This window comes from Martes martes (assembly GCF_963455335.1).
Source record: "Martes martes genome assembly, chromosome: 4".
NCBI lineage: Eukaryota > Metazoa > Chordata > Mammalia > Carnivora > Mustelidae > Martes > Martes martes.
The window spans coordinates 171,477,898-171,547,821 of NC_137891.1; the positions used below are offsets into that span (position 1 = coordinate 171,477,898).

The following is a 69,924-nucleotide window of genomic DNA, read 5'->3' on the forward strand; positions in this document are numbered from 1 at the left end:
CCCTTAGTTGAGTCCTGGCTCGTCAGTCACTTTCCTCAGCCAAGGGTCCCAGCCTTCCCCTTCCCTTTTCTTTGCCTGGGGTCCAACCTCTCCTGTCCCTTCCTCTGTCCCTAGGGTGCAGTCCCTCTCTCCCCCCCCCGCCTCACCCCTCACTCACCCCCCAGGACTGGAGTTCCAGACCTTTTGGACTCCTCTGGTCCTTTCTGGGTTCTTGGCTCCTTTCCCCAGTTTGGAGTTCTCCATTGCAAACCCAGCCTCCTTCTATCCCCCAGAGATCTGCTTCCACACAAATACCTCTCTAAAACATGAACTTTTCCTAGGGACAGCCCCAGTCTGTCTTCCACCTGCTGACCCCTTGCTACCTATGTCCCAGGTCTTACTCTCACTTTGCTAAGGGTCAAGGCCTGCTGAACCAAGGGATCAGCATGATGCTTCTGTGGTCTGGCATCTGCGGCCGCGCTCCCCCGCGAATCTTCCCTTCGTTGCTGGTTGTGGTAGCCTTGGTGGGGCTGCTGCCTGTTCTCAGGAGCCATGGCCTCCAGCCCAGCCCTACGGCCAGCACCATCCGAGGCTCAGAGCCCCCACGGGAACGCTCGATTGGGGATGTCACCACCGCCCCACCGGAGCTCGCCCCCGAGAGCCGTCCTGTTAACCATTCCGTCACTGAACACGGCATGAAGACTCGAAAGGCCTTTCCGGTCCTGGGCATCGACTACACACATGTGCGCACACCCTTTGAGATCTCGCTCTGGATCCTGCTGGCCTGCCTCATGAAGATAGGTAAGTCCAGTTACTTGGACACTTCTGCGGCCCAAACTGGTGAGCTTCTCGCCCCATCCTTACCACTTGAGACTACCCAGGAATAAAGGGCTGGACCACTCCAGTGAAGTAGGCAGCCTCTGTCCTGGCATCTTGGTCTTTCTCAAACTTGGGCTCTGTGGTCTGAGGGCTCCCAAGATTGGAGCCAGCTTATGTGCAAGGGGGAAAGCAGGATTAGAGCATGGATGCTTCTTATACAAGGTACGTCAGGCAAGGGTTCCAGGCCTGCAGGTCTCCTCTGGCTGGGCCAGACCCCAAGGGGAGCCAGGCACCCAGCTGTGTACGAGACAGACGAGTGTCTTCCAGCTCTGTCAACAGCAGCCAGGGCAATTACATGCTTCATGGGAGGGCATTCCAGAATGGAGTGTTTATCTACTTGGCCTGTCTGAGGAGTTTAAGTATAGTAGGGGACCTGTGTGCTGGAACCTGCGGGATCCCCACAGTATCACCTTCCTTTATTCCCAGAATGTTATCTGTCAGCTTTGCCTGCCCAGGCTGGCCGGGAGCCCCTGAGTCAGTTTCCGGCCCAGGAATACCATCCTTTACACAGTGTATGGGACTGGGGCCCTGGAAGTTTCTGAAGTCTGTTTTGGAGGTGGGGGGGGGGGAATGGAGGAGGTTGAAGCTTGGTCTGCCTCCCCATTCACCTGCACATTGGCACCTCACTGTGTCTCAAGGTGCTGCATGGGCTGGCCAGTCACGTTGGCTGGCCACTCAACCAAGTGGGAGAGGGACAGGTGGATGGGCTCAGGATATTCTGGTCCAAAGAGACTTTGAAATGTTCTTTTGGGGAGAAGGAACCAGAAAAGTTGTTCCCTCTCCTCTCTGGTCTCCCTCCCTGCTAGGCATGGACACTCTGTTCTGCTGGGTGATTGATGGAGTTCCCTGGAGTCTGCATAGCCCAGAAGTCCCTGGAAGTGTGTCCAGGGGGGGGCTTTGAAAGCTGCCTTTGCTTTGTTAGCCTCACCTATCTGTGGAAGGCATGAGGATCTGGGATTCTGCTGGTTTGGGTTTGGGGAGTTTGTGACTCTTGGTAGGAAGCCTTGCAGCTCTCCCAAGGACATGCAGGAGCTGAGTGGTGATGCTAGGCTGGTGTGAGGCAGGCTCTGGGACATGCCGCAGCAGGACATTCTGTTTTGACAGATCCAGTTGCTGGCATGGAGCTTTGGTGCTGTGACAGTAGGAGGGCCTGTGCATGGAGCTGGACCACCAGCTCCACGTACCTGTACCCTGATGGCAGCCAGCTTCCTGGTAAAAATCAAGGACTGGGCAAGGGGAGCTATGTGTACTGATTCGGACAGCAACGTGACCTTGAACAAGCTGGGGCCTTTTTCTGCAGGTCTTGCCCAGCTGTGAGACTGGCAAGAATCTCTAAATTTGACCATTATCAATTGAATCATGAAAACTGTGTCTTGTTTTTGGGTTTTTTTTTTGGTAAGAAACTAGTGACCGTGATGTGTCATTTGCCTGTATGAGACCCGGAAGAGACCTCACAGTCACTGTCTAGAAATTGTCCTTCTCTCTGCAACTCCCTCACCTTCCAGCAACACCTGGCATTGTGTTAGGGCACTGGGGGCTGGTACACACACAACAAGTTTCAGTGTCTTCTCTTGGCATGACCACAGAGATCCTACTCCAGGGAGGAAGGAGTTTGTCCCTGAAGGCCTGATATCTGTGTCTAATGGGGTGAGGCTTGGCCTGCTTTGTCCCCATCAGAACCCGTGCCAGGGACCCTGAGCAGCTGGAGAAGAGAGAGGGTGGCATGGCCAGGCCATCAGTCTAGAAGTTAGGAAACTTGGCTTCTCATCCCACCTCCATCTGTGACCTTGGCCCAGTCACGCCTCCCCACCTGTCAGCTGATCTTTGGCCCCTTCCAGGTCTGACATTTCTGCCATTCATTCCACTGACTCGGGTAACCCTGGCAAGTCACTCAACCTTGGGCCTCAGTTTTCCCATTGTAAAATGAGGAGACTGGATATGATGTCTGAGAACGTTTGCAGTTCCAAAAGCTGGTGTCTCTGGCTTGGAAGGGCATTTGGAAAACAGGAGCCCTAGCATCTGGCTCTTCTGGGGAAGAGAATTATGACCAAAAGATCCCAAGGTCCCTGTTCAGGTGGCAAAAGTGAATGACCATTTCTTCCTTTCCCTTTTCAGTGGAGAACTGAGGTTAGATACAGGCACCTCTGCTCTGCCACTGAGCCTTTCTGAGCCTCTGCTTCCTCAGGTATAAAATGGGGGGAATAATAGTACTTAGAGTGCTGCCAATGTGACAGTGACCCCAGTTAACACATGAAGCTGCCTTTATACCTACAGGAAGTACTCAGTGAGTGACAGCTGCCCCTGTTGGGACTTATTTTATTTTATTTATTAGAGAGCCTGTGGACGCGTGCAGGCTCCCCACTGAGCAGGGAGCCTGATGCGGGGCTCATCCCAGCACCCTGCGATAAGGACCTGAGCCGAAGGCTGAAGCTTAACCGACTGAGCCACCCCAGCATCCGCACCTGTTGGGATTTGAAGCACCAAAGTCAAATGCATCTCTATCTCAGCCTCCCACATACAGTCTTCCTCTGAACCTGGAAGATTACAAATCTCTCAACCCTAGGCTGCCACAGGGTGTCCTTTCTTAAGGTTTCGGTGTGTTGGGTGTGTCCTACCGATTTTGTTCTTTCACTTTAGCTGCCTCCAGGGCAGGTTCTGGGGGGGGGAGGGGAGACAGCACCAGCTGACTTCGGGGACAGGTCTTGGGGCTGAGGCCATGCTCCCTGTGCATGCTCAGATATCCAGGAATCTAGGAGTTCATTCTGGGGTCTTGCCTACTCTCTCAGCGCCTCAGTGTGGGTAGGAACCGAGTCGGAGCCCTCATTCTGTCACGTCTGGCAGCTGCTTCCCTTGCAAGGTGCCCCTCCTTTAAGAATAGAAAGTGCTCTGTGCAGTTCGCCTTCCTGTCCTCATCAGTGAGCGGAGCCTTAGGTTGGCCCCGTCAGAGATGGCTGTGGGAGGGTGGGGTTGGTTAGAGCTGAAGTTCTAGAGTAATGCTTCTGGGTTCTCTCCTGACTGGCTCCATGGGTGACATGAGGCCCTGCTCTGGGCCTTTTTGCTTGCTCTGATGGTCAGGGATTCTTGCCTTGTCTTTGACGGGGAGGGGCTGGTGGGAGGAGGGGGGTTTAGATTGTTGGGAGACCTGTGAGCGTGACCCCAAGCCTTAGGTTAGGTTCGCTCCCCTCCCCGCCCCAGCCTTGTGATTTGGGCCCTGCATGAATTCCGCTTTGTCCCCAGTTCACCCGACTCCCAGTCTAGTGCTTGTTCCAAGGGAGAGCCCAGCTGTAACCTGGCTTGCCACTGGCACCCCCTGTGTTTGTTTGCCCATATCCCTGATCTGGAACTCCTGGCAGAGGCCCGAGAGCCCATAAAGCAGGTATTCTTCTTGTCTCCTGACCAGAGACAAAAAAGCCTTCCTTTGTCTCTTCACATCTTATAGCTTTTGTTTTGTTTTGGTCTTTGCAAGGCATATCCTGTCATTTCCTCCTTAAACAGGTCTGTGAGTAGGGGAGGTGGGGGTGGGGGTCACTGCTGCCCACTTCACATGCATGGCTATCAGCCCCAGCAACTGGCTTCCTGTAAAATAAGACAAAAACTCACCTCTCCCACTTCTGAGAAAGAGAGAGGAACAACTTCAAAGGTCATGTTGAAATTGTCTCAAGAAGCCCAGACGTCCTTCTCTAAAAAGAAAGGGGTGACCTTTTCCTCTTTGGGAAGATGGCTGACCGACTGCAGGACAGTAGGAGGAGAGGGTCAGCCAGGGGCTGGGAGGAGGCCTTCAGGTAGGACACGTGTCTCCAGAAGCATCCGGGCACTTGGAGGGCTTCTGACTGGTCACGTTGCTGGACTTCATTCTGAGGAGCTCCCACGAGGCATGCCTCTCTTCTCATTCCTACCCCGCTCCTCCAGCTCTGGGAAAGCAAAGACATGGTCAGAACTCCTGGGCTTCTGTCCTTGCCCCGAAGTACCAGCGTCCATGCCAGGTGCCTTGTTTCTCTGGACCCGACTTGCCTCATTGGTAAGGTGATGATGCCGTCTCTACCTTCTTTCTAGTCTCTACCTTCTTTCTAAGACGGGTGTAGAGAACACACTTGGGAGTGCCCAGCACTGTGCCCCGCTGTTCAGGCTGCTTCTAGGGCCTGTTCAGACTCCACCCCTCTGGGCGGTCTTCCCAGCCCACTCCAGCCCACAGCAGTTGCTCTGGCTTCTCCCCCTGAACCCGTTTCCCTTATTGTTTATCCACGACTTTGGCACGAGGCCTAGCCTGCCCTGTGACATCTCTTCTGTTGGGTGTGTTTGTGTTTTAATCAGAATTACCATTTATTGAGTATCTACAGAGTAGTGTCAGGCACTTTATAAAAGTGATCTCATTTAATTCCTACTAAAATCATATGAAATAAAGGCTATCTCTGTTTTACAGATGAGGAAACAGCTCATAGAGGTTATCCTCCGTGATGTTGAATTGCTGTTTCTTTTCTGTTTGAGTCTTGGCATAACCTCTTAGAGGAGTGCGCCTGTCTCTCCTGCCCCTCGAAGACCCAGGGGCAGAGGCAAACACGGCTTTCCGCGGAGTCGGAGCCCAGCCTCCTGCGCTTGAACTCCCTCTTGGGCTGCAGTGGATGTCAATGGTGGGAGCCCTCTCTCTGTCCTGAAAAAGGGGTTCAGTGCCTGGCTTTGGGCCTATCCCCTGTCTCCATGAGTTGCATAGATACAGGCTGGGCCTGTGCCTGGTCCTCTGGTAGTGACCTCCCTGTCCTCTCTTTGGAGGTGCCCTCTCTGTGGTCTGACTAGAGCTCATTTCCTCCCTCCTTGGGCAGGGGAGTGCCAGTGAAAGGGAGGTTAGCCAGCAGGGGCTCTTCTGCCTCTTGGCAGAGAGGGTGCTCAGGGCTCAGCAGGATCCCCTGAGAGGCAACCTCTGTGTTGGGAGCAGGTGGCACAAATTTCTTTAGCTCTAGAAGGCAGGCAGAATCTAGTATTAACTATCATTACTACTGTAACTTGTTTCCAAAGCACTTACATATGTAGTAGTTATTCTGATCGTCTCAGTGGGTTAGCAGGTGGTTGATGTGCCCATTGTACATCTAAGGAACCCAAGGTCACATAGCAAGTAAGTGCCAAAGGACGCATCTCTGAACTTCTAACCCAGGACCCCATCCTCTTTCCTTCCTGGCTGACATGCTATGTCCTTATAAAGATCAAGGGAGACCAGAGATCCAAAGGGGTTTTGATGAGAGAGTAAGTGATTAGGCACATCCACATTGGTAACTTGAGTGGTTTTCAGAAGGGATACCAGCTCGCCCAGTAGGAAGGGAGAGCTGAAGGAGCAGGGCAGTCTGGGGTGGTCTGGAGCCCAGGTCAGATCAGCTCCTAGAGCTAATGAAGAGTGTGAGGGCTGAATTCAGCTCTGGGGCTTGTCATTCTCAGGGCCTGTCATTCACTCAATGGAACAGCAAACCTTTGCAATAGAGGGCTTTTCCTTTTCCTTAAAGTGTTGTAGGCCCTCCCGGAGGAGAAAGGAGAGGCAGAGAAGTGAATTACAACCAAAAACTTGCTAATGGGCAGGAACGAGGAAGTCAAGAAACTTGAGATCTGGTCTTAGTTCTTTGCTGAGCTGTGTGCCCTTAGGAAAGGCACAACCTCTCTGAGCTCCTGTTAGGAATTATCTGTAGTAGTTTTGTCCAATTTTGCGAATTACCTTAGCTGCTACTTACTAAGCTCCTATTTCAGAAGCTTTGTCGGGTACTTGCACAGATTGGGATTTAAGCCCAGATCTTTCTGACTCCAGAGACTATGTTCCTCTATGCCCCAGCTCCCTTTCAATTCAGAAGTTTTATTTTTCCCATAATCATTTTGAACAAGAAAGTTTTACGGTTTTAGTATTTCAAGTCTTAACGGCTCTGTGTGGATCATTTCTTGGGTTTAGGAAAAAACTGTGACCTCCCCTCCCCCCAAGTCCCTTAGTGAATTAAATCGTCCTTCTCTGAGTTGTTGGCATTGAGAAACACAGGAGAGGCCGGGAACTGGAGTGGAGGGGCCCCGGACTCCCTTTGGGAATGCCAGCCTGGACTGAGCTGGCAGGCCTGCCTCCTTCCGTCCTCTCCTCCCCTGCCCCCTTTCTTTCTTTCCATGGTGGGGAGAGAAGGCTCACTCAGCAAACCCAGGACCTGGATTATTCCTGAGTCATCCATTGCCTGTGTGGGCCTCATTTTGCAGCATTCACACCCCCTGCAAACATCTGAGTCAGACATGTCTCCCCAAGGTTGTCTGCACACACCGCCCTGGGCCAGACCATGTCTTTAGATGCCGATAAACATCAACTCATACTTTTAGGCAGCCCGTGATTATGTGTGGGTATTTTTAATCTTATAGGCTAATCTAATTTTAACTGAACTAAGTTTTGAGTCGGGCCTGGAGCAGTGGGCTCTCTCCCTTCTTTGGGATCCTGCTGACTTCATTTTCTTCCCCTAAAGCTCGTCTAACTTATGGGGCCAGTTTTGGGGTCTTTTAGGGCAGACCTGACCCCTGACTTCTAATACTGACTTGCTGAGAATTTGGAGTTCCCCACATCACCCCCAGCAAGTTCTTTTCTGAAAAGATATGTCCTTAAGCAGCTTGGAGTGAGGTTCAGGATGAGAAATCCTGTTCCTCCCCAGGCCCCCTTTCCAGTCCCTTGGGGGGGCACTTAACTCAGTCTGGCCCTTCCCCAGTACTCAGACTGTTGGTGACCAGGCCACCGCAGGCAGAGAGGTGACATCACAGCTGTGTGTCCACAAGCTCACCAAAATAAATAGCTAACAACACTTAACACACTCGCCGTGTGGCAGGCAAAGCTTACAAGCGCTGTCTTTGTACTGGTCAGCCAGGACTGAGAGCAGCTAATTAATTTGTCTCATCAAGCTGGGATCCAAGAGGCAGGTCAGTTGAAATCAGCCACCAGGCATTTAGCTTGTGGCCCATCAGGGAACCAAGAAGAGTGAAACCCCCAGCCCTGCTGGTTAGGAGCTTCGAGTGTGCTTAGGAGAAAATGGTGTGTTCGCACAGAGGGGATGGGGGCAGACTCCTGGCAGGCAGAGTTCAGGGAACGGCAGTCCCTGAGGGCAGGGGTGAGTAGGGGAGGCTTCTCAGGGGAAGTGGAACTTGAGCCAGTCTTGAAGGATGGAGAGGAATGAGATAACCATGTAGGACTGAGAGAGTTATTCTTAGCACACAATTCCCACAAGCATGTCAGCCCTCGAGGACAGGGCCTTTGTTTGCTTCCTTCTGTGTGCCTGGCGCAGAGTAAGGTCGCCTGTGTATCCGGGGATTGAAGGAGTGGGGGACTGCCTTCTATGTGGAGATGGGGTCCATGTGAAGCATGGGGCAGACAGGAAACCAGTTTGACGGCTCCGAAAGGAAGGAGAGCAAGGGCTGGAGAGGCTAGTCACCAGACCAAATGCCAGGCCAGGAGTTTAGCTGAGCTCCGAAAGTCACACTCAGAGTGCTTGGATGAGCCCGTGTGTGAGCCGTGCTGCCAAGGCCACCTCCCTCTCTGGCCACCTCCCTCTCTGGCCACCTCCCTGGGCTTGGCTCTAATGGAGGGTCTCTAAGGGCATCCTTTCTGGGCTGGGTGGGGTCTCCCTGGGAAAGTCTGGGTCTGTTTGGTCTGCCCTCAATTTGTGTAAGTAAAAGCAAGATACCAGAGCTTCCTCTGGGAGCTGCCAAGAGCCCTAATTGAATTAAACTTTCCCCGGGAAGATTCTTCAAGCCATCACTGCACCGTGACTGTGAATGAATGAGACCAGTGGCCATAAACCACACGAGAAGGCAATCTCACTAATTTATGGTTGTGCCCGGACAGGTTGACGTGTGGCTTCTCTTTGTTTTTATGTGTGTTGGGAGTGGGCCGGGGCCAGAATCTCCTTTCTGTGGTAGATTTATCTTGAAAATATGAATAAATAAAACATGTTTCTGGTCCAAACAAAACAAAAAGAAATAAAACAGTATGGAAGGGTATTAAGGTAAAAAGTAAAAGTTCCCCTCCTCACTTCTCTGATAACCCAATTGGTCATCCTCCCCAGAGTTAATGCTCTCAGTGCTGCTTTTCATAAATTCTCTCTGTGTATATGAGTGTGGGAGTAGGAGGATAGATTTGGTTTTCATAAAACCATTTGTGTAAAGGAAAAGAGATCTAGGCTGGGACCTGGGTCCTAGTCCAAGCTCTGCCTCTTTCTTGCATATTGACCTAGAGTAAGTCATTTTGCCTCTCTGGGCCTTAATTTTCCTATCTGTTGATTTTAGTTGTTGAAGGGCCTCTCTGGGACTTTCCAGCAGGAAAGTCAGTCATCCCAGAGGAGCCCCTGCTCTGCTGAGGCCCAGGGCCGACTGAGGCCCTTTGGTAGATGGGCCACTCCTGTTGTTAGCCCTGGCTTCAGAGCACAGAATTCTCAAACACAGCGTCATGGTCCGCTCCAGCTCCAGCCCAGGGTTATGGGATTAAACGAACAGGTTTGCAGAGAGCCAGCTCTGTCACAGGGGAAGTAAGACAGTGTACAGAAGGGACTTCTGGAAGCACAGGTGGGAAAGTGTGTGGCTCCGGCTGGGATGATGGGTGTTGGATTGGAGCGGGAGAGATGAGGGAAGGTTTCCTGAAGGAGTAGTCCTGAGGAGTGGGCCAGTGGAGAAGAGGAAGATTGTCTGATAAGACTTTTTTTTTTAAAAGAGTTTATTTATGTATTTGTCAGAGAGAGAAAGGGAGAGAGGGAGGGAACACACGAGCAGGGAGAGGCAGGCAGAGGGAGAAGCGGGCTCCTTGCCGAGGAAGAATATCGATGTGGGATTCAGTCCTAGGACCTCGGGATCATGACCTGGACCGAAGGCAGATGCTTAATGGACTGAGCCACCCACCAGTAAGGCTTGCTTTTGGAAGGGAATCTGGCTTGGGTGGGAGATGGGACTGGATGACCTGCTTTTCTTCTGGGATCTAGGTTTCTAAGATTCTTTTTATTTTTTTTTAAGTGAGCTCTATACCCAGTGTGGGGCTCGAGCTCACAACAAGAGTCGCAGGCTTCACCAACGGAGCCAGCTAGGTACCCCTCAGGGTCTTTCTGAGTCCATGATGGAGTTCAGGGGGCTTGCGGACCCCCCAAAATAGTCTGCAGACATTGTATGTGTGTGTTTTTATCAGAGAGAGCAGTGCTAGCCACAGATTTTCTGAGGGGTCTGTGGGCCCAAAGAGTTGAAGAGCTTTGGCACTTTGTGCTGTGAAAATCTGAAAGAAGGTAAAGGACTCCCCTTGGGTGAAGTGTAATACTGAAGCCTGGGAGGAGTGGGATTTGCCTGCGGGACTGCGGAACTCATTCTAGGCGAGGAAAACGAACACAGTCAGAATGAGTAAGCTGTGTCCTGGGAAAAGGAAAAGGAGATTGACCCTGTAAAGTAGAGAAAAGCTTTTCTGGATTGGGAATCAGAGTAGACGGACGTAGCCGACTCCTCCTGCCATGCCCTCGTTTCAGGCAGGGAAGGTGCTGGGCTCCTTCTGCCCCCAGGGTCTGCTGGGTTTCTGTGGCGAATCCACACCCCAGAAGGTAATTCAGGCCTCTCCCCCTTTTTCCTAAAGTGGATAGGGCCCAGGCACACCTCTGAGTCTCTGCTATGGGAAGCAGCTGCCTTTGAGGCAGCAGACACAAGGGATTGCCTCTGGAGGGGACAGGCTTTGAGGGCACAGTGCTGGGCAGCCGTGATTGGCCTCTGCTGTTCTCTGGACTGAGGATGCTTTGCTCTCACCCTGTTTCTGGGCGTGAGAGTAGAGAATATTTTTCTACCTGCAGAATACTAGTGGTAGAAAGAACCTTATGGTAACTTGGGGCCCCAGGGCCCAGAGGGGAGATGGAGATGTTTTGATCTCATCCTCTCATTTCCCAGCTGAGGCCCAGAGCGGATGTCCCCAGAGCCACACGGGAGTTTAGAGGCAGAGGAAGGGGTTCCCTTGCTCTCATAACTAATAACCCAGGGGTCTCTGGGCAGTAGGAGCTGGATCAATAGGAGGGGCTGTGGCCTTTGGCCTGGATGTTGGTTTCTAAGCGTTGGTAACTCTGATGGGCCCTTGAAGCCTAAGAAGGGCAGCCTCCTGCTGGAGTATCTGTCTGAGAGCTGTTCCTGGCAGGGAGGCCATTTGGCCTTGGCCATACAGCCCCTTGCAGGGGAACCAAGTGCAAGGCTTTGGACTCCGTCACAAGCCAGTGTCAAGCCTGGGTGCTGTGCTTTTTATAGCATCTTTGCCATCAAACCAGGCAGGGCATCGAGATCTTATCTGTTGGGTCCTGGGCCAGGGCCCACGGGAATCTGGATGCTGTACCAGGCAGGCAGGATGCCTGCTTGGGGCGGAGCCAGATCACCTCACAGAGCACAGCCCAAGACTCCTGTTACAACTTGGGGGGTGGGGTAGGGAGCCGGCAGTCCAGCGGGCAGACCAAGCAAAGGTGCACGAGAACCACTTCTTTTGAGGAACTCAGGGGCCAGTCTGAGGAATGCCAGATGGATGCAGCCCAGTTAGGCAGTAGCAAGTGGGAGTGATTTGAGGTGCAGGTGGATTTCTACGAGGGTTTAGAAGAGGCAGAAAGACCTTACCACCTGTGATGGTCGGGGGAGGGCGTTTTGTGGGAGTGACCGTTGGACTAACCCTTGAAGGATAAGTAGGAATTAGATGAGACACTTGAGTGAAACGGGTCTCACTGGGCACAGCCAGAAGCTTCTACTTGGGGCAGGACTTTTGAATTACAGAGGAGTGTCCCAGAGCAGCTCCCTTTGGAAATGTGGTGGTTAGGAACATGGGTCAGGCCACAGACTTGGGTTCAAATCTCTGCTCTACCACCCTGTGGCACCGTGACTTTGGGCAAGTCACTTTCCCTCTTTTCGAGTCTCAGTTTGATCCCCTGCAACATGGTGTAACACCTGGCAGCGATGTTGGAAGGATTTGGGGAGAGTACCCTCATAAGAGGGTTGTCACAGAATTTGACATGTTCCAGACGCATGATAAATGGAGGCACTCAGGAATCCCTCTAGGATCAGGGGGAAGAGAAATACTGGCTTGTTATCTCTGACTCCTGAATCTCCCAGCAACTGAATAATCACTTAGCGAGACTTGCTGATGCCCTGCTGCGTGTCCAGCTCTGCGCTCAGCACAGGGGTGAGATGGCTCTGGGTAAATCATATTTATCCTTTTTTAATGAGTACGCTCCTAAGGTGGCTCGAGCACTTTCCAGCATGCGTCAGGAAACCTTCTGGGGAGTTGCTCTTCTCCTTTTTACGGGTGCGGAAACTGAGGTCCCCAGATGTCAGGCGACTCCGCCAAGGAGCCTAAAGCCCGACTGTGACACAGCTGGAGCCAGACCCAGGGCTTCTCATTCCAAGTCCTGTGCCGTTTCTCCTACATGACAGTCATTTCACCATCTAGCTGTAGTAGCAAGACTTATCACTTGAAACATTTAATGAGCAAAGCACGATTCTGTATGACAACTTGATGTGTAGCTCTAAAAGCACGAAATTTTGCAGAACAGATGATGGTGTTTAAAATAGGCCCCTCTGTGATGCCAGGTGAACTGTGCCAGTATGAAGGACAGAAGGTTCTGCCGCTTTGTAACTCCACCACCCTGGCTGAGCCTCAGTTTCTCCACTGCAGCGGTGAACGTGTGTTAAGCTCCAGGCGCATCATAAGCACTCGGAAATGGGAGTTGCCGCTGTGCCTGTAGCCTCAAAAGAAGAGGAAACACAAATGACTGGAAGATGGTTTTAGGCGTGAGAGCCAGAGGCCATTGGTGACTGTCACCAAGACTGGCATGGGCACGCAGATGAGGCCCTGCACTGAGTGTCTGAGTGTGGTCTCAGCTGGGAGGGGGAGACACATCCAACAAATACCGATCTGTGCCTCGTGAGTGCCGTGCCGGAGATGGGAAGACGGTTGAAGATAATCCCAGCCTCCCAGGAGACTGACACCTAAGGAGGCACGTGGGACATGCTGTGAGAAACCGCCGCAGGGCCCTGCAGGCTATGGGTGCACGGGAGGGGATGGGTGGAGGTGGCTCAGAGAGGGCTTCCCAGTGCTTGCTGCTGAGCCTTGAAGGTTAAGCAGGAGTTGGCTTGCAGGGTGGGTGGAGCCGGAGCAGGGCACAGAGACGGGATTAACGCAGAACCATAGGTACTGCAGAGCCATTGACCTTTGCTTGTGAAACCCACTGGGGCATTCTTCACTGCTTAACTGCAGCCCCAGACATAGTCACCCACCTGTGTGGCGGGGCAGAGAAACCAAGCCTCCCTGCAGGGCTGTGGGCACCAGGTGCTGGAGGTTGCTGGAGGTCGCGCAGGTGCTGGGTGTGGCTGGGTGTGGTGGCAACGAGGGAGCTGTGTTGTCTGGGAACTCCCCAGCGCCTGGCCTTGTGCTCAGGGCTCTGTGGGGTACATTGCTGTCCGAATGTCACGGCTGCCCTCAAGGGTACGAGTCCTGGGGTGTGCCTTTAGCCGGCTTTAGAGCCAGCTCAGGGAATAAAAGTGTCCAGCGATCGCTGTGCCACTGCCTCAAAGCCTGGAAGGACTTCAGGGAGAGGAGGGATGTGGCCCGAATGAGGACAGAGCAGAGGCCTGTGTGCAGGTGTCTTCACAAGACCTAGACAAGGGTTGGGGGGGGAGGGGGAATCAGGTGACAGTTGCAACACCAGCAGAGGCTCTGAGCAGTGGGTGTGAGTAGGTGGGTGGCCAGTGGAGGGGGAGATGAGGGGGTCTAGCCAGTGTCTGAGCTGGGGGTCAGTGAGAAATAAGTCTGGATAAGTGGGCTAGGACTCCAGCCAGAGAGCTCCTCAGGCTGCTGGAGAACGTGACTGCTCAGATCCCAGGCTTGCCCTTCACTTCATTTCCGCTTCTGCTCCCTCTGTCCAAGCCCTGAGGTCTCTAACTGGGTGACTCCAGTGGCCTCCTGGATGGGCTCCTGGCTGCAACTCCCCTCTGCCTGTATTCAGCTCTCCGTGGAGCAGCCAGAGGGATTGTTCAGAAGTGTAAACCAGAGCTCAGCCTTCCCCTGCTTCAAACCTCTCGAGTGCTTCCTGATGATTTTGGGATGAAATAAAATCCCAGAGAGGTGTGGCTACACCTATTTCGACTTTACTGCCTGCTGTCCCTCTCCTGCCTCGCTCACACCAGCCAGCCTGGGTTTCTCAGGTGCACGGGGCTTGCCAGGCCTGTCCCCCACTCAGGATCCCTGCACTTGCTCTCCCTCTCCTGGAACACTGCCGCAGCCCTGCTCTCTGTTCAGGCCCTGGGTCAGAGGTTATCTCTTCAGAGAGGCCTCCTGGGCCACCGAGTCTGATGTGTAGCGCCCCCCTCCTCCCACGTCAGACACTCTTCTGGGTGCTGAGGACACAGCCGGGAGCAAGACAAGGAGGCTCCTGGAGTCAGGGGGCTCGCAGGCCAGTGTGGGGTGTTGGGCAGTGGACACAACAGTGTCAGGCGGCGATAAGTATCCTGAAGAAAATAAATACGAGAGAGATGTGCTCCTTTGGATGGTCAGCGTAGGCCTCTGTAAGGAGGAGGCTTCTGAGCTGAGCAAATGACAAGAAGGAGCTTGTCTTTCAAAGACGGGGGGCCCTGGGGAGGGCATGTCTGAGGAACCTGGAGTAGAGAGAGAGGGAGGGGGAGGAAGGGAGGTGTAGTGTGAGAGTGGAAAGGAGGGCAGGAGTCAGATCTGCTTGGGTTGGCCTTGGGTTGGATTCTAGGTGCTATGTGGTGCCATTGAAGGCTTTTGATTAGGGTGACGTGGTCTGACCCGGGGAGGGATGTGCAGAGGAGCCTGGGAGTCAGAGATGGGGAGTTGGCTCTGGCGTGGCACTGGCTTCAGTGAGTTGAGCAGAGCTGGTCCCTGGCCCACAGCCACTCGGCCCAGGTCTGTGAGAGCAACAAAGCTTCCAAGCAGGCACCTGTGGCCAGGCCAGCAGTGGGATGGAAGCTCTAGCCTGGGAGAGCCATTCCCACGGATGGGTACCAGGGAGTGGGAGCAGGGCAGGAGGGGATGAGGGCACAGGTGGAAGGGAGGGGCTGAGTGGACGCCAGGCTCTGCTGGGACTCCTGCCTCCCCCTCCCCCGCCCCACCCTAGTGCCTGCGGCAGGCGGTCACCAGACCTGTCTTGTGCACGCCTTGCTGTGGCCAAGTACCAGGGCTCTGACATGCCTGTTCCTTGCTGAATCTTGGGCTCCCACGTGACCTGGGGGGCTGCCAGGCCTCGAATCAGAGAATCAGACTTTATTATTGGGAAGGATGCTAGGGACAGAGGAAGGGATCCAGGTGGTTAAGATAGAGAAAGAGAAGGGGGTTGGGGATCAAGAGGCTTGGCTCTTACAGCAGTGGGGCCTGGCGTGCTGACCTGGGGAGAGTCACTGACAGTGCCATGGAGAGCACCCAGCAGTAAGGCTGGCCAGGGCTTCCTGAGCGGTGATAGGGCCGGCCCAACCCCCTCATCACACAGAGGAGGAAGCAAAAGGCCAGAGAGGAAATGACTTGCCCACAGGCCACGTGGCAACAGAGCTGGGGTTGGTTCAGGTCTCCTGAGCCCCTAGTCCCTTGTGTAATGGTGTCAGTGGGTCTTCTTTTCCTCACCATTCCCTCGGGACCAGCCCCCCGTCATTCCCTCTGCAAGTGAGGGCTGCCCATGGGCACCCCGGCTTCCCTTCAGCTGGTCTCTGAGCACCTGCTGTGTGCCAGCACAGCTGTGCTGGCAGGAGCTCCCCCCCCCCCCCCAGCCCCATGGTGCTGACAGTCGTGTGCCGGAGATAGATGTGCGAACAGCCACGGTGCAGGCTGAAGTGGCTCAGGGAGGCGGCACAGTGTGGCGTGGGCCCTGGTGGCAGACGGGTCTTGGTTCTGGCACTGCCACTTATACTGTAGTGGTGACGAGCCCTGGACCTAAATTGGGAAAGATCAGGAAGGCCTGTGACTCAACGTAGAGGAGTGTGGACTCTGTCTTGTAGTGACAGGAGCCAGAGAGGTTTTGTGGTGGGGCCTGATCATGGCTGGCCTGTGTTGAGGGTGCAGGCTCTCCTAGCAGGTGGAAAATGGACTAGATGAAGTTTCTCCCAGTGTTCTTGGCTCTGGGAATTTTCCGCCTCCTCCCTCCATAGATAATTATCCTTCCTAAGAAACTGATCAGATGGGAAACTGCAGGAAATGGTTTGGGACAGGGATTGTGTAGGAGTCGGGGGTGGGGGAATGAAAAGGATGTAGCAGGAGGGGGAACCAGCCTAGCAGCAGGATATGGCTGCCTTGGGAGGAGGAGGGAGGGAGCCTGGGCAGACGAGGAATTTAAAGCAGAGTGGGTGGCTCCGGAGAAGCCAAGTTCCTCAAAGTTCCTCTGCTCCCCTGGTGAGGAAGAGGGGGGAGACTGACTGTCAGGCCCAGCTCTGCTGCTCAGCGGTCCTTCCACATCAGAAATTCCATCACCGCAGGCTGGGGCCGATGATGGCACGTGGGCACACACCAGGGTACCTCCTCTTGGCACAGAGCACACCTCCTGTCCCCGCTCCAGGCAGGCCCAAAGCTTTAGTGGTGGGCCCGGCCTCTGCTCCCCATGGGCCTTGCTGGTAAAACAGCAGCTCTGGGTGTGCTGAGGCTTCCACGGAGCAAGGCTGCTGTCCACGTGAGCAGGTGACAGAACCACAGTCACTGTGATCGGCAGGAGGGGAAGCAGAGGCAGGGCTGCCTGGGCAGGGCCTGGATGGGATAGAGGGCATCCTTTGGTACAGTCCGTGCAGGGTCAGGAGAGCCTGGGGGCTTAAGGTCGTCACAGTCCAGCAGACCTGGCTTTGAACCCTAACCACACCACCTGCGAGCTCTCGGACGTAGGCTGAGACGAACATCATTCATCTGGTCATGATCCTCCCTTGCATGTTTTCTTGAACCCTTTCCCCCTCTAACTGAGGGATAACATGCATAAGTACATACAATAGACCATGCTTATCTTAAAGTGAACAACTCAGTGATTATTTACAAATGTTTGCGACCATGTTAACAAATCGGTCAAGATAGAGGATATCTATGTACCCCCACCCCAGGATCCCCTCTTGCCCTTCCTGGTCTGTACCCAGACATGCCTCTGAGGTAACCAGGATTCTGAGTTCTGTTGGCATCAGTTGGTTGAACATGTTCTTAACCTTGGCACAGTCAGACCACGGGTACTCTGTTGCATCTAGCGTCTTTGGCTTGGCTTATCCAGGAGGCTCTTCTCTGTTGTCAGATGCCCGAGAACCTGTCCCTTCCGTTGCTGTGCAGCATTGCCTGGTATGAAGAAGCCACAGCGGCTCCCTCCCCTGCCGGTCAGCATCCGGGTTCGCTCCCATTGTTGACAGTTAATGAATGAAGCTGCTCTGGTCATTCTTAGACTCTACAGGGTTTTGTGAAAATTGAATGAAATAATCTGTTACAGTAAAGTGTTTAATACTGAGTGTAGACTTAGAGCAGGTGCTCAAAAAATTTTTCTCCCAGATTTTTGTTGTTGTTGTTCATAAAAAGGAAACAAAAATTCAAACACTACTTAAGTGTGTAAAGAAAACATACAAGTACTATCCTTTGTACTCACCAGCTTGTTAGAGCCCATCACCTCACAGTTCAGTGTGTTTGCCTGGACTTTGCTGTTGCGTGAAGTTCTTCTTCTTTTTTTAAAATATTTTATTTATTTATTTGACACACACAGAGAGAGAGATCACAAGTAGGCAGAGCAAAAGGCAGAGAGAGAGGGGGAAGCAGGCTCCCAGCTGAGCAGAGAGCCCAATGTGGGGCTCGATCCCAGGACCCTGAGATCATGACCTGAGCGGAAGGCAGAGGCTTAACCCACTGAGCCACCCAGGCGCCCATTCTTTTTTTTTTTTTTTAAGATTTATTCATTTATTTTTAGAGAGAGTGTGTTCATGGTGGGGGGGCAGGGTGCGGAGGGAGAGAGAAACTTAAGCAGACTCAGAGCTGAATGTGGAGCCTGATGTGGGGCTTGAGCTCACCACTGTAAATCACAACCTGAGCCAAAACCAAGAATTGGATGCTTGACCAACTGAGCCACCTAGGCGCCCCTGAAGTTCTTTTTAATAAGAATAGTTTCATAGTAGTAATTATGCTGTTCCTACTCTTTTGCGACTTACTTTCTTTTATTAAGTCTGACTTTTTAAGAGTCCCCTTATCTGCACTGAAGGAGCAGCTTCAAGAGGAACAGGCTGGGATGAGCTCCCGAACCAGTCATCGGGGGCCTTCCACTCTGGCTTGGCAGGGTTGCTTTCAGGCTTTCCTGCGTGTGGAACCCAGGGTTTGGCTTCTGGAACCCTGGGTGCAAGTTCCTGGCTCTCTTGTGCTTCTGTGGGTGTGTTCTTGGGCTTCAGTGCGCTGAGATTTGGTTTTCTCATCTTTAATGCAGGAGAACCCACACCTGCCCCATACGGATGCCGTGAAGTCCAAATCTAAATGCGATAACGTTCAGGAAAGTTCAATGTTAGGGTAGGAGATAACATATAGCAAAGTACAAAGTGGAAAGTACAAGGTGGAAAGTGACGCGTGTGTGCTGCTTAGTATGTAAAATCCCGGGCTGTCAGAGCTAGAGGTCTCCAAGAGGCGAGCCCAGCCTGCCCTCTTACCTGGGAGGGAACCACCGCCCAGGGAAGGCTGCAGAGCCAGCAGACATCGGCCTCACAGCTTCTAAGCAGCACCCCCAGCCTCCCAGTGGAGGAGGTGCCCACCCTCCTCTGGTCCTAGAGGGTGGGGAGGCAGGAAGGTAGGGCAGAGGCGCGGGGGCTTGGGTGGGGAAGGAGATGCTGCCCCTGTCTGGGCTACAGCACCTTCTCCATTCTAACTGTGCCCCCAAACCCAGACTTCTGTCCATTCCTCGGCCCCACAGAGTTCACTCTATCCCCATAAGGAGCCAAACCAGCACCCCTGCTCCCTGCCCCCTCCTGCAGGTAAAAGCCCGGAGTGCCATAGTCTCTGAGGCTTTTTACAGTTCGGTGTTCGGATCTCCTGAGCCTTCAGTCCCCACCCCCCAGCTTTTATAAGGATAGAGAGGGCTCCCCCAGGCCTGTGAGCTGATGGCCTAGACTGAGGTCCGGAATCCGGAAGCAAAACCCTGACCAGCCTGAGCTAGGGCCTGTGCCTCATTCACCCTGCGCCTCCCCAGGAAGAATAGGCACGATAAGATTTACAGAACTGGCCCAGGCGGGCTCCCCTCTCCCCTGTATTTGGCCAGCGCACTCAGTACCAGGTGCACAGAGGCAGAAGTGGTTCCTTGTGCCTGGGCTCCCCCCCTCCTTGGGAGCCTTCGCTCATTACAAAAGCACCCGAGGTGGTGATATCAGGTTGCTGGGCAGGGCCGCCGGGAGTGCCCTGTTGGTCCAGGGTGGGGTGGGAGACCTCAGGTCCCCTTTCAGGGCGAGGCTGTGGAGTGACGCGTGTTCTAGTGGCAGAGAATGGTGATGTCACAGGAGTCCCACATGAAGACTAGGAGGCCCTGCCCCCTCATGCTGGAGCTCTCACCTTGTGTGGCCCTGCTTTGGGCTCTCTGCCTTCAGCATCTTGGGTGGGTGACCCTGTGCAGCGAGTGGAGGTGTCCTCATTTTATAAATGAGGACCCCAAGGTCTGGAGAGGTTAACGAACTCACCCAGGGTCACACACACAAGAAGGTGGTGGAACTGAGTGACCTTGAATCCTAGGAACCCAGAGTGAAAGAGCCGTGAGGTTCCCCAGCCCTGTCACCGCATGGCTGAGCACACCCCAGACCCTGAGTGTGGATTGGCACCCGTGGGGATTGGCACCCAGGGCCGGTGTTCTTTCCATTCCGTGGGTAACAACCATAGTTAGGACCGGAGTGGCCCCCCCCCCCCCCGCCAGTCTGTTCCTTTGAACATTCTGAAACAGTCCAGTCGGGGCCTTTGCTTGGAGAGTTGACAACATAGTCATCCAGCTTCTGTTTTCTGTGGCTCCGATGAGGTGCGTGGTTGAGAAGTGCCCTGAGGACAAGCCCCCGGCAGCTCTGGAGTCTGCTTCCTGGGCTTGAACCCTGCTTCGCCCTGCCCCCTGCCAGCGACACGGCCTTGGGCAGGTGGCCTAGCCCCTCTGAGCTGCGGGTTCCTCGTTGGTGATGTGAGTGTGCTAGTGCCCGCCTCACCGGATGGCTTCAGGGTTAAGGAGTCCTCGGTGAGTGCCGTGATCACCCATGTCCTCATCTCAGGGAGACGCTGCACTCATCTCATGACTGAGCTGATCGGAACCAGGGCTCCAGCCTGAGTTCCGGGCCCTCTTGTTGTTGCTTCCTGGTTCCTACGGCCACACGCATCCCCACCTCTGCGCTGTGTGCACAGTCGTCCAGTGGGGTCTGCTCAGGTGGAAGCAGGCGCTGCTGGTGGCTTTCTTCGCTTCTTCCCAGGCGCAGGACTGTGACTTCTGTGGAGCATACTAGCAGCAGGCAGGTAGGCAGGCCGGCAGCCTCTCTGCCTGCCTGGGGCCTCGCCCCATGTGCTCGGCTCATCACAGATGGGCTCCCAGCCTCCAGCCAGGCCCTCACTGCACAGCCCCGTGTGGGCTGGCCTCTAGAACCTGTGGCCTACGGAAGAGAGCAACGGCAGGAAGCAGTGACAGGTCATTTCCTATTGAGCAGCCTGGCGTGAGGGCAGAGCTCAGCCTCTGGGGTCAGGCTGTCCTGGGATCAAGTATCCGCTTTGTTGCTTCCTGTCCGGGTGCCACGTGGGCAAGTTCTTTAAGCTGTAAGCCTCAGTTTCTCCTCTGGAAAACAGAAATAGCACCTAGCTTATGGTGTTGCTGAGGCCAAACAAGTAAACAGAGGGTTTGGTGACAATTCTCCCTTCTCCTGTTGGCACACAGCTCGCGGCCATGCTGTGTCCCCCAAGGCAGTGCCTGCAGGTGGTACGCAGGGGCCTTGCTGGCCTCCCCCAGGGGTACTGAATAGCTCCTGGTCTCCCCTGGCAGATCACGCACGGAACCAGGCCCTGTTGGTCCTGCTGGGGATCTTAGAGGGACCCAGGAGTTTAGAGTGGGTGGGTGTCTCACTCGCAAGGTCACACGGCAAGCCAGCGACAGCCTGAAGTGAGCCGGGCCTTCCGTTCCCAGCCCAGCAGGATAGAAAGCCAGGGCTCAGGGCCGGAGGAAGCAAGCTGGGCTGTGGCTCTGGAGTCAGAAAGACCCAACTGCACGGCCTTGGTTAAGTCTCTTCACTGCTTCCTGCCTCAGTTTCCCCAGCTGGAGAATGATACTGAGGTTGGAGAACCTTTAGGAGTCTAACGCACTGAAGGTGTAGGGCACATCCAGCAACGTGCTCGGTAAAAGGTAGTTGTAAGAAGAAAAGGTGCGAGTAATGAGGGGTGCAGTGTCCACGTGAGGACTGGCTTTGGAGTATGAGGCCTCACCTTGCTGTGTGACCTTGGCTGAGGCCCTGCCCTCTCTGGGTTTTATTCTTGCATCTGTGGAATGGAGGGGTTCGACTGGAATGGCCTCAGGAGGCCCTGTCTCCTCGGACCTCCTATGGCTTCTTACTGAGGTTCTTTCTGAACCCTAGGAGAGGCCTGACCTCCCTTTGCTGTTCCCGTAGCCCTGGGCCCTCCTGGCACCAGGACCAAGGCCTGCAGCCAGCCGTGTCCTCCTCTTTTCTCTGCAGTGTCCTCTGAAGGGCACCCTCCTCTGAGCATGCTCAGCTCCCCCATCCACTCAGTACGTCTCCTGGCTCGTAGAGGCCTGTGGTGACAGACTGTCCCAGTGGGCAGGGATAGCCCCTCCAAGCGTGCCCTCTGTGTCTCCCTCCTCGTGATGCTCAGCCAGCTGGGCTGTTGTCAAAGTGTATAGGAAACTTTCGGGGCATCCCCAGGAGATGGCTGCCTTGGGCACCTGCTTGGGGGAAGCTCTGGCCTCCCACCCCACCATCCTGCCCTGGGACCCGGCACCAAAGTTTCAGGGACCCTGTATCTGCCCAGCCTGGCTCCATCCACAGCTCCTGTGACCTGTCCTCAGGTACCCTAAAAGGCAGTTACACAGACTTCAAAGGGGGCAAGAAACAGATTCCATGGGGATCCAGAAGGCTTCTGCCTCCTCTCAGCCTCTCCCTTTCTATCTCCCTTCTGCCTCGACCCAACCTCCCCCTGGCCTCTGCTCAGCCTCACCCCAGTCTCCCCCTCCACTTCTCCTCCTGCCTCCCCCTCCACCTCTCCTGCCTCCCCTCTCCTCCGTGACGCTTCCCCTCAGCCTCCTTGAGCACCTTTGTTGGCTTCTGCCAGCCAGGCTTGGCCTGGAACGATTGATAACAGGGACAGGATAGCAAGCCCTGTTTCGGAGGGGCTGCCTTGGAGGGTGGCCCCATCTCCCGACTGTGGCTGCTTCCCGGGCATCTGTGCCCTGGTGCCAGCAGGCCCTCTGTGGGCCTGGGGACGCGGGGTACAGAGGTGAGACCGTGCCTTTTGCTGAGCGTTTGCTCTGGTGGTTCTTTGCTCCAGATACATAATCTCATCAGATTCTTGGAACAGCCCTTGAGATAGAAATGATTATGAGCCCGCTTTTCAGATGAAGAAACTGAGAGTCACCTGAGACTCAGCGCTCCTGCCAGGGAGGGACTCAGCTCCGAGGTCGCAGAGCCAGGAGAAACCACCGGTTCTCAGGATGGTGCTTTCTCTTAACCACGGGGCTCCCTGCTGACTGAGTTTGGGTTGAAACCTTGGACAGATCCCCAAGGTGACTGGACCCCTGCTTGCTTTTCCGGAGGTCACCTTTCCCAGCTGTGTCACTGTGGATCTTCCAGCCTGCACGTGGGATGACCTCCCCTGGCTCAGGCCCCATTGCTCTGCCTCAGACCTCCAGAGCTCTGGCTGGGTCCTCCTCTCGGTCTGACCCGTCTCCAGCGGAGGGCCCAGCCCCTCTGATGGTGTGATCTTCCCACTGTGCTCCCGTGGAACCCCAGTCAGGGGCAGCCATGCTGGGCTGCAGAGTAGGCCAACCCTGGAGAGCAGACACGCTTTGCTCCCTGGGAACAGGGGAGCCCCTCGCCATCCTACCCCTCCATCTAAGACCAGCCTTTCTCTTTGCCACGGCCACCTGGCACCTTGAGCTTTGCTTATCGCCATGCTGGAGGGGAAGGAAGTGGGGCTCAGGGCAGTCCTGTGATTTACCAGAGATCCCAGTGAAGTTCAGGTTCAGAGCTGGGACAGCAGCCAGCTCCTGGGTTGGCAGACCAGGGCTCTTGACACCAGCCCGTGCTTTGGGCTATCTTACTCCACATGAAGACTGTCCTGGGCCCTGATACTGTGCTTGTTGGTGTGGACGGGGTTGGTGAGTGTGGAGTACTTTGTACAGCAGCAGAGCTCATTGGTCGGATGTCAGAGTTGGAAAGGCTCTCAACATGCCGCTGAGAATGGGGAAGGCCACGGAAAGGCATGGGCTGGTTCAAAGCATCTAGTAAGGTGGTGGCAGGGTCTCGATCGGAACCCAGGTCTACAGATCCCCAGCCTGTGTAGCTTCCTGGTCTCCCGAGGCATGTGGCAGTGGACCAGGGGCGGGCTTGCCCATCCTGCTGGAAGCCGCAGGAGGCAGCGCGGGCTGTCCCCAGAGCCTAGACTTAACAACTCTGCGGCTGGACCACTCTGCCCACTCCAGGGTGCTAAGATGGCCAGCCCCGTCTCCCATTATTTCTTTCCCGGGGTGCTTGCAGATAAGACTTCCACATTATCCCAGACCACAGCCTTTTGGTGACTGCCTGAGCACTGGATTGGGAGTCTGCTGTCCCAGGTTTGTGACCTGGCTCTGCTGCTACCCATGTGAACTTGGGAGAGTGTCTGGACCTTTCTGAACTTCTGTTTCTTCATCTGTTGTCTACTGCCCAGAGAAATGGCTGCTTTGTGCCCACCTAGGTCATCACTTCCTTTCCAGCCTTCACTGTCAGCTGTGCCCAGGAGAAAGCCGCTACCTATGCCATGCTTATTCCCCACACCTCCTGCCTTTCCACATGCTGCTGCTTTGCCCAGAAGCCCTCCCAGTGCCCTCCTAACCCCAGCTCTGCCTGCAGGTTCATGGCAGTTCAGCTGGTGTTCAGTGCACCAAGCCTACTGCCACATGCTAGAGACAAGGTTCTATCAGACTGGAATTCTGCCCTTGGATAGTCATGGAGGCTCAACAAAGAAGTCTTGGTCTTTGCCACATGCCAGGCTCTGTGCCAAGTGCCAGGGCGTCAAAGAGGACTAGGACAGGGTCCCTGCCCTTGAGAGCCGTCTGGAGGGGGAGACAGCCCGCCAGCCTGACATAGTGTGAGCAGACTCTCAGTGGAGGGCTGCAGGATTCCACATGCAAGTGTGATGAGTTTCTGCTCTGGAGGTCATTGAGCGAAAGCTGCTGGAGTAACTGGAGATCTTTGCTTCTCCAGTAACCCACCAAACAAAGCCTCTGGTTTGCTCAGTGCTCTCCTCCTGTCTGTGGTCCCTCGTGGTCCTCACAGCAGCTTTGCTAGGTCATCTAGGCTGAAGACAATCAGATGAGCAAGTAGTGGTAGTGAGCCTGCTGTGTGGGCATAGCTCTGGGTGCTGGGGGTACAGTGGCGGTTGCGACAGTCCACCCTCAGGTGGAGGACGGGGGACCCGTCCATGAGCACTACCTCAGGTAGTGATGAGTGCTGCAGAGAAAGATAAAGCAGGGTGACTGGATAGAGGCCAGGGGAAGACCTCCCCGAAGAGGTGGCATTTGAGCAGGGACCTGAAAGATGGAGGAAATCTGTCATTCAGCTCTGTGGTACAGAGTGTTTTAGGTAGAAAGTAAATGCAAAGGCCCTGGGGTGGAATTGTTCTGTTCAAGGAAAAGCAAGGAGGCCATAGAGTCAGAGGGGAGTTTGCCATTCAGTTTGGAGGCGGGGGAGGTATAAGAGAAAAGATGATTACAGGGCTTGGGATCTGAGCAACTGAATGATACTGGGGCAGCAGGGACCACTGTAGGAGGAGCGGTCCGGTGGTGGGGAAATGAGAGTTTTCAGCTCCTGTGCCCTTGCCACTGCGAGTCTACCCCATGCGCACTCAGACACACCAGCCTATGGGTCACCCATGGCCACCCCTCTGGGCAGCCTCCTCATCTTCTCAGGCCTTACTCCAATCATCGATGTCTTTCTGGCCCTTCTGAGAGGTCACCAAAAAGCCTAAGTTGAGATGTAGCTGACACTTCTTCTCTGTCGCTGCCCCCAGATGCAGTGAAGCGCTGATGGAGCTGGGAGGGGCAGAAGGGGCTCCCCCGATGCTTCCCTGGGCGCTATCCTCTCTCTCCCACCCAGCCAGCACCTCTGAAGTCTTACCTTGTTCTCCCTTCGAAGCATGCCCCCTCCCTCCCCTGGAGCAGCTGAAAATGGGACGCTGGGCCTCTCTTTCCACAGGGCTGTTGTCCTGGAAATGGTAGAATTTCTCTTTGTGTTGCTTTGATGGTATTGTGAGCAAGTTCAAGTTATATATAATGGATCTAATTCATTGTTAAGCTTCAAAGCTAAGTGACTTTCCCCTGGAAGGGACACTAAGGACTACAGCTATTTGGTATACCAGATTTCAGTTTTCTCTCAAATTTGCATTTTGCAAACTCTACCCCACCCCCACTAAAGAAAAAGAAAAGAAAAATCCAGCGTTCCCAAGGTCTAAGGTTTCTGGAAATGGAACATCTTTTACGGAGCATCTTGTTTCTTCCCCTACCCCTGGTGTGGGCAGCTGTGCTAGGAGCTCCTGCTGTGGCCTGCAGGTCCCTGAGACCAGTCTGGCAGGAGGAGGGCTGCAGACAGGGATGGAAGGGAGAGGAGAAAGCCTTGCACCTGGGGAGTGACCCACTGGGGCACCTGGAGAGGAAGGGGGGCTGGCTTGAATCCAGACTAAATCCAGGTTATTTTCCACCTCAAGCCAGCTGCAGGGGCAGGGCCTGCCTGGGGCTCTTCATGGAGATCTCAGTACAAGAAACCAGCCTTCATCCTGATGCAATCCCGGAGGGACTGTTCAGTATACTACGGCCCGGGCAAGGCAGGGATAGGGTGAGGGCACTCCACGGGGGGCTGGGGAGGCCTCGGGAGGGGGGGTAATCTTGGGTCTGAAACTCTGCCCTGGACCTTGGGCCACGTAGGTGGTCATCCCTCCGATGCTCTCTTTCCTTATCTTAAAATGGGGGATAAAAATGATATCTACTGGATATGAGTTGTTGAGAAAATTAAATGAGACGCTTCAGTAAAGGGTTTGGGGCAGTCTCTGCCCCAGGAAGCAGTTCTAGCCTGGGATGTAGAATACGCCCCTTATACCAAATTTTAAAACTATAGATACAGAAAAGTTTGGAATTTTCTATACCAGACTGGTCACAGTGTGGATTTGAGGGCCGGAGGGTGTCTTATGTAGCAGGTAAAGGGAAAGGAGGAGAATCATGAGGAGAGCCCTCTCCTCCTCCTTCTGTACTTAGATCCTGTTGGGAAACGTTTTAAAGGACCATGCGTTCTGTTTACAGTCATCAAAGCACTGTGTTTCCATTTTGAAAACAATCAAAAGAAACCAGTATGTATAGCAAGAACCTGCCAGGGACCCACACCAGCCTCGATCAGAACCTGAGGTCCTCCCCACCCCCCTGAGCTGCCATCCTTACTGGCTGCCTGGAAACCTCTGGCTTGCCAAGCCCTATTGTGGCCTCCTGGAGCTCTGTATCTTGTCAACACACACGGGCTGTTTACTGCCAGTCCCTGGTCCCTGTCCCTACCCGCCCCCCCCATGTGACTCATCCTCCACCTCCCAACACAGGGAGTCTCAACCCAGCGCCTGTCCTGTGGGGGGTGGGGAGAATCTGCTGGAGTGAAGTTCTTCCAGCCAATGTTTGCGGGGCGCTTAGGTGATCAGGAGGCTGGGCTGGGTACCAAGAAGAGCCGCCCCAGTGGGGTGAGATGGGGTTGGGTCTGCTGAGATGCATCCTTGAGACCCAGGGAAAAGACTAGTGGGAGTGGAAGGCAGGATGGGAGTAGAGCCTGGCTCAAGGCCAGGTCAGGGGCTTTGGGGGTCAGATCTCAAGGTCAGGGGACCCTCTGAGGCCTGCACCACCACCTCGGAGCCCTACTCAGTTCCTTGCGTGGCCTGCCAGCTGCAGCTGTGAGCCAGGGTCTCCCTCCCTGTACGGTCTCACTCCCACACTGGCTGGAGGCTTCAGGGTCCTCAGAAGACTACGGAGATCCCCTCTGCCCTCATTTGTTCACACTCTTCCCGCTCCAGTCTCCTGCTCATACGGCCCAGCTTCAACCCCGCACCTTTAAAGAAGCTTCCATCATTCCCTGAACCTGCTTTTCCTGAGCATCACCCTTAGGCCCCAAGGCCATGTGCTGGGGTGCCAAGCGGACTAGAAGACCCAACTACAGAGCTCCTGGGTCCATGGTTAGGAGCAGCACCTGACTCAGCTTGCGGAGCTCGGGAAAGACTTCTCAGAGGAGGTGACACCGCCACCGTTAGGGCAATTAGGTTTTGAAAGGTGGGTGGAAGTTCAAGGTGAAAAATAGTTTTCCTCTGCGTGCAGAGAGTTGGGGTTTGAGGACTTCAGGCAAGTGGAGTTCAGGGATTAGGGATGGTAGGTTAAGTGCTGAGGGTTAACCCTGAATTCAGCCAGCTCCCCAACCCTGGAAACCTGATTGCAGCACCCGCTCTGGTGCACCTCTCTTGTGAGGTCTCTGAGAGGGCGCAGCTGTCGCTGTGTCACTCTGCTGACTGCTTTCAAGTCTCCTCGGTTACCAGGTCCCCTCCAGCCCAGGTGGCATCTCCGTTCTTCCCTCTTCTTCATCTCTGATGTTAGGCTGTTGCTTCACAAAGTACGTGTTGCTTCTGTGTCCAACCCCTTGATTCTCACTTGTCTGCGCACGAGGCATCCGAGGCTGGTCTGTGGGGTGATGAATTGCCCAGAGCATGGTGGTTACTAGAGGGCAGAGCTGGGCCTCGAATCCAGGTGTCGGCCTCCTGGCCCCGTCTTCTTTTCTCCACGCCTCAGGCAGCCTAATACATGCTGTTTGTGTTCTCAGAGAGCTTTTTTAGCTCATTTTCTACCCACACTTGATGTTCCCCGGGGGGTGGAGCCCTGTCTCCCTGTGATATGGAGCGAAACAAGCAAGAAATAGAGGTGCCGTGTGAAAGGCAAGAGGGGGAGGCACAGAGAGCCCGACTCCCCCGGCCCGGGGGACGAGTCCCGCCCAGGTACTTGAAACAGACTTATTTATGGCTGCATCCACAGTGGAAGCATATTGCAAACTGGAATGCTCTCCCCCTTGATCCCGACAGGCTTCACTTCCATCGACACAGCATGGCGCAAAAGGCCGGCAATCCGGAGACCTGGGTTCTAATTTTGCCTCTGCCACTTGCCGGCTAGGTAGCCTTGGGCAAGTCACTTCACCTCTCTGTGCCTCAGTCCCTTCATCTATCAAATGAGGGTCTGGATACAAGAGAGGAAATGAGAGGAGCCCCATAGACACCCAGCGCAGGACCTTGTATCAGACCCTCGGGAGTGTCTAGTATGTGCTTTCCTCTCCGTGCTGGATAGTGTATGTTCAAGTGCGTCATGATCAAATACAGTATCGCTGAGTGGCCACTATCAGTTTACATGTTTAAAAATTGTCATTCACTGGGTGACTCCCAGAGGCCAGGAGCTCTAAGTTATCTCCATGACATTTACACAGTTTCCCTGGGGGTGGTGGCGTCACCCCAGGTACAGAGTAAGGACCAAGATTCAAAGACACATGCGACATGTGTCATGTGACATCTCCCATGCTCTTCACAACAGCACTCGTATTTGGATATTGGCAAAGGATTGGTGAAGGCAGCCTCCCTTCCTCTTTCTCTTTCTTTTTCCTTGTTTTTCACTTATTCATTACCCTTAACATCTTTCTCTGTGTGCAGGATTCTTGTCCTGGGTGGTTCAGAGGATACAGACCCCAGAATGGCTCTCCTTCTGCTTCTCACTTTCTCTCTCTCTCTCTGGCAAACTTCTACTGATCCCTCAAAGCCCAGTCCAAATGGTCCTGGCCCTGGGAGCATCACCTGCTCTTGAAATTTAGCCATCCCCGCCTCCTTCCTCTTTCCTACAGTTGACATCTAAAAGGCAGCTTTATCTCAGTTCACAGAGAGTTAATAATGCCTACTCTGTGCTGGAAGCTGGAGACCCAGAAAACTGGAAAATTTCCACCCTTAGGGAGCTTAATGCCCAGTGATGGACAAATTTACACCAACAGGTCTTCATAATGTAGAGTGATTCATGTTATACTTCAGTTTTGGAGAAAATTATACTACTAGTGGTCACCACTTTTTGGTGACATTGAGCACCAGCGTTGTTTGGCATGCTTTGCCCTGATTACCTCCTCTCGTGCTCCAGACACCCTCTGAAATGGGCTTCTACACAGATGGGGAAACTGAGAGTAGAAGAAAAAACTTAAATGCCCTAGGCTGCCCAGCTCAGAACCCTGATTGGAACCCTGGGAGGCCTGGCTCTCTTGTCTTTGTCTCTGCTGGTCTGTTCGTCAACCTGCTGGGATGCTAGCTAAGTGTGTTCTGAGTGTGTCCTTTATCCTTGGTTCTTGTAGCTCATGTTGATGGTAGAAAGACTCAGGCTAAAGAAGAATCAGAGCTCCTCCTACCCCAGAGGAGCCTCCAGCCCCAGCGGAGACCAGAGCTGAATATAGATCCAGCGGATAGGGGCTGAGCAGTCTGATTGTTCCCACCTGCTGCCTTAGAAATCTAGCCAATAAGACTGAGTACTTCTGGCTGAGTTGTCTTGGGAGGGCTTCCTGGAGGGGGCAGACCTGAAAGATAGGAAAGATTTCCCAAGGTTTTTACTAGCCACTAGACTGGAAGGGGAACAGTGGTGAGACTTCCCTGGAGGAAAGTTCATGGAAAAGGGGCACCTGGGTGCCTCAGTGGGTTAAGCCTCTGCCTTCGGCTCAGTTCATGATCTCGGGGTCCTGAGATTGAATCCTGAATTGGGCTCTCTGCTCAGCGGGGAGCCTGCTTCCTTCTCTCTCTCTGCCTGCCTCTCTACCTACTTGTGATCTCTGTCAAATAAATAAATAAAAATCTTTAGAAAAAAGAAAAAGAATGCCCTCTCAGAGCCTCTTTGGGCCTGAGCACTGACGCTTCCCACAGAAGCAAGATTAAAAGCAAGAGATGATGCGATGAGTGGCTAAGAACACAAACTCTGGAGTCAGACTGCCTGGGTTTGAGGCAGATACCAGCTACCTGACTTTGAGCAAGTTGCTTAACCTTTCTGTCCCTCAGTTTCCTCATCTGTGAAATGAGGGGACGGCCATCATGACCTCCCCACGGTGTGGTGAGGTGCATATGAGATAAAAAGCGTCTGAGCATGCTGCTGTGAACTGTGAGTGCCAGGTTCTCGTTGTGAGGTATTACCTTTCAGGCCTGTAGTTGAGACTGGTTGCTGGGGCAGTTGAAGAGGGAGTTAGAGAAATGGAATCGTGTGCAACCAGGAATCCCTTGGGACCCGGCCGAGTTGCAGCCCCAGAGTAGTCCTCAGGCCTGGAACTAGGGCGGCAGAGCCCCTCACACACCCCGGGGTCTCTGGTGACCGGCACGGGTGGGCCAAGGAGGCCCCCTCTTCCTGGCACTCCCCTCTGACTGCCCAGGCCAGGGGAGAGACAGCGGGAAGTGGGATCAGGGGTGTTCGGTCACCCCGGCAACCTGGGATGGAAAACCTTTGTCTGCCACTCCGCTGGCTGAGCCTCAGCAGATGGGGACCATCCCAGGAGACGGAAGTAAAACATTCTCATGGTGGAGCGCAGAGAAGCTCCAGAGGCGCTGGGAGCCCCTCGCCAGTTTGACGTTTGCTCAAGAGCCTGTTCAGTGTGCCTGTGTGTGTGTGTGTGTGAGAGAGAGAGTATATGTGTAAGAAAGGGTGAGAATGAGTGTGTGTAAGAGTGTTATAAGCTAGAGTGTGGATGAGTGTAAAAGGGAGTGTGCGTGTAAGTGTGTGGAGTGTGTGTAAGAGATAATGAGGGTGAGTATGTGTACAAGGGAGTGTGTAAGTGGGAGCACACATGAGAGTGGTGTGTGGGAGAGAATGTGTGTGGTAAGTGTGTAAGAGGGAGTTGGTGAGCGTGTAAGACAGCGAGACTGTGGGTGAGCATGCGTGTCCCTCCATCCCTGCAGTTGCCTACCAGTCCCCATCCTGGACATGCAGAGCTGCCTCTGCCTTGTGGTGGTGGGGACTGTGGGGGGTGGGTCACCGGGTGGCCCCGAGATGAGGAATTCCACACCTTCTCGCGTCCCTGCGCCGGGAGGACTGGACGCCCTCCCAGGAGGCCATGTGGTTTGAGAGATGGCCGAGCCTTGGGCTTCCTGCCTTCTCACGGCCGAAGGGTCAAGTGACACTGGCAGGTCACTGGTTGTCTTTGAGTCTCAGTTTCCCTGTCCGAGGAGCAGAGGGCTTGGGTGATCTCCAGGCTGTGTTCCAGCTCTGGCTTTGACTCTCACTGCCTCTGCCTCACCCCAGATTCCATCCTGGTGACATCACTGTGGCCACAAAGCTTGGACCTTGGAAGTTTTGCCTTAGTTCTTGGCATCTTGGGATCTCGCCTTAAGGCTGGGCTTTTGTCAGGGGACTCGGGACCCCAACCGGGCCCCTTTCACCACAGCTGGTGTCAGCAACCTTCCTGGATTTTAAGGAGACTCTTCAGGGCTGGGGGGTGGGAACAGCTGGTGGAGTCAGGGCCTTAGAAGAGGGACAAGCCAGAATAGGCCCACGGGGCCCCCCCTTCCCTACACCGCTGCGCCCTCCCACCTTCCCTACACCACTGCGCCCTCCCCCCTGGAAGCTTGCTTTTCAGTAATGGGCCACCAACCCGAGGTAAGGAGCCAAGAGTGGATCCCAGACCTTCCTCTTCAGCCTGGGCCCCTCCCTTCCTTGCCCTTACCCGTCAGGGCCTGCCCACCAAGAGGCAGGGCCAACACAGGAAGACCCTGGGGAACCAGCTCTGGGAACATGGCTCCAGCCCCAGGTTCTGTGGGAGGCAGCTTCTGTGGAAGGAGGTGCTCTGCACCCAGGTCAGGAGGGCCGGGACCTTGCCATCCTGGGTGGCCTAGGCCTGTCCTGCCTCCTCTGAGCTCTAGGTTTTCCTCTGTCACACAGGAATGCCAGCTGTCTCTTAACCTAGTGAGGGAGGCCTGATGGCCCGAAGGTCCTGAGACTGGGAAAAGTCATTCCTGTGAGTTCGTCATGGATGTTCTGATTCCGCGTCACCTCCGCGTCCCCAGTGCACAGCACAGCCCGGCTCAGAGAAAATGTCCATGTTGGAGTGTAGGATTGAGTCGCTCCCTCTGCTGCAGATACGCTAAGCTAGGGTAGAATGCCTCCCTTAGACTCTGGGGAAGCCACTGAATCTTGCCAAGCCGCAGCTTTCTCTGCTGCAAAGTGGGGACACTACGAACCCCACAGGGCAATTGCGAGGGCCAAAGAGATGCTATGTGTTAGGCTCCCAGCACAGTGCCTGGCTTGCGTGCACCTTCAGGAATAATGAGCGTTCTTCATGTTACCACTCTTGGCTTGCGTCACTTGTCCCCTTACCCCATCCCTCCATGTGGTCCATGACTCTGGTCTGCAGCACACAGTGTGGCACTTCCAGGGGCCAGGCAAGCTTTGTGGATTGGGTGGGGTGGGGAGGCATTTGTAAAGTTTAGCGGGCTGGTGGAGGTGGGGGCTGTCATCTGCTTGCCCTGGGCTGTTTCTTCAGCCTGTGCCTTCTCCTCTTAGTGCTCAATTCCAGGGGAGGGTGTCGAGGTCAGCTGGCTGGGCCTGGAGCTGGACTTCTGGCCTCGAGAAGCTAGTTCCTGATGGCTGCAGGAGCTCTGCTCCCCTCAACCCCTTTGCCATCCTATCTTCCCTCCAGGACAGTGCAGGTCTCTGGGTGTGCTACCATTGTCCTGTCTCCCCTGCTCCTGCCTGGGTTGTCTGACCTCACTGGGTGCCAGGGAGAGAGAGGAATTGGGGCAGTGACTGTGGATTGAAGGTTCGAGAAGGAGAGGCACCAGAGGAGTCCTGCCCTACCATGAGCAGACAGAGGTTGTCAAGGAATGCTTCCTGAAACAGGAGGCAGGTAGAAGCATGTGACATTAGCCACACACGTAGGGATAGAGGTACAGGAATAGTGTTCTGGAGAGAGCAGGAATAGTGTTCTAGAGCAGGCAGATATCTGCAGGCAGAAGAGGATGTGGCTCATTTGGGGGAAAATGCCCCTTCCAGTGCACCAGCCTGTTGAACACTAGGGCTTACTTGTAGACACTACAAAGACTGAGAAATTTTCAGCAAGAGTTGAGGTTGGTTAGGGCCATTTTGAAGTCAGGAGAATGCATGTGGTGGCTCTGGGGTTCTCTCCTGGCCTGGGATGGAGATGTGTTTTTTTCCACCATGTTTTGAGTGTCTCCTGGGAGCCTGGCACTGTGCCAGTGTTCTGGGCCTAGCTAGTGTTTCGAGTGTGAGTCTTGACTTGTAGCTCTGCTGGCACTACCCAGATCAGTACTCGAGAGTGGGAGGGGCTTTGGGCATGGGGAACGAAGTTTCTTCTCCTTCCCAAGGATCTCAGGGGTAATGAGAACCAAAGCCTGGCCAGATGGGTTATCAGGAATTATGTGAGTAATGGCCTAGCCCTGTGCATTTCCAAATCAGTAGATACTTACTGAGTACCAACTATGTCCCTAGCCCTGGGCATCTGATTATAAACAGGGAATCTGCCTACACAGAGCGTATGGGTTAGGGAGGGGAGGAAGAAAGCAAGAGCTTTTTCACTTGAGTAAAGTATCATACCTTTTTTTTTAAATATTTTATTTATTTATTTGAGGGAGAGAGAGAGTGAGAGAAAGCATGAGAGGGGAGGAGGTCAGAAGGAGAAGCAGACTCCCCGTGGAGCTGGGAGCCCAAGCGGGACTCAATCCGGGGACTCCAGGATCATGACCTGAGCTGAAAGCATTTGCTTCACCAGCTGAGCCACCCAGGCACCCAAGTATCATACTTTCTTAACCAAGCTGACCCTGGGGTTTTTCGTGCCCAAATGCAGATAGGTGCTGGGGTCTTCCTACCCCAAACAAAACCAAAACCCATTAGGGAACTTGGGGCCAAACCTGGCATTGAGAGAATACCTCCCAGAAGGGAGTTTTTGCTACTTCCTAGCTCTGGATTTGGGGGCCCCAGGGTGGGCCAGTACTGCTGGCTTGGGGAGGGGGTTGGCATGTCTCAGGCTGGGGCAGGGCACATTCATGCCTTGATGAGGAGGGAGAGCAGGGGTCGACTTAAAGAACTTCGGTTTGATGGGAGCTGGGGGGGTCAGACCTGTATCCTGTCCCGGTTCTGCTACCAGTTTGCTCTGTGTCTTTGGGCAAGTCCTTTCCCCTTTCTGAGCCTTAGTTTCTCCATCTTTAAAGTGGAGGCAGGAGTTAAGCTAGAAACAGATGGCAGCTAGGTTTTGTCTCACATGCAAAACTGATTGCTCGTTGTTTGGCTTCTGGAACAGCTCTATGGGCTTGGCAGGAGAGTGCACGAGTCTGAGTGGAGGTGTAGGTGATGCCTTTGGACACCTGGAGCCTTGGTAATCAGTGGCTCCTCTCTGCGTTCTGGAGGCATAGAGAGCTGCTGCTTTCTACCGCTCTATGACAGAGGCAGAGATAATCTCTACAGCCTTTGAAAAAACCCTTCAAAAACATTGTCACTTCGTGTATACAGCAAACCCTGGGAAGCTGGTATTACCATTTGCGTGTCACGGGCAAGGAAGCCGAGGCTCAGAAAGCTACCAGAGCGGCCCTCTGAGGCCGAGCCCCTGTCACCAGCTGCTCTTCTCTCCAGCCCCGTCTCCAGCCTCGCGCCCTGGCTCGCCGCAAGCCCACGGCCTCCCGTTCTCTCGCCCTCCGCAGGTTTCCACGTGATCCCCACTATCTCGAGCATCGTCCCAGAGAGCTGCCTGCTGATCGTAGTGGGGCTGCTGGTGGGGGGCCTGATCAAGGGCGTGGGCGAGACGCCCCCCTTCCTGCAGTCCGACGTCTTCTTCCTCTTCCTGCTGCCACCCATCATCCTGGACGCCGGCTACTTCCTGCCACTGCGGCAGTTCACGGAGAACCTGGGCACCATTCTGATCTTCGCCGTGGTGGGCACGCTGTGGAACGCCTTCTTCCTGGGCGGCCTCATGTACGCCGTGTGCCTGGTGGGTGGCGAGCAGATCAACAACATCGGGCTCCTGGACAACCTGCTCTTCGGCAGCATCATCTCCGCTGTGGACCCCGTGGCTGTGCTGGCCGTCTTCGAGGAGATCCACATCAATGAGCTGCTGCACATCCTTGTCTTCGGGGAGTCCCTGCTCAACGACGCCGTCACTGTGGTGAGGGGCCCAGACCCGATCCAGGTCCAGACTGGATCCCACCTCCACCCACTCATTGCACTAGCGAAACCGCAAATCTCCCTTCCCGTGGCTGTGTGCCAGGCATCGTGCTCAGCACAAGGCGTGCACTACCTCTTTCAGTCCCCGGGGTGCCCTTGGGAGGTGTTTCCCACTCTCGCTCTACAGAGGAGGCAGCAGGGCCCCCGAAGTCAGACGACTTGCTCATATGTGGTAGGACCAAGGTTAGAAGCCAGGTCTGTCGGATGTCAGGGCCTGAGCTCCTGGCCTTTACAGGCCAGACCCTCTCTGTCCCTGACTCGGACTGTGATGTGAACTTGGTGAAATTCTGTATCACCTTTAGACTTCAGTTTACCCTTCATAGGCCGTTGAGTCTCGGAGGGCCGGTACAGCCGTCCTGTTGGCTGAGTCCTGAGTTATAGTTCAGTTTGTGTAGAGTTCAGGGGCAGCCATGGTGGAAAGGATCCTGCCCTCCAAACCTCTAGGAAAGGTGCCTGGCTGGCTCAGTCAGTAGAGCATGTGACTCTTGACCTCACGAATAACGAGTTCCAGCCCCATGTTCAGCATGGAGCCTACTTAAAGAAAAATAAAAATAAAATTTATTGTAAAAACAAAAAACAAACAAAACCCTCCAGAAAGTGGTTAATAAAATGGATTGGCCTGAGGTTAGCCACTATTATTATTATATTAATATGTTAATTAATATTAATATATTTGTTATTGTTGTTGTTATTATGTGGTCTTAGGCAAGTGACTATACCGCTCTGGGCCTCAGCTTTGCTAGCTGCAAAGTGGCCGAGTGGGCCATGCTTTCCTCTCAGGGGCTAGGAAGGACAGATGCCCCCAGCTCAGTCCGCACACGGCCACGCCGTATGTGTTAACACAAGCCCTTCCTCCCGGCTGGTTTCCTCAGGAAATGCGTACGTGTATGTGCACACTCACTTCGTGTTGTGAAAATGCCCCCATGCTCCTAGTTGGACCCCTCAGAGAGCAGCTGTTCACGTAGGGAAACACAAGGACACGTGTGCATGCCAGGGCACGCTCACACACACACTCCCTCTTCACCCACACCCAGTCCCTCAGGAAGCCGCACGTCCAAGAGACATGGTGGTGGTTGGCTTGCCTCAGGCAGCCTCAGCTTCCTCTCCTCTCCTCTTCTTCTTCCTCCCCTGCTGCCTTCCTTGGGTCCTTATGGGGCTGAGAGAGCAGCAGCCTGATCTAAGCAAGCAGGCCCCAGTGCTGGTTCTTCTGGCACCAGTTCTTGCCTCAGTTTCTCCATCTGTAACAAGGATTGCAGTACCCAGCCCGACATCCTCCCGGGGTTCCTACCGGAGTCACACCAGTGGGTACCACAGACAAAGCCCTCCCCAGTTGGGTCTGGGTGTTGGAGTTCAGGTTGGCACTCCTGGGGAGCAGTGGGATGTGGTTATGTCAAGGGGGTATCGCAGTCTTGGCCAACTTAGGCCTATGGCCACGCCTCCCCAGGTGGCGGCCGTGCTGGTAGTCCTCGCTCTTGCTCACTTCCTGTCTGAGCACTTCCTGTCTATGAGCACGTATTGCCTCATCTAATCCACCGAGAAACTCCACGAGGTTGGCACTGTGATTATCCCGTTTTTCCAAGCGAGGAAACTAAGCTACTGGTCTAGGTTAGGGAACTCGTCCAGGGTCACATTAGCTGGTAAGTGATTGCAAGTGACCTACACAGTGGGAGTCCACAACCCGCACACTTACCACTCTGCCGAGCTGCCTCCCTGGTCCCATTGACAGTACACCCAGGTGGGAAAGGAGGACCTTGTCCCGTCCACCTGCCCCACTGGTCCACCTGGTAGACCCTGGGGACCCATGAATCTCCCCAGGCCAGGAGTGAGTTTAGGTAGCCCAGAGCTGAGAACGCACCTGTTACCCGCCGCTGGAGCCCTGCCCCGTCTGCCAGACAGCTATGACCCAGGCAGCACCAGGGACAGGCCAGTGCTTGGCATCTCCCCTTCTTGCTTGGCCCACATCATGCCCTTTCTAGAGCTCTGGGCATGAAGGCGAGTACCCTGTTTCCCGACATTAAAGCTGAAGGCAGCCCCTGAGCCGCCTGGTCTCAGATCCCCTCTTCTTACCCACGCTCCCTCACTCTAGGTCCTGGGGCTTCGGAGAGTTCCTTCTCAGCAGTTCTCAGGTCCTCTTCCCTCTCTCTCAGCACCCTGGCCTGGAAAGCCCTCAGCTGGCTTCCTGGCAAGCTGTGTGGGAGTAGGCCCAGTAGCCAGGGAGCTGACACCGAAGCTGCCCCCATCCAGGAGGGCCCACCCACTGCTCCAGGGAGCAAGTTCTGGGCCTGGCACTCCTGTGAGGGGCCTGGGACCCTTTGTCAAGTCGCTCTACCACCCTGAGCTTCTGTTTGGGAAAGAAACAGGCATCTTTGGCTCCCTGCCTACCTCATGAAGCGACACACGTGATGTGTGCCGAGCAGGACAGCCGCTGTCCGCGGGCTTTATCGTGTGTGACGTGCCACTGAAACATCTGACCATCTGGTGACAGCGCTACGCTGACGGTGCCCAGCCCAGGAGGTGGGGAAGCCTCAATGCCTCTGGTTCCACTGCCTCTGAACTTGGCTGCTGGTGGTAACCACCTGGAGAGCTTGTTCATCAGAGATTTCTGGGCCCCACCTCCGGAGAACCCAAGTGGGGGGTATGGCCTGGCTGTGTGTATTTTCAGAAATTTCCAGAAGCTAAGAAGTCCTGTTCTGGTTCGTTATCTGAACTTTCTCTGCTTTGTGCTGAAGGAGAGACTGAAATCCAGATAGGGACACGATGTGCCCAAGTCCAACGGTGAGAGGGGCCACTGGGTAGCGCCAGTGGTAGCTGACACCGTGATGGGCCTGGTTCTGAGCACTTGGCCTTGATGAACTAGTTTCATCCTCACAGCGGCCCTGTAAGGTTGGTACCGTTATCCCATTTTATGGCAAGGAAGTGAAGCGCAGGGAGACCGAGTAATTTGTCCCGCGTAGACGGCCGGGAGCAGCAGAGCCACAGTTCCGGCCCAGCTCGTTTGGCTTCAAGAGTACATGCTCTTACCCAGCACGGCGCGCTGCAGCCCTGACACAAGGCCCTCCAGGCCCTTGACCACTGGTTTTGACCACCTCCTTGGCACTGCGGTTCTCTCCTATCATGTGGCCTCCTCCTGTGGCCGTGGTTCAGTGGAGGGCATGCGATAGCCCTAGCGGACCCCAGGGAGCTGGGGGTGGGAGGGGGCGGAGCCAGGGCCCTGCCCTCCTGCCGACCAGCCTGCGCCCCCTCCCCAGGTCTTGTATCACCTCTTTGAGGAATTTGCCAACTATGATCGAGTGGGCATTGTGGACATCGTTCTCGGCTTCCTGAGTTTCTTCGTGGTGTCCCTGGGCGGGGTGTTTGTGGGCGTGGTCTACGGGGTCATCGCAGCCTTCACCTCCCGATTCACGGCCCACATCCGCGTCATCGAGCCGCTGTTCGTCTTCCTCTACAGCTACATGGCCTACCTGTCAGCTGAGCTCTTCCACCTGTCGGGCATCATGGCGTGAGTCTGGGTGTAGCCTGGGGGGAGGGGTGCCAACCTGGATTCCCCGGGCTTTCGGGGGTCACAAGGGAGTTCCCCTGGCTCAGCCTCCAGCCCTGGATGAGACTCACGCACCAGGCTCCAGATCCTGCAACTGCCCCTGGAACCACTGAGTTTAAAGTTCTGGAAAGCTTCAGTGCTGCTACTTTTTGCCTCGAAGGGAGTTCCTTGGTTGTAGCTAGACACAGGCTCTCACATTCACTGTGCCCTTCCGCAGCCCCAGCAAGGAGGCCTGGGACCTCCATTGCCATGAGGATTCCTGAAGGTCCTGGGGCCTCAGCCATGTCTTGAAGTCTAGGGACTGTGGAGAGGCAGTGAGATGCAAAGGTTTGCCCAGTAGGGGAACACATTGGAAATACAAAGGGCAGGCCAGATTGGGGGATATGGGGTAACCTTTAAAAATTATTTTTTATTTTTTTTATTATTTTATTTTATTTTATTTTATTTTATTTTAATATTTTATTTATTTGACAGACAGTGATCACAAGCAGGCAGAGAGGCAGGCAGAGAGAGAGAGGGAAGCAGGCTCCCTGTTGAGCAGAGAGCCCGATGCGGAGCTCGATCCCAGGACCCTGGGACCATGACCTGAGCCGAAAGCAGAGGCTTTAACCCACTGAACCACCCAGGCGCCCCTTTTTTTATTTTTTTTAAATAAGTTTTTCTTCATTCCAACTTTTTATTTACTTTTTTTATTAACATGTAGTGTATTATTGCCCCAGGGGTACAGGTCTGTAAACCATCAAACTTATTTACACATTTCACAGCACTCACCATAGCACATACCTTCCCCAGTGTCCGTCACCCAGCCACCCTATCCCTACTCCCCCACCCCTTAGCAACCCTCAGTTTGTTTCATGAGATTAAGAGTTTCTTATGGTCTGTCTCCCTCCCGATCCCATCGGATTCGGGGTAACCTTGAGGAGGCTGGGCCAGCAGGAGCAGAGCCAGGTATGGACGCCAGGCAGGGAGGGCTGGGGCAAGTGCCTGGGACAGAGTTCCCTAGGGGGACCTCCATGCGGGAGAGACACCGTGCTCAGGGGGAATAAAGCAAGGCCATGGACATGTGTAACTGACTCCTGTGAGATGGCAACATGGCCAGGGCAGGGCCGCAGGGGGGGAAGCACAGGCTTTAGAGTTGGGCAGACCTTAGTTTGCATCTTAGCTCACTGGCAGGGTGACAGTGGACAGGCAACGATCTCTCTGCCTCCCAGATCCTTCATCTGCCCACGTCTGGAGGGTTGAGTGAGAGGATGGAGATAAACAAGTTATGTAAAGCCCGCAGCGGGTTCTGACCTGTCAGGGGCACCTGTCTGCCTCCCCAGCCGTGGAGGGGCTCTGGGAAAGTGCAGACCCACTGAGCCCCAAACTCTGCTCTTCCCTGACCCCAGGCTCATCGCCTCGGGAGTGGTGATGCGCCCCTACGTGGAGGCCAACATCTCCCACAAGTCCCACACGACCATCAAATATTTCCTGAAGATGTGGAGCAGCGTCAGTGAGACCCTCATTTTCATCTTCCTTGGCGTCTCCACCGTGGCCGGGTCCCACCACTGGAACTGGACCTTTGTCATCAGCACCCTGCTCTTCTGCCTCATCGCCCGAGTGCTGGGTGAGGTCCCGGGCTGGAGCAGGGGAGAGGTGTGTGCGTGCGTGCGTGCGCGTCTGTGTGCGCATGCGTGTGCCTGTGTGCGTGTGCCGTGGAGGCAGGAACTGGGCTGGGGCGGGGGACCTCATATGAAGGGCCCAGCCAGGTCAGCTGCTAGCGGCTCCCCTCACAGCTGCGCAGCTGGGGCTTCCCTGCCCCTCTCTGCCATGCTGAGGCTTTGGTGGGCCTCGTGATGGCTCACAGGGAGTCTGTGATCTCTGGGAAGACAGTTGTGGTGTGTGAGAACGGAGGGGCCTCAGGGCCCCCGGGTCTGTGAATTTTCTCTGCGTTGTCTCGGGGCGCAGGTGAGTTGAGCGCTTGCAGACCCGTCTATGCTGCCGGCCCCCGGCCACATACAGGGACCAGGCCTCTGGTCCTTGGGTTCTGCTTGTGCTTTCCAGACACACCTCACCTCAGGGACTGTGTCACTTTCCCTTCCAGATCTCACTCTCTTCTCTCAGTCCCTGACCCTGACTGGCTACTGCATCTGCTTGGTAGACTGAAAACCCATTCAGTCCTGGGCCTCATCCTCCAGAGATTCTGGCTCCGTGGGTTGAGGTTGAATCCAGATCTCTGCATTTATTTATTTATTTATTTATTTATTTTTAAAGATTTTTTAATTTATTTGACAGACAGAGATCACAAGTAGGCAGAGAGGCAGGCAGAGAGAGAGGAAGGGAAGCAGGCTCCCTGCTGAGCAGAGAGCCCGATGCGGGGCTCAATCCCAGGACTTGGGATCGTGACCTGAGCTGAAGGCAGAGGCTTTAACCCACTGAGCCACCCAGGCACCCCAAGATCTCTGCATTTAAAAAAAAAGCTTTCTATTATGGAAAATTTGAAGCCTGTGGGAAAGTAGATCCCATGAACCCATCAAAATGACTGGATACCAACTTGTGGCCAGTCTTGTTTCAGCTCTTCTCCCAGCCCCCCGCTGACTTCCAGCCTCTGGAGGCGGCTGTGATGCTCTCTAGAGCGCACCCAGGTTGGGAGAGCCCCTTGAGAATCCAGCTCTTGGCTGAGGGACCCAGGAAGGGAGTGCACTGGGTGGGCGTGCTCGAGGGAGCTGCCTCCAGGCAGAGCAGCTGTGGGTGCAGCAGCCAGGAGGAGCTGGGGACAGGCTGATGCTCTCCTTGCCCTTCTTGCCAGGGGTGCTGGGCCTGACCTGGTTCATCAACAAGTTCCGAATCGTGAAGTTGACCCCCAAGGACCAGTTCATCATCGCGTACGGGGGCCTGCGCGGGGCCATCGCCTTCTCCCTGGGCTACCTCCTGGACAAGAAGCACTTCCCCATGTGTGACCTGTTCCTCACTGCCATCATCACGGTCATCTTCTTCACCGTCTTTGTGCAGGTGCTGGACAGGGCAGAGCAGCCCTGCCTGGGGACCCTGACTCTGCCAGTGGAAGGAAGAGGCGCCCAACCTGACAGGGGGCCATGGGTTCTAGTCTGCCGAAAACTTGCTATGCGGCCTTGGGCAAGGCGCTCCCCCTTCAGGTCCTCACTTTCCTTAATTGTGAAGGGGGAGTTGGGATAATGAGCGACCAGTCAGAACACTGTCTAACTTAGAAATCCAGGCAGTGCTGAGAGAAGTAGGCAGAGTCAGCAGGCCCATGGTGCCCGGTACAGGGCTTTAGGGAAGTGATTTACTGTTTTAGGATCTCAGTTTCTGTGCCTGTAAAATGGAAATAATAGCACAAAATGTGGGGGTGGAGCGAGATAGGTTGCCGAGCTGGGCAGTAGGTCTGGAGTCAGCGTCAGCCCGGGTTCTGCTGGGAAAGACCTTCCTCCCATTTCTGGGTCTCGGTTCCCCACCTGCAAAGTGAGAGGGTTGGCCTAGATGATCCTGGAGTCTTTCCAGCCACTGGCCAGTGATCTCCATGCATTTAAATGACCCTGGCTTAGTGGAGAGTCCCCTAACCCCCTTTAGAATCCCCAAGGAAACCCAGCCTGGATGGCGTCAGTGCTCCGTTTTACCTGACCTGTGATTGGGCAAGTGTGAAACAGTCTGTCCGGGCCTCCATTTCTCTATCCCTTCTGTCTTTCCTAGACGCAAATCTTGGCAAAGCTTTTTTTTTTTTTTTTTTTTTAAAGATTTTATTTATTTGACAGAGAGAGATCACGAGTAGGCAGAGAGGCAGGCAGAGAGAGATGAGGGGGGAAGTAGGCTTTCTGCTGAGCAGAGAGCCTGATGCGGGACTCGATCCCAGGACCCCGAGACCAAGACCTTAGCCGAAGGCAGAGGCTTAACCCGCTGAGCCACCCAGGCACCCCTTGGCAAAGCTTTAGATGGGAAACAGCATTGCCCAGGCATCCTCCTGGGCCAGACTCCCCTTCTGTGCCTTCTAAGGATAGGGGACTGCCTCTTTTGCCCTCTTGCCCTGTTTCCATTGTCAAAAATATTTTATCACCTTGACTTGGCAGTTGTATATGTTGATGGCTTACCAAGTCCACTTTCAATGAAGTCTGCATTGAGAGAGGGGCCTCCCTGCCTGGGTTTGAATCCAGCTTTACTACTAGTTCTGTAAGCTCTGAGAAAGTTACTTAATTTCTCACCTGTAAGATAGAGACAGTGGAAGCCCCTACCTCTCAGGGTCCGTGTGGGCGTGCAGGAGCTAATACTTAGTAAGTCACCCCTGGCTCTGGCAGAGGGCACGCACACGATGAGATTAGCTGCTCCCACTGCTGTTCTGGGCTGGGTGGCTACAGTCCTGTGAAGTGGTTTTCCCTATCAGCCAGGCCTGACTTCTCTGGGGTTGCAAAGCACGTTTGTGGTGGAGCCCACATTTGAACCCAGGCCCTCTGACCCCTCACCTGGGCTAGATGACCGGTGTGTGAGTCATTCAGCTGGAAGGGGCTGTGTCCTCGGGAGGAAGCAGATCTTAAGGACCTGCCTTTGTGCCAGGGCTGACATGCAGGTTGGGAAAGTGGGGACCTCAGAGCAGAGGGCATCCCGGCTTCAGGGGCTCTGGGGGTGAGGGAGGGGGGATGCCCCGTGGTCTCCCTGCCAGGGTAGCAGATCAGGAGTGCCTGACGCCCACCTGCCCCCCAGGGCATGACCATTCGGCCCCTGGTAGACCTCTTGGCTGTGAAGAAAAAGCAAGAGACAAAGCGCTCTATCAACGAGGAGATCCACACACAGGTACTGGAAACTGGGCCTTGGCCCTTGGTTGTAGGAGGCTCAGAGAGCTGGGGGGCAGCTAGGACTCTCGTCCGTTTCCTCACTTGGCTCCCTTCTCCCTCATCCCAGTGCCGGGTGGTCCTTTAGCCGCTTGAGGTCGCCAGATCGTGCCATAGGCAGATGTGGTGTGGCAACCAGGAGCCCTAGAAGGGGGTGTTATGCCATCTCTACCTCCAGTAGGAACCTATCCCAAGCATTTGGCTCATGTGGATTCAGGGAAGGGGGCTCAGCCCGGCCATGGCAGGGAGGGGTTTGAGGTGCTGCGAGTTCAGGATGAATGAGATGTTGGTGCCACCTCCTGGCTGCTTCTGGAACTGCAAGGCTGGGCTGAGCAGCGCTGCACTAGGGTGGAAAGTTGGGGCCCATTCAGAAGTCTTGGTAGGGAAGGAGCCCAGTAGTGAGGCTTGACCTGGCCCTGGGCCCGTTTCAGTTCCTGGACCACCTTCTGACAGGCATCGAGGACATCTGTGGCCATTACGGCCACCACCACTGGAAGGACAAGTAGGTGGCAGGCCTGGTGGGCAGGTGGGTGGGGAGGGGCAGGGGAGGGTCTCCCCGGGCCTGGGTGTCTCCCCATCCGGAGGAGCTGGCTCCACACCTCTCCTCCCTCCCCCAACCAGGCTCAACCGGTTTAACAAGAAGTACGTGAAGAAGTGTCTGATAGCTGGGGAGCGCTCCAAGGAGCCACAGCTCATTGCTTTCTACCACAAGATGGAGATGAAGCAGGCCATCGAGCTGGTGGAGAGCGGTGGCATGGGCAAGATCCCTTCTGCTGTCTCCACTGTCTCCATGCAGTGAGTGCCAATGACGACGCTGGCAGCTTTTGCACCCACACACCAACCCCTGCCCGGAAGCCTGGCAGGCGACCCACCAGGGGAGGGGGTGCTGGGAGGGGTGGTGGCAGGCCAGGTGTTGTCCAGGCAGGGTGGGTGAGAGAGCCACAGGGTCACAGAGGACACCTCCCCCGCCCCCACCCAGGCCAGCCTGACTTCCTGGCCCAGCCCAGCAGGCTCCAGGGTCACAGGAGTTTCTTGGGGACCTAACCTGTGCCTTGTCATCCAGGAACATCCACCCCAAGTCCCTGCCTGCCGAGCGCATCCTGCCGGCACTGTCCAAGGACAAGGAGGAAGAGATCCGCAAAATCCTGAGGAACAACTTGCAGAAGACCAGGCAGCGGGTGAGGGGCTGCTCCCTGCCCGGCGCCCCTACAGCAGGGGAGGCCCTCTGCTCCAGCCCTGGCCCCCACCGGGCCCGGCTTCTGGGGCCTAAAAGCTGTTCCCCCCACAGCTGCGGTCCTACAACAGACACACATTGGTGGCAGATCCCTACGAGGAGGCCTGGAACCAGATGCTGCTCCGCAGACAGAAGGCCCGGCAGCTAGAGCAGAAGGTGGGTCAGGGCCTGGAGCCGGCTCCCGCCTTTCATGCACGGGGAGTCTGGGTTCTTCCTCCCGCATCCCTGCCCCCAAGCCCCTTTGAAGAGAGAGCCACTGCCGTGATTTTTGGCCTCCTTCACTTGTCTGGAAGACGGAGTCCCAGGACAGGTTCCAGAAAGCTGCCTCCTCCTCTACCTCCTCACTTAGGGCAGCAAAGAGACCTACTCACTGCACCCGCGGGCCTCTGAGTCTATCCATGTGCTCGAACCACGCATTTCTTGGCAAAAAAAAAACAAAACCTAAGGCCTGAGGAAAGATCATACGTGCGCTTGATCGTTTGCTCAGGAACAGTTTTTGAGTGGTTCCCAAGTGCTGTGCAGCAGAGTGGCCTCTGTGGGCCCAGCGGTGCATCAGCCCAGTCCATGCCTTGCCGAGCTTCTCATGCAGTGGCCCAGGCAGGACAGGAGGTGCAAGGGGCCGTGAGCACTCCGAGCAGGGGGGGAGGCAGGGGAAGCTCGGGAACAGGGCCAAGAGGAAGGCAGTATGGGCAGAGGAAGGCCCAGGCTGTGTGCCTCGGTTCCCAGTCACAGAACATGGCCCGCTGTAGCAGCTGAGAGGGTTCAGCTTTCTAGAAAGCTTGTTAACGGTGTCAGGCTTTGGGCTTTATGCCAAGGGCATGGAGAGCCATGAAGGGGTCTGAGCAAGGGGCTGACTTGGGAAGGGGTGGGGCGTGGCCTGGATTAGTGAGGTGGCGGGGAATGGGGATGGAAAGGAGTGGGTACACCCAAGGGACGTTGAGAAGGTGGGACCAGCAACACTTGGTCACCCGTTTGAGGTGGGCTGCGGGAAGAGGAAAGAGGAGTCCTCTCCAGCCTTCTGGTCTGGGGTATTGGGAGCGGTGGTTTCAGTAGGGGGTGCCGAGACTGGCATCAACAAGGTCTTGAGGGAAGAGAAGAATCTGAGTTCAGTTTCAGACTATTGCACTGAGATACCTGGCGGCCACTTGGGGTCCAGGTGCCCACTCCTGAGCTGACTTTACCGGTCTGGACCTCTGGGGCGAGTGTGGACAGGAATAGAGACAGGCAGGGGTGCTGTGGGAGAGGCAGGGCTGCTTAAGGCTGCTCCAGGGATCATACAGCTTGACAGAGGCTGGGCCAAGCCTTCAGGAACCCCCGAAGGGCCGGCATGGCTTCAGTGCTGGCGGAGACAGACGACGAGCCTGATGAGGAACCGCCAGAGAGGGCTCGGGGCCCCGAACATGCCAAAGGAGGGGGTGGCCATCAGCCTCGGGCGCCATCCCGAGGGGCTGCCTGTGCTCACCCCTGTCTGCCCTTTCTCTGTCAGATCAACAACTACCTGACGGTGCCGGCCCACAAGCTGGACTCCCCCACCATGTCGAGGGCCCGCATTGGCTCAGGTGAGCCGGGACACACGGAGCCTGGAGAGGGGTCTGGAGGGCGTACACTCAGTGCCATTATCCCCTGAGGGTGAAACTCCAGCAGGAATGGGCCTCAGAGAGCCACTGGGGAGGACAGGCTTCTCCCTCTGACCTCCTCCCACGCCATGAGCTCCTCTTACATCAGGTGGGGCTGGGGGTTCCCCCAGCTGTCCTCCCCAGGGACAGAGGTGCTCCATGTGGGGCTTACAGGGAGAACTGTGAAGGGGTTTGATACCTGGCAAGGAGGCAGGAAGTTTGCACCACTGGGATGTTCAGCACTTGGGCAAGACAGCGACAGGCCTTCTTCTAGGCCTGGGCCCTGGGGGTACATGGTGACTCAGGAGAGGGCTCTAATGGTCTGGGCGGGATCGTCTAGGGAGCCCCTCGTGTGCGGAGAGGGACACAGCCCTACCTTCAGGGCCTAATGTGAAGGGAAGAGAAACTGCTCATCAGGCCTCATCCAGGCCTAGGTGGAGTGATCCCGAAACATGGCAGCATGGCCGCCCTCACGGGAAGGTTCTGTGGGTGTTGCTGGCACATGCCAAGGAGGGGGCACATGCTGGGCAGGGCTTGGGGCAGAAGCCAGCTTGGGTCTTGCTCTTGGTCCCCAGATCCACTGGCTTACGAGCCGAAGGCCGACTTGCCAGTTATCACCATCGACCCAGCCTCCCCGCAGTCGCCTGAGTCTGTGGACCTGGTGAATGAGGAGCTGAAGGGCAAGGTCTTGGGGCTGAACCGGGACCCAGCCAGGGTGGCGGAGGAGGATGAGGATGACGATGGGGGCATTGTGATGCGGACCAAGGAGCCCTCTTCCCCTGGCACGGATGATGTCTTCACCCCTGCGCCAAGTGACAGCCCCAGCTCCCAGAGGATACAGCGCTGCCTCAGTGACCCAGGTCCCCACCCTGAGCCTGGGGAGGGAGAGCCTTTCATCCCCAAGGGGCAGTAGCGCTGGGGTCCGTGGGCAGTGCCCATCCCAACACAGACTCTCCCACCAGAGCAGGGGCTGCTGGGGGAGCTGGGGGCTCCCTTCATTCTTCCTGACCTGGATTGGCCCTGCCCCTCCCCCAACCGCATGGCAGCTGGGCCCACAGCCCCCACCGCAGCACGGCTTCCCCCTGCCTCCTGGGAAGCGCCCTCCCTCCCACCAGAACTGCCTTCCCAATCCATTTGGCAGAACTGTCGGGTTGTGAGGCAGATCCTGCCCCTTCCCGATTCAGGCTCTCTCCCAGACCTGGCCTAGGGCCTCGAGAGTCCCAACCCTCGGAGGCCTGCCGCCCACTCCATCCACCGCCTCATTCAGACCAATCTTAGTTCCTAACCAAAGAGCCTCTGGCTCAGCCTTGGTCCCACCTGGAAAGGGAAGGAGCCAAGACCTCTCCTGGCCTAGGCCAGGCCCTGCATTAACAGTGGAAAGACTGGGGGACCAGGAATCCGACTGGCGTAGGGGTGAGTGACACCCGGCAGGCCTGCCCTCCTCCTGCCAGCTCTGTCACCCTGGCCAGCCCCCTGACCTGTCCTACTCAGAGCTGCAGGCTAACGGCATCTCTGAGATTCTCTGACTAGAGCTGGGGCGCTTTGGACAGTCTGGACCGCCCCAGTGGAGACCACCGGACCCTCCAGGGGCGACTGTCAGGAGAAGGACTGTTGGCTCCAGAAAGTGCTGCCTTTTTATCTGTTTTGTTTGTTCACACTCCATGTATGATTCAATTTGCACAGAGGGCATTCCTGTTTTTAAAACATTTTGAAAACCCCTGGCTTACCAGAGCTCTAGCCCTCCTACTCCAGAGAATTACCCCTCCTCGTCTGTGCCTATCCTGCCCAACACTCCCCCAAGTCGGTCCTCTGCCTCCTGGGCTCTTAACTGTGGCCCCAAGGCTATGATTTTAGAAGTGACCTCCTCCACTCCAGTTCCCGATTCTCTCTAACTCACCGATGCTGGGCCTTCTGGCACCTTCTGTGCTCTTGGGCCTGACCCTCCGTTCCTGCTGGCCTGTTCTTTCTCTCATCCCTCTCCACACCCTGGGCCCCCGGACCTCTTCTGTGCACCGCACCCAGCCTGCTGTGGAGCCCAGTCCTTAGGGGAGAAGGCCTCCCCAAGCCTCTCCCATCCCACCAGGACTGGTGGGTGGGCAGAGTCCTGGGCCCCCAGAGGCCCTTGCTCACAGGCACACACTCCCACCCCCACAGCCACCATTGCCAGGCCTGGGCCTGATGGTGTCTGTCCTTCCCCAGGATTGTGCAATAGTCAGAGCGTCCCTCTCCCTGACTGGGCAGTGGGTGCTCCTCTGTCCCTCCCTCCCTCCTTCTCTCCATGCAAGTGCTGTTTGGGGCAGGAGTCACCATGCAAGGGTGACGTTGACAACCGTGTTCCAAGCCACCACAGCTGCTGCTGCTCTGCCTCCCGTAGGGAAGAAACCGGATCTTTTTCATATTCTAATAAATCGGTGTGAGTTTTTTACAGAGTTGAGGGCTGCTTCCTAGGGACCAGGACATCGGGAAGGAGGGTGGCCTGGGGGTTTTAAGGACTTAGCTCCTGGGGGCCTGAAGGTCTTAGCTCAGTGTCTGGCATGGCAGCTGGTGGCGTGGTTATTACTGTGTGCCCAGAGAGAGAGAAAAAATATGAATAGAGCACAGCAGGGCGCTCCCTGCCCTCAGGCACCTTTAGCCTCTGCAGCCTGGAAAACCTAATGTGTTTGTGAATGACAGTGAATGGGGGAGGGTGGGGGCAAGGAGGGCTGTCCTGAGTCAACTTAGGGAAGGACTAGAAAATGAGCTGAGGTTAATCAGGTGAAGAATTCAGAGAGTTCCTGAATATTATTCTAATTGGGAGCTGCACAAAGACCTAGGATCTGAGAAAAGGCCGGTGTGGCTGAGTCAGAGGGTGACAGGAAGGGAGGCAAAGATAGGACCCAGTGGTCCTCCGTTAGATTTTGGTTTATACGAAGGGCATCGGGAAGGTTCTGTCACATGTGAAGTGGGGACAATATGCGTGGGTGAAAGTGCTCTGGTGGGTAAGGGTCAGCACAGTGCGGGGTCCGGTGGGCTCAGTTCAGTGGAGGTTGGATCCCTGAGGTGCATTTCCAGGTGCTGACCGCCAGAGGGCAGTGGGGCCTTGGCACACACCCCCGGCACCCCTGGCAGTTGGGCTGCCCAGGGAAAGCGGCTCATTTGCTCAGACCGGGAGTCTGGAGTGGTCAGTGCCAAAAGGACTGTAGGGAAGGACCATAGCACCCATTCCTGTGTCCGCCGCTGCCCGGAAAAGAAAAACAGATGGTACATTCCAAGCGGTAGCAAAGAGCCTTCAACTAAAAGATTCTTGAAGAGGTGTGGGTAGGGTGAAGGGCACCTCGCAGGCATGGGGCCCAGGGGGCTCACACTACAGCGAAGCTGTTATAACCCCTTGACCCGAAGAGCGAGAGGAGGGAGTAACATAGCTGTCACTGTGGGAGGGGGCTGCCCTGCCCATCTGAAAGCCAGAAGGGAAGGCCCCCGAGTGACTTCACTGGGTTCGGCCCACAGAAGTCAGCCTTGCCGTAAATGGAGCCAGGGGAGAGTGGGCTTGGGGGACAGGATATCTGAACAGAGCCGTTCCCTTTGCTCCTCCACCACCCACCCACCCTTCAGACGAAAAACTCATGTCCCTGTTGCTTAGTGATTACTCTGTTTGGGGTGATGAAAAGTTTGGGAAGTAGCTTGTGGCGATGGCTGCACAGCATTGTGAAGGTATGAAATGCCCAGGATCGTTCACTTTAAAATGGCTCATTTGAAGTTATGTGCATTTCAGCTCCATTTTTGTGAAAATGGAAGGAAAGCTCATCATCCCCAACAGGAAAACCAGTCTCATCAGCCCCGACCTCCCTGTCAGACACCATATTCTTGTCCTCCTTCAGTCATACTCTTTAACTTAAAATGTTAGTCATCACCGGGCTCTTTCAGTAAGATGGGGGTGGGGGTGCAGAAAACAACAGAAACCCACCATGGCACCCCGTTCTGCAGCTGCTCCCAAGGCTTAGTTTAGCTCTCGATGGCATCTGCCTACTCCCTTCTATGCCCCTTTTACCAGCTGCCAGCTCTCTGGCCTCTTGGGCTCTTTACCTGGTGGGGTGGACTAAATAAGCCTTTATTCCTATGCAGCTCAGGTTCTCCTTGGCCTTAGGTTTGTTGGGTTGCCAAGTTTCCCGTTGACAGCCGTTATCGGACATGGGAGATCCAAGAGGGACCCAGCAGATCCTCTGGATTCCAGATGTAGCCTTCCCGCCCATCCCCCACTTTCCTTTCGGTAATCTAGATTAATCACACTATCTGGTACAGTTGACCCCCGTGCCTTTAGGTAAAGTAACATACAGAGCTCAAAATGACCCAAGGGAAGACTCTACTTTCAGTTTAAAGGAAGGACATATGTGTTCCCTGGAGGAAGCATTCCTCCTTCGGGCACTAAGGACTCCAGGCCCACTGAGCACAAAGTTGAGGGGATAGAAAGCAAAAACTCCCCCAGGAGTTTATTTGGAATAATATTGAGAAGAGCCACTTGGTCCCTGGGCCTCTGCGTTCTGGCTACGAGAGCTGGGGCCAGATATTGGGCACTGATTGAAAGCATGGACGGCCTACTGCCCGCCCACCTGACCTTGCACAGTGGTATCTCCCAGCTCGGGCTGTAACGCTGTTCTATTCATTCGCCAGCTTCTGAGTGTCAGGCCACATTGTAAGTCTGATGCATTAAGACCATTGCTGTATGCCCCTCACCACAGAATGAAGCTGGGCAATGTGTGGGATAGCATAGCAATGAATAAGTTGTTGTTCTGGAAAGTCCAGAGATGACCGTGCTAGCTGAAGTCTTGCAGGCAGGGAAGGGAAGTTCATATCAGAAATACATATTTACTGCCATGAGCTGATAAGTAACTGTTCCCTCTGTAAAAGAAGGGGTTAGTGCAGGGGCTCCTGGGTGGCTCAGTGGATTGAGCCTCTGCCTTTGGCTCAGGTCATGGTCTCAGCGTCCTGGGATCGAGCCCCACATCGGGCTCTCTGCTCAGCGGGGAGCCTGCTTCCTCCTCTCTCTCTGCCTGCCTCTCTGCCTACTTGTGATCTCTGTCTGTGAAATAAATAAATAAAATCTTAAAAAAAAAAAAAAGAAGGGGTTAGTGCCAATGGGTTAGCTGGATGGTCCCCCTAGAACAGCGGTTCTCAAGGTTTTGGTCTCAGAAATACTTTACATTCTTAAAAATTATTGAAATAGTATACTCTTAAAAATTATAAAGGGCTTTTGTAGGGGCTACATTTATTTTACTGAAGGAGTTAAGCTTTAAAGATTTTATTTATTTGTCAGAGAGAGAGTGCAAGCTGAGGGAGCAGCAGGCAGAGGGAGAAGCAGGTTCCCCGCTGAGCGAGGAGCCTGATGCAGGAGTTGGTCCCAGGACCCTGGCATCATGACCTGAGCCGAAGGCAGATGTTTAACTGACTGAGCCACCCAGGTGTCCTCAAGAAATTAAGCTTGAAAATAGTTATTTATTTATTTATTTTAAAGATTTTATTTATTTATTTGACAGAGACAGCGAGAGAGGGAACACAAGCAGGGGGACAGGGAGAGGGAGAAGCAGGCTTCCCGCTGAGCAGGGAGCCCGACTTGGGGCTCAAACCCAGGACCCTGGGATCATGACCTGAGCCGAAGGCAGAGGCTTAACGACTGAGCCACCCAGGTGCCCCTAAAATAGTTATTTAAAATGAATAAATCTATTATATGTTAATACAAATACAAAGCTTTGAATGAAAAACCAGTTTCAAAACAAAAACTGTAAGGACAGCGGCATTACTCAACATTTTCCAAATCTCGAAAGAGATTTGGCTTAATGTGAGACAGCTAGATTCTCAGATCTGCTTCAGCATTTAGTCTGTTGTACATATGTCAGCTCTCTGAAAAATTCCACTATACACTCACGAAAGAATGACAATGGAATAGGCAAAGAAGGCCTTAGTATGAATATGAAAGTAGATGTGACCTCACAGCACTCCTGAAAGAATCTTGGGGAGCCCCCAGGGGGTTCCTCATTCACACTTTGAGAACCATTGCGCCAGGGACTGGTGCCACGTAGGAAGTTCACCTTGGTCTTTGCTGCTGGCAATCGGGTCACTCAGCAGGGCCCGTTGCCCATCAGAATCGGTGAGGGAAATATGTGGAGCCTATATGTATTAGTTTTCTATGGCTGCTGTAATAACTTCCCACACATTTAGTGGCTTCAAACAATACAAATTTATTACCTTGCAGTTCTGGAGGTCAGAAGCTTGACATAAGCCTTACTGGGCTGAAACTAAGGTGTCAGCAAGGCTACACCCCTTCCTAAGTCTCTAGAGGAGAATCTGTTTTTCTTGCTTCTAGAGGCTATCTGCATTCCTTAGCATGTGCCCTCCTTCCATCCTCAGGACTGGTATGGCCAATCCCCTCCCACATCACACCGCTCTGACACGGACTACCTCCTGCTTCCACATTTAAAGACCCTTGTGATCACATTGGGCCCATCCAGATAATGCAGGAGACTCTGCCAAGTTTTACAGTCCGCTGTTTAGAACCTTATTTCAACCTGCTACCTTAATTCACCTTTGCCATATGAAATGTATTCACAGATCCATAGAATTGGAACATCTCTGGGACATCATTATTCTGCTTCCCTTACTATGAACAGCCCCCATCCCTGGCACCATGGCTGCTTCATATGTGGGCCCGTTGAGCAAAAACCAAGGTAGCTGGGGAGGTAGCGGGGAATAGAAGCTCACATCCACAGAATGGGCCTCATCCACCTGCTTACTGACAGCCTTCTTCATAACGGATGCTCTCTAGGGGCATTTGTGTGGGTCAGAAATAGCTTCACCACCTGTGCCCATTTCGAGAAGTTCTTCCATATATTTCCGCCCTAGACCCCACCGCCAGTCTCCCAATCTTGTCATTTTCGGGTTTCTGACCAGCCAGCGAGCTTGTTTGCCGCTGCTTGTGTATCAGTGTCGATCTGTACCTCTCTCCTTCCGTGCAGAACGGACAGCCGACATAACCAGAAGATCTACTCTGATGGTCTGAGAGGTCACGCCTTCATCGCTTTTAGAGACACCCCCAGTGTGACTTTAAGGCAGCGCTTGTTCGTTTGTGGCTGGTGCTTCCCTACCGTGCAGACTCACTTGGAAGTCATGTCTGTGTTTTCTCCCCCATGCTAACTGCTCATAGCAGCTTCCCAACTTGAGGGAAAAGCAGTGAAGCAGTAAGAGAGAAGGTACCATGGGAATTTGAACCACCTGCTCGTGCAATTTCCCTGTGCCTTCTGGGCTTGCTCAGACCCGATCTCATATATACCATTTAATAATAGAATGCTACCATGCACGTCCAATTTCATGATTAGTGGGACCAGGTAATATCCAGTTCTGGAGGCACGGGTCGCTTGGTGTCCATGGTCCAGTCGTGAGCCAGGAGCTGTTTTCAAATGGAGAATAGTTACTGGCAGAAGAGAGCGTGAATTAACCTAAAACCCTAAGGGTCTGTAACTGTCCTGCACCTTTCCTGTTGGAGCTTGTCTGCACAGCAGCTTTTTTGCCATCGTCACTTCCAAATCATAAAGCTCGCAGGACAGGGAAGCTTGCTCTGCAGTCTGGACTGGCTACAGTCTTATGTTGCTATAGGCCTCCCTCAAAATGTGCAGTCCTCCAGGTATCTCGGTAAACACATAGAACAGCACAGACCAGTGGAATATATGTTGCTGTGAAAATCCAGAACCCCATCGAACACTTTGCCCCTTTCTTTGCAGGAGGCAGTAAAATGTTCAGCAACTTGTCTTTCATTTTACAGGAGATAATCTTGACATGCCCCAGACCACCAGATACCCTAGAAAATTCACAGACATGACGTGCCTCTGAAATTTTTGTGCACTTTATCACCCTTTGGCGTACACATGTTCTACCAAGAATCTCAGGTGCTCCCGATTTCCTGCTCAGTAGGCGCAGATACCACAATCTCCTCAATATGATGAACCAGCATAGTGTTCTGAACTATATCAAGGTGATGATTGCCACTTTGGACTGTATTATGACAGAAATCTGCAGAACAGACAAAATCCTGAGGTAGTAGAGGGAAGGTGTGGTGCTGTCTTTATTAGACAAGGCAGGTGATTTTGGATTTTCTTTAGTGAGTGGAATAGAAAAGAAAGCATTGGGGTGTCTGGGTGGCTCAGTCGGTTAAGCATCTCGGGTCCTGATCCCAGGGTCCTGGGATCAAGCCCCACATCGGGCTCCCTGCTTAGAGGGAACCCTCTTTTCCTCTCCCACTCCCTCTGCTTATATCCCTGTTCTCACTGTCTCTCTCTGTCAAATAAATTTTTAAAAATCTCTAAAAAAAGGGAAAAGAAAAAACATCTTGGGTCAAAGATGTACATCAAACCAGGCGATGCATTGATTTGTTCCGGTAAAATTTTCATGTGTAGAACCACAGCCACAATTGGTATGATAGCTCATCTAGAGTCCTTCCCCAAGACCCAGTGGGTTTTGGCACCAGCCAAACAAGTGCCTTAAACTGAGTCTTCAGAGGAATGACAATCTGCATAGTTCAGATCTTTGATGGTGGCCCTCATTTCTGAAATTCCCTGAGGGATACAGTATTGCCTTTGGTGGGGTCCTTTGATGGTGGTGACATTGCCAAGGGCTTCCATTTGGCCCTTCCACCCCTGTGATCCTCCTTGAGTCAGGAAGTTAGCAGGGGGATTCTTCCAGTCAATTTACAGACACAGGATCTGCGGTCCCTTGGATCCACCAGGGCTAAGAACAGATTGAAAGCCTCGAACTCTTGACTCCATGCAAGAGAGGAAATTCAGAAAGGCCCCAGGGTGACTCCGAAGAAATCTTCGCTCTCCGGTAGTGACAGCACAGATATGGCAGAGAACCAAGCCCAGGCCCTCAATGTCAAAATCCCAGGGTTGCAGAGTCAATGAAACGTGCCACCCCCAAGTATCTGATGCTAAGGGAAGAGTATTGGTTCAGAAGGCCTGGGACCCTTGGGCGTGGGATGGGGATATCTGGGTAGAACTTTGAGCCCTCAACACACCCTGAATCTTTCCTGTTGGTGAGGGCAGAAGGCCCCACCTTCGGTCTGAGGAAACCAGCCTTTCCTAGCATAAAAGCCGTTCAGTGACTTCACGGGGGCAAGTTGCCTTACAAGCGATGCTGATTTTCCTCAGAAGGCACCCATCACCTTTCATCGCTTCAAGGCAAATACTGAATATTTTTCCCCCAACGTAGCCCAGTTTAAGGCTTTCAGTTTGTTTTTTTTTCCTTTGTGGACGTCTCCTAGCGCAATCAGATGGAAAGTCGGAAGGACACTCCAGTCTGTAATCACGACTGTCACCATGGTGACTAAGAGCCAGAGCTACTTGATCTCTCAAAGTCTTCCCTGTCCACCTCTTGCCACCACCGGCCCTGACGTCAGTGGCTGTGATGCTGCCGAGTGCCGCAGATGGCCGATGTCCGTAACCCCCTGTGGAGGAGGCTGTTCAAGGCTAATCAAGATGTGTGAGCAGCCCAATTGCAGATGTCAGCTTCGCATCCAAGGATCTGTTTCCCGGGGCTATTCTGGTGTCAGTTCTTGGAGCCATCAGGGCCCCGGATGGAAACAGATGGCACATTTAAAGAGGGTCATGGAAAAGGGTTTGAGGAAGGGACTTTTACAAAGCGGTGGGCAGAGTTGAAGAAGCCAAGAAAGGCTGGTACACTCAGGGCTAACAGCAGCAAGAAGTCTTTACCACCTGGGGAACAAGGGAAGGTTCCAGAACCTGGTGAGAGCTGCAGCCTTGGCAAAGATCGGCCTCCACTGACCAGTGCAGAATGGAGAAAGATGAAGAGTGAGCCTGTAGAGTAAGCAGCTGACACGATGCCCCGTTTTACAAACAAAGATACCAAGACTTGGCTGTCCCCATGCAATTCAGCAGGTAGGCCCGAAATGTACAGGCATGTGTGTGTGCACATGCGTGTGTGTGTGTGTGTGTGTGTGTGTAAAGGGAGGGAAGCACCCCTGTCCTGGGGCAGACACTAACCCTCAGCTTCGTTTCCTCATCTGTGACAGTCTTCTTAATTTCTACCCACATCGTAAGCTTGATTAAAGGATCAGGTGAGAACCAGGAAAGCAATTTTCCATCAAGGAATATTTTTTGAGGACCCACTACAGTCTGCACTGTGTGCTCAGGGGAAGGATGGAGGGTAGAGGGGGGCACTTGTGGAGAGTTGAGATACCCCCCGTTCTTAGTTCCCAGGATGTCCCAGAGGGGGACTTCAGGAAGGGGAACCACAAGAATTGAACCCAGGAACAGGAATCACCGGATTCCTGGAAGGTGGAAAGTCTGGGGGCCGCAGAGAGAGAGAAACGGGCTGCCTTGGTCATGCATCAGTGGGGCTGTTTCTCCTTCCATGTCCCAGAGAAGCCCCTGCTCTGACCCTGCGTCGGCAAATGGGAAAAGTTAGGTCAGAGGTGGCTCTAAAGCGAGGTAGGTGGCAGGTGGTCAGAGAAGATTTTGCTCGAATGTGGTCTATATCTGCTGGACTGGCCGTGTGGCCCACAGGGCGGCAGCCAGACTCTCTGCTTCCGCAGACACCCCGCCCCGGGGCCCACTGGCTGGCCTTCCAGGCCCACAAGCCACCGCGCCAAGATCCCTGGTGCCTCGCCTGATCCACTGGTCCTACTCTGCTGGAGCGTCTGAATTTGAGCACAAACCATGTGATGTTAGATGTGTGTTAGTTTAAGCTCAACTGCAGGAGAGACAGTTACTCTGACGGAATCCACACTGAGAGGGGTGAGGGGTGGAGGTTTTCGGCCCCATTGCTCAGCAGGGCAATTCTCTCGCCCCGGCCACGACAAGAACCGAGCTTCTGTCATTTCCCATCAACCCCAGTGGCTGTGCCAGTTAGCACACTGGTATTAGAAATGGGCTTCACTGCTGAAAATAATGGTGTCAAGACATGGGGACTGGCTGGAATGTTATAAAAACACTCCACCAACTTTGCCCGGACAGCGTATGAAAATGCAGCCACCAGGGGGCGCCTGGCTGGCTTAGTGGGTGGAGCGTGAGACTCTTTATCTCAAGGTTGTGAGTTCAAGTCCCACAATGGGTGTAGAGATTACTAAAAATATATATTTTTTTAATTAAAAAAGAAAATCCAGCTACCAACAGTAGTTTCTGTGAGTTTGGGGATTGACTGAAAGGGGACCAGAGGAAATTTCTGGGGTGAGAGAAATATTTTTTATCTTCACCAGAGTGTTGTCACTTGGGATCTGTGCATATTACTACATATACATACTATGTCCATGTTTTAAAAGTGATACTAGGGGCGCCTGGGTGGCTCAGTGGGTTGAGCCTCTGCCTTTGGCTCAGGTCATGATCTCAGGGCACTGGGATCGAGCCCCACATCGGGCTCTCTGCTCAGCAGGGAGCCTGCTTCCTCCGTTCTCTCTCTACCTGCCTCTCTGCCTACTTGTGATCTCTGTCTGTCAAACAAATACATAAAATCTTTTTAAAAAATTAAAAAATTAAAGTGGTATTAAAAAATCAAAGTGGTATTAAAAAATCTAGCCACCAGCCCTGGAGTTGGCATTCTGCATAATCTCCACAGCACCCAGCGTTCTGCTGCTGCTGGGGAAGGTTCTAGGAGCCTGGCTGGGTAGCTGTCAGCCCAGTCGTAAACGTACAGCTGGAGCGGGGATCCATTCTCTACAGGCTCACCACTCTTGCAGAGGTGAGACAGACCGCGGTCTGGTGGGGCAGACGGACACTGGACACAGGCACACATCAGTGTCTGTGTGCTCAGTGCGCTGAAGGAGACAGAGAGAATAATAGGAGGGAGCCCTTCGGATCCAGGGGGACCTGCGTAAGCTGCCGCTGAAGGGAAAGAAGTCTCCAGCTATGCTGAGTCCTACAGAGAATGTTCGGCCGGAGAGATGGGCAGGACTCTGACATTTCTCAGGACCCAAGAGAAGGCCTTTTGCAGCTGGAGAGCAGGGGGAGAAGCACAGAAGCATAGGAGAGTGGGGAGTGATTCTATTTCAAGTGCACTGGAGACACAGTCCCATGATTTAGGCAGGGCAGTTACATTATCTGGTGTGTGCTTTGAAAGGATGACTTTGAGCCACGTGGAGAATTGATTGAAGCGGATCTGGAATGGAAGCAGAAAGTAAGGATACTGGGCCAGTGTCCCAGGTCAAGGTGACAGTAGCCAGGACTAAAGTGCAGACAGTGTTGATGTGAACATGTGTCATTTAGAGACTAATGACAGACCCTGATGGGTGCAGAGAAGATGTGAAAGAAAGGCAGGAATCAAGGAAAACTCCAGCATCCAGGCTCCAGTGGCTGGGCGGGGGCTGCTGCTGTTCACTCGGAGGGAGAGCCAGTCTGGAAAGCCAGAAATTCAGAGTTCCCTTTAGCACGGTTTGAGTTTGTGATGCTGGTGGGAGAGCTGAGCGGACCAATCAAGCAAGTCTTCATAGAAATGATCTGGAACGCAGAAGAGGGCTGGGCTAGAGGAGAAAGGGTGTGAGTCTTACTGTATCTACATGGCGTTCAAAGCCGCAGAACCAGATGAACTAACCTAGGGACAGCGGGTGGGTAGAGAGGGGCGGAGGGCCCAGCCAGGGCCCCATGGAACCACTAGTGTTTCCAGTTTGGGTGGAAGAGGAGCAAACTGCAAGACTGAAGAGGACTGGCCAGAGACCCGGAAGGAAGGTCAAGAGCATGTGGTATTCTCAAAAGGAGACTATCTCCAGGAGGAGGAAATGGGCAGCAGCACTGAATGCAGCTGGGACGGGGAGTCTGACAATAACAGAAAAGGGCCTGTTGGGCAGAGGAACCCGTGATAACACCATAGGGGTTCAAGCAGCCAAAGCCAGAAGGTGGGGAATTCTGAAACAATGACCACATGTCTTCAAAAAATAAGTGGCAAGACCAAAAACTCAAAAGTAAAAAAGAGGATTATTGTAGAGTAAATGAACTATAAGGACTCTACCAACCAAATACAATGAATGGCTCTTGTTTTGATCTTGATTCAAACCAATCTGCTGCAAAAAACATTTATGGAGCAGTCAGGGAAATGTGATGATGTATTAGGTAACACTGAGAAACTACTGTTATTTTCGTATTGACAATGCTACTGTGCTCATATTTTAAATTTTTTTTAAAAGATTTTATTTATTCACTTGACAGACAGAGATCACAAGTAGGCAGAGAGGCAGGCGGAGAGAGAGAGAGGAGGAAGCAGGCTCCCTGCTGAGCAGAGAGCCCGGTGCGGGGCTTGATTCCCAGGACCTTGAGACCATGACCTGAGCCGAAGGCAGAGGCTTAACCCACTGAGCCACCCAGGCGCCCCAATGTGCTCATATTTTAAAAGTCACTGTTGGGCCACCTGGGTGGCTCAGTGAGTTAAGCCTCTGACTCTTGATTTTGGCTCAGGTCATGATCTCAGGGTCATGTGATTGAGCCCTGCATTGGGCTCTGTGCTGGGCTTAGAGCCTGCTTGGGATTCTCTCTCTTCCTCTCCCTCTACCCCTCCACTGGGTCTCTCTCTCTTTCTCTAAATTAATTAATTAATTAATTAAAAGTCATTCTCTTAGGAGCACATGGCTGGCTCGGTGGAGCTGGCTTGGTGGAGCATGCAAGCCTTGATCTCAGGATTGTGAGTTCAAGCCCCATGCTGGGTTTAGAAATTACTTAAAAATCAAATCTTTAAAAAAAAAAAAAGTCATTGTCTTAGAAATCCATACTGAAGTCCTGATTTATTTACTAATGGTATAAATAACTTGGATTTGCTTTAAGATGGCTAGAAGACTAGAGGAGAGAGAAGTGCTTGGGCAGAGATAGAATATTAACCACACATTGATGTCTGTTGGAGCCGAGTGTTTGAGTTCATGGACATTCATTGTATTATTCTATTTTACTTACGTTTGAAATTTTCCATAATAAAAAAAGTAAAAGAAAGAAAAAATTCAAAAAGGAAAATGCCTGATGGATTTGGCAAGACGGATACCAGTAACTTGATGAGGGAAATCTCAACAAATGGAAACCAGATTGGAGAGGGTTGAGGAGTGGATGGGACACGTTGAGTCTAGACTGCATTTATAAGTTTTCTGTGTTAGGGAGAGGGCATCGAGGCAGTAACTGCAGGTGGTAAGAGTCAAGGGCTGCTGTGATAGGCGGAATTCTGAGATGGCCCCCGAGATTCCTGCTTCCTGATGTTCATGCCTTGTATAATCCCCCCACCCCGAGTGTGGGCAGAAATTATCATGGGACATCACCCCTGTGATTAGGTTACATTATATGGCAAAGATGAAGGATCTTCTAAGTATAATTTAAGTCCCTAATTGGTTGACTTGAAGTTAATCGTAAGGTAGATTATCCTGGTGGGCCTGACCTAATCAGGTGAGCCAGTAAAAGAAAGAGATTCTACTCCTGGCCTTGAAAAAGTAAACTGCCATGCTGTGAAGAGGGCCACATAGCCACATGGCAGAGAACAACTGGTGGCCCCTAGGAGCTGAGAATGGCTCCCAGGTGACAGAAGAAAGTGGGCACCCCACAACTGCAAGGAGCTAAATTCTGCCACCAGCTAGTGAGCCTGGAAGAGGAGCCTGACCGTCAGAAGAGACCCACAGCCTTGCCCAACAGCTTGTTTTCAGCCTGGTGAGACCCTGGGCAGAGAGCCCAGCAAAACTGTGCTGGACTTATGACCCACAGAACCTGTGGTGCAACCTGGGTTGTTCTGAGCCACCAAGTCTGGGGATGTGGGTGAGATGGAACAGGAAACCGGTACAGACGTTTGTTTTGTTTTATTGGGGAAGATGGGAGATGTTAGAGATGGTCATACACTGTTGGGAAATGACCCAGTAGGGAGGGAAACACTTTGAGAAAGTCAAAGGGGTAAAGATTCAGAGTCACATGCCTTGGGGGAAAAGCAGGGACAGCTTGTCCAGAGCGGGTGCAAGCAGATGGGTTTGCAGACTTGGTTGGCAGAAGCTGAAACTGTGTCGGTGTGAGAGAGGGCTTAAGTTGTCTGAGTAACGAGAGAGGCAAAGTCACCCAATGAGAATCTATCTAGGAAAGGAGGTAGGGAATCTGAGAACAAGGAAAAGGAATACAATAATCATCTCAAGAGAGTGGAGAAGAAGGAATTTGTTCTTATTAAAAAGAAAGGGGTTCCTGGGTGGCTCAGTGGGTTAAGCCCCTGCCTTCGGCTCAGGTCATGATCTTGGGGTCCTGGGATCGAGCCCCACATCTGGCTCTCTGCTCAGCAGGGAGCCTGCTTCCTCCTCTCTCTCTGCCTGCCTCTCTGCCTGCTTGTGATCTCTGTCAAATAAATAAATAAAATCTTAAAAAAAAAAAAAAGACAGTAAAATTTCCCATGTTGGGTCCATTGGATGTTTGAGAATAAGAAACTGGTCAGCCTCGGTGCACCTGGGTGACTCAGTGGGTTAAAGCCTCTGCCTTCGACTCAGGTCATGGTCCTGGGATCGAGCCCCGAATCTGGCTCTCTGCTCCGTGGGGAGCCTGCTCCCTCCTCTCTCTCTCTCTATGTGCTTCTCTGCCTACTTGTGATCTCTGTCTGTCAAATAAATAAATAAAATCTTAAAAAAAGAAAAAAGAAGAAAAGAAAGAAACCGGTCAGCCTCATTGTATGATGTCCTCAGTGATCTTCAGACACTTGACCACAGGTACCAAAATGGCTTTTGCCAAGTAAGCAAGACAAAACGAAGGCAAGGCTGAGGAGTTCATATCTGCAGGGACACAATTGTAATAATAAACCATAGAATCTAGAAGAGATCCAAAGAGAAGCAAATTTCGAAGGAAGCTTATGGGAACTGAGGTGCATGGCCTGGACATCTCCGTGCGACACGAATAAGCAGGTGTGTATTGTTAAGGAGAAGGCTAAGGTGCTGTAACAAAGATACCCCAGATACATGGACTTAATGGGATTTTTTTTTTTTCACGGAACAATCCTGAGATAAGTGGTCCAGATTGTCAGGCCACTGTGCTCCCTGCAGCCGTTCAGTGACCAGGTCCCTTCCGTCTTGTTGCTCTGACATCCCCCAAGGTGTTGTCTTCATCTTCATTGTCAAAACAGGGTCCATGCTCAGCCTCGTGGGAGGGAAATGGACATGAAAGAGAATGCAGCTGAAGTTTCAAGGTGTGTGTTAGGAGGTGCCCACATCACTTCTGTTCACGTATATCGACAGCAGCCCATGATAAATCCTTACCCAGCCACAAGGGAGTCTGGGAAATACAGCTGCTACCCGGGCAGCTAGATAGCTACTCTAAATGCCAAAGGAGAGAAGAGGTTTTGGTAGCCATCCAGCAGTCTTTGCCAGATATTATGACAAGCGGGTATTTGAGAAAACAAGCATGGTAATTGCCATAGGGGAAATCGTAATTTAATAATTCCCCTTACTTGAACATTACCCGTTCTACCCAATTTTTACATACTTTAATTAGTTTACCAATTTAACATCTCAGTACATAAGTCTTTGGGAGTGAAGTTTCTGGTAAGCACCTTCTTCAAAACATCTTCCTGAGAAGAGCTGACAAGCTGATAATAATGAATAACCAGGAAAAATCCAAGTGGAGTGAGAGATGGAAGCCAAGCTCTGGAGGTCACATGCCCACTAGATACACAGGGACTTCGCATTTGTTTGGTCTCACGAAACCCAGGACCTAACCAAGAACGAGAATCTTATAAGAGATCCCAAAGGACTGCGCTCTCAGTGCAAGGGTGAACCAGAAGAAAGCGCTCCTGTTCCCCCCGGGGGACAGCAGGGAAACCGCCACAGTGTCACAAAGAGCAGGAGAGGAAAATACTATCCTGGAAGAGCTGCATCCTGGAGCTGCCTTATGCAGAACTGCGTGCCGAATTCACATCTCCTACCGCAGTCCACAAATTTTCAGACTGTAAATTTACTTTAAAATGATCCTGGGCTTCTAAAGCCCCTAGCACCTGCTAGAAGCAAATGCATATGCCACCTGAAGGAATGAGCCATCATCCTAAGCCTCAAGAATTTCAACAAATTATGTTTTAAAAACATGAACTGTTGGGGTGCTTGGATGGCTTAGTTAAGCGTCTGACTTCCGCTCAGGTGATGATCTCAGGGTCCTGGGGTTGAGCCCCGCGTGTTGCCCAGAGTCATGGTCAGGTTCCGTATTCAGTGGGGAGTCTGCTTGTCCCTCTCTCTCTGCCCCTCCCCCTACTCATTCTCCACCCCCATAAATAAATAAATAAATAAACAAATTCTTTTTTGAAATATGCACTGTTACCCATGAAAGCAAGGGAACAAGCTACTATGAGTGACCGTAAAGGGAAAGATAGATACATTTAATTATGTAAAAATTTAAAAATTCCATAAAGAGAATAAAAAGACAAGCCATGCAATGGAGTAATACTGGAACCTATAGAACAGCTAATGGAGTCCTATCTGGAATATGTAAAGAACTCCAGAAATCAACAAGAAGACGAACCCACCCTATAGCAACACGGGCGGAGAAATTTGATACACACTTCATCAAAAAAAGGAAATCCAAATGTCCAATAAACATACGGAAAAGTCCTGTATAAAAAATCAGGAAAGTGCAAAAACTATAATGAGATGTCATTCCATGCAAGTCTGTGGGGTAAAATTCAAAAATCTGGCAAGACCGAGAGTGACGAGGATATGGCGCAGCAGGAGCTCTCACAGACAACTCAGTGAATATCAGCCTCACGGTTTTGGGGAAAGTGTGGCATTTTTCAGTGAGAGTGGTATAAATGTACCCTGTGACTTCTGGAAAAACGCCCTAAAGAGTGCACGTGCTATACTCCAGGACACATGCTCAAAAATGCTCGGGGAAGAATGATGTATGTAACCCCAAACTGAAAACAATCAAAACGCCTGTCACTAGTAAAGTGGATGAACAAATGTTGTTACAATCCCAGCATGGAATACTAAACAGCAATGAAAATAAACCAGAATCTCACAACAGCACACACTAATGTTATCAACTAATGCTGAGCAAAGGAGCAAAACAGAAAAGATACATGGGGAATTATGCCATCTTTTGATCTTTTGGAAAATCAAAAAAAGAAAAAGGTCCAGGGGCGCCTGGGTGGCTCAGTGGGTTAAGCCTCTGCCTTCAGCTCAGGTCATGATCTCAGGGTCCTGGGATCGAGCCCCACATCGGGCTTGCTACTCAGCGAGGAGCCTGCTTCCCCCTCTCTCTCTGCCTGCCTCTCTGCCTGCTTGTGATCTCTCTCTATCTCTGTCAAATAAATAAATAAAATCTTTTTAAAAAAAAAAGAAAGAAAAAAGTCCAAACTGTATCCCATATGGATGGACAAACTATAAAGAACAATAAAACTATAACACTGGCCAGAGATTACCATAAAGATGCAAAAACGATTACCCCAAAGAGGAAGGGAGAGGATGTGCTTGAAAATCGGTGCATGTGGATTCTAGTGGGGATGGCAATACTTGATTTCTTGGCTTGGGTGGTGATTACATGGGTGTTTGCTTTATAACTATATGTTATATCATGCATTTATATTTTATGCACCTTTCTGTATGTGAGTTATATTTCACAATCAAGTTTTTTTATGACTTTTTTTTCTTTAAAGATTTTTTATTTATTTTATTTATTTGATAGACAGAGATCACAAGTAGGCAGAGAGGCAGGCAGAGAGAGAGGAGGAAGCAGGCTCCCTGCTGAGCAGAGAGCCCGATGCGGGACTCGATCCCAGGACTCTGGGACCATGACCTGAGCCGAAAGCAGAGGCTTTAACCCACTGAGCCACCCAGGCTCCCCTCAAGTTTTTTTAAACAGAAAGCAGATATTATGACAAACTTTAAGACAACATATTTGAAAATTTAGTCAATATGGACAAATTTCTAGAAATTTCTAGAAAACTTTCCAAAACTGAATCCCCCCTAAAAGATATCTGAATAGTTCCATAACTAGTACTCTATTGCTATGTGACAATTATGACCACCTTAGCAACTTAAGTTTTTTTTTTTTTTCAACTTAAGTTTATATACAAGTCATGCCAGACCCAAACTCCGACATACCGCTATGGACTCTATGGACCACTTCTGAAAGGTGTTGCAGGGGAGGGAGAAACCCAGACCAAACTGTTCTCAAGGGCCAGTGTCCTCCGTCCTTCCCCACAGAAGAGAGCTGGCACCAGGGGCTGAGGACAGGCTGGAAGGATTCGGGGTCAGGGGTTGCTCTAACTGTCCCAGTCTAGCCGCCACCACCCTCCAGAGGACCCACCAGCAGGCTTCTGATCCTACTGGTCCTCTCAGGGCCGTGTTTCTCTCTGGCTCTACCTCCTTCACGTTCCTTTTGCCCACAGCCCCACAGCGGGGGAGGATCCATTCATAACTCACCCAAGTAGGGTGAGAATCCTCCACTCACTTTACCGCTGGGTCTGGAGGAAGGCGGTGCCCCAGATGGCCCCACCCACCTCCCCCGCTCTCTCCAGATTCTTCCCTATCTGTTTAATAGCCACCTCTGTCTCTTTTTCATAGCCAAGGTCAACCCCGTAGCCAACACCAAAAACCACTTTATGATCTTTTTCTCAGTGGCCGGTGACAGTCTCAGCTTCCACTTCAAAGGAATCAGTTTTGCCTCTCTCTCTCTCTCTCTTTTTTTAAAGATTTAATTTACTTATTTCACAGACAGAGATCACAAGTTGGCAGAGAGGCAGGCAGAGAGAGCAGGAGAAGCAGGCTTCCTGCTGAGCAGAGAGCCCGATGCGGGGCTCGATCCCAGGACCCTGAGATCATGACCTGAGTTGAAGGCAGAGGCTTAACCCACTGAGCCACCCAGGCACCCGTTTTTGTTTGTTTGTTTGTTTGTTTGTTTGTTTTTAAGATTTATTTATTTAGGAACACCTGGGTAGCCCAGAGTCTTGGGATCGAGCTCTGTATGGGGCTCCCTGCTCCCTGGGGAGCCTGTTCTCCCTCTCCCTCTGCCTCTTCCCCCGGCTTGTGCTCTCTCCCTCAAATAAATAAATAAAATCTTAAGATTTTATCTTTATAAGATTCATTTATTTATTTGAGAGAGCATGCACGTGTACACTCCCGAGCAGAGGGAGGGGCAGAGGGAGAGAGAGAGAGAGAAATCCCCAAGCAGATTCCCCACTGAGCGCAGAGCCCCAGGCCCTACATAGGGCTGATCCCAGGACCCTGAGATCATGACCTGAGCCGAAACCAAGAGCCTGCCGCTTAACAGACTGAGCCACAAGGCGTCCCCACTTGAGCATCTCTTGATAGACCAGGTTCATCTCCTGGGTACTAGGTATGGAGCACTCCCACAGGAGAGCCAGCATCACCCCGGGTTGTTACCAGCTCAGCACACACTCCACAACCTGCAGACCTGCGGGCCCCACGAGGTGCTGGCTCTCAGGCACACCACAGCTGAGCCCACTGTAGGCCCTTCCGCCACGCCTTAAGTCCATCTCATCCCGGGTGAGGGGCACAAGGACAGACCCCACTACCTCCCCTGGGCACTGGCCTATTGGTGCACGTCTTTGGTCTTCACGGAAACATGAACTTCTTGGTGAGACACAAGTTTTGTTAGATAGTGCCACGAGGGCCATTCAGGACGTTTATGAATGGAGGTGCAGAGAGAGCAGAGGAGGGCGGGACAGCAAAGCCAGTCCAACAGTGAGACCCGCTGCCAGTGGGCAAACTGTGGAGCCTCCATCGACTAGGGTCTTGACCAGCTGTGGTTTATGGCAGGCACAGAACTCAGGCCATCGCCATGGAACAGTTTGTCCTCCTCTTGGGAAGCAGATGGAATTAACAAACTGTGACTTTAAGCAAGTTATAGCAGAAGATAAATTATACATATTGCATCAAGGGGAAAGAGAACATGTGATGTTTGCAAAATTCTTACGGGAATTTGTCCTTGTCCTGGGGAAAAAAAAAAAAATGCTGGCTTGCTGTTTAACATTTCTATTAGAAAGTTGAAGCTCTTTGTGCCTCAAATAAGGCAAGAAAGTCGTGCTGGGATGTCACCTCTGAAGCTGCCTCAAATGAGGAGGAGTCACGACCCAGCTCTGTCCAGCTCTGTCCCCAGGGGTAATGGGCAAACGTGGCTCGGTGTTATCTTAGATCAGAATAATGGGACAGGAAAAAGCCCGTGAATGGTCTGTATCTCTTGTCCTAAAATGTAAGTCTCATTGCAATTAGCGGTGTCAGAAGGAAGGCCTAGCTGAGGTTGAAAGATCTTGAATTTCGTCCAAGTCCCAAAAACAGAGAAGGGAAGGTAGGATTAAGAGCTTCCTTTCAAGGGGGGTTCTTTGGAGGACAGTCACTTGGGACAAGCCCTCTCTTGCCACCTGGGCCCATTCCGACCTTCTAATCCCAGGGGACCTCCTCGTCACCCATCCTCCGATGTCTCTCCTTCCAAGGCCCTGGGCACGACCCCGGGCCACTACCGAGAGCTGATATAGAGCCTGACCTCAGGCCACTTCTCCGTCCACGCCAAATGGACAATAAACTAGTACTGGGAGTTCTGGAAGGGCTTCCTGTCACTGGCGCTGCCGGAAATGGGCCACAGCAATCGATTTCTGGCTGGGGCTGGTTGCTTGCAGAACCATCTGTTAACAGGCTGTGGAGAGAGCTCAGAATTGTCTGAGAAATGACCTCGAAGGCTCATCCTGGGTTGCCTGGCAACTAGCAAGCCAGGACCGCTGGCTCCCTGTCCCTGAAGGAGGGGCTGGGCCTGAGCTCATTCTCATGGGGGGATGAGGGTGAGGCAGGGCCCAGCTGAATCTCCCACCCCCGTCCCCCGGCTTCCAGGCCATCGTTTTCCCACATAGCTGACCCTTGAGTACCCACTGCTTAGCGTTCATTCCCCTCACTCCAACGCCCCCAAGGTCATTCTCATACTTGCCTTTGGAAATGGAGAACACGGCAGGGGAGAAGGGTCCCTTCGGCCTCAGACAGGGACCCGCGCCTGCTGGCACTCTGCCTGTGAGCCCGGCCTTCACTGACTGTTGCTGCCCGTGTCCCCCGAGCTCTCTGCCTGGCCGAGGCTCGGGCGAGCGTTCAGTCTTTGGGCAACTGGTCGTGGGACCTGCGGCTGAGGTGTGAGGGAAGGGAGGGGTGGCTGGGAGCCCGGGAAGGGACTCTGGGGAGTGAGATGCCTGCTCGGCGGCTTGCCCAGACTTTAGGACGTGCCTGGGCCCAGCCCTTCTCCCATGTGTGCCTTCTCCCCTTGATGACAGATGCCACTGGGCGCACCTGACTTTGTGGCAAGGTCAGACAGCATTCAGCTGTCATCACCTGGTCCCCAGGTGACTTGTGTCAGGCTTTCAGTCTCCCCAGGGCCCAACAGCTTAGGAAAGGCCTGAGCTGTGTCTCAAAAGGAGAATAGCGGCTTGCAGAAGAGGGCACGGCTTTGCACTAAAATCCTGGCTCCGGAGCCGAGATTGGGCTCCTAGGGCTGGTCCTGGACTCCATGAGAGCATCTCGATATGCCAGAGATGCTCAGGCTTCAGAGCACTCCGGCTTGGGAGCAACTGCCACGTGTAAACGCAGGGCTGAGGAAGCAGCTGGTCCCTCCACCACCCAAGACCCTAGGGGACACAGCTGCTTCCCGAGAGAGGCCTGCCCAGCATCTGCCTCGCTCGGGGAGGGGGTGGGTGCGGATTCCTTGAAGGCTGGACTCTTGACCCCTCCCCTTAAGCCGCCTCCTCCCCAGAAGCCCCTTGTGTCAGGCCCCTGAGTTCTACCTGCCTTTACTTCCACCCAAAGGATCTGAATGGTCTCCTGCTTTTTCTTAAGACTTGCAAGAAGAAGGAGAATGACAGGCTGTGTTCCCACTTGAGTGTACATCAGCGCTGCTGGGCGAGCAGCTTGCTTAAAATAGAATTGCCCAGGCCCCAACTCTAGAGAGTCTAAATCAGCAGAGCGGAAGTGGGACGCAGAACCCTGCATTTGACCCAAGCTCCCCACCCTGTGATTCTGGTTCAGGTAGTCTGCCACGTCTGTACTGGTGGAGTGCCTCGGGGTCAGGCAAGCCTGGGTCCAAACCCCAGTTCTGGTCCTGTATGAGTCTGGAATCATTTCACTTAGGAGTGATGGATATCCAAATAACAGGGGTCTTGAGGAACTTGGCTGGTGTGACCCTTGAGAGGGGTCGTAAGTTCAAGCCCCACAATGGGTATAGACTTTACTTAAAAAAATAAAATAAAATCTTGAAAAAAATTTTTTTAAAAGCACATCTAAACAAGACAGAAGTTTACTTCTGTCTTGTAATGTCTGGAAATATAAGTCCAGGCTGGTATGGTGGTACCACAATCATTAAGGACCTAGATTTTTTGCTCCCAAATCCTCCACATGTGGCTTTTGCCTGATGGTCCAAAATGGCTGCTCCAGCTCCGGCCATCATGGCTATTTTCATCTAGCAGAAAAGAAGAAAAAGGAGGAGAAAGG

The 69,924-nt window shown here is 53.3% G+C and overlaps 1 protein-coding gene across 1 annotated transcript; it reads left to right on the plus strand.

Moving 5' to 3' along the window:
• Positions 1-231: 231 nt before the first annotated feature.
• On the plus strand, positions 232-48,924 carry SLC9A1 (solute carrier family 9 member A1). Its single transcript, XM_080801298.1, has 12 exons — positions 232-780; positions 34,772-35,232; positions 38,540-38,790; positions 40,218-40,435; positions 41,618-41,820; positions 43,519-43,608; positions 44,078-44,148; positions 44,268-44,441; positions 44,710-44,824; positions 44,935-45,036; positions 46,367-46,439; positions 47,072-48,924. The coding sequence occupies exons 1-12, from the start codon at positions 426-428 to the stop codon at positions 47,407-47,409; spliced, it is 2,451 nt and encodes an 816-aa protein (XP_080657424.1). The 5' UTR covers positions 232-425; the 3' UTR covers positions 47,410-48,924.
• The last annotated feature ends 21,000 nt before the right edge of the window (positions 48,925-69,924 follow it).

What these genes read in the sequence shown, in the direction of transcription:
- SLC9A1 (XM_080801298.1), top strand. Translation starts at nt 426, where the DNA reads ATGATGCTTCTGTGGTCTGGCATCTGCGGCCGCGCTCCCCCGCGAATC. An exon ending in GGCCTGCCTCATGAAGATAG is followed by an intron (nt 781 to 34,771) that starts GTAAGTCCAGTT and finishes CGCCCTCCGCAG; the next exon opens with GTTTCCACGTGATCCCCACT. An exon ending in TCAACGACGCCGTCACTGTG is followed by an intron (nt 35,233 to 38,539) that starts GTGAGGGGCCCA and finishes CCCCCTCCCCAG; the next exon opens with GTCTTGTATCACCTCTTTGA.